The sequence below is a fragment of the Nyctereutes procyonoides genome, unplaced genomic scaffold, assembly GCF_905146905.1.
Source record: "Nyctereutes procyonoides isolate TBG_1078 unplaced genomic scaffold, NYPRO_anot_genome, whole genome shotgun sequence".
Classification (NCBI taxonomy): Eukaryota; Metazoa; Chordata; class Mammalia; order Carnivora; family Canidae; genus Nyctereutes; species Nyctereutes procyonoides.
The window spans coordinates 1-72,089 of record NW_026575010.1 but is presented as its reverse complement, the minus strand read 5'-3'; the positions used below and the strand labels follow the sequence as shown (position 1 = coordinate 72,089).

Genomic DNA, 72,089 nt, shown 5'->3' with positions numbered 1-72,089 from the left:
GGGCCTGATCCTGGACACTGGGGATCCATCCACTTCAGGATCCCTGCGTGGAGCCTGCTTCTCCCTCTTTCTGTGGCTCTGCCTCTCTCTCTCTCTCTCTCTCTCGAATAAATAAACAAAATCTAAAAAAAAAAACCTTAAAGGGTAACCTATGCATATCAACATTTTAGAATCACTGAGCTAAAATAAAGCATAGAAAAGTGAACATCTTTGAATATTGTCTTTAATATTTTGAATATTTAAGCATTTCTGCTATCAATTCCTAGGTGACAGGTAAACGGAACAGTACTGTAAAGCCGCCTTGTTTGCCTGTGGGATTTATCTCATTTTGTTTCATTATTAAGCCTCTTCAACCTTAATATATGCTCATAGATATACACTGGCTTTAATTCAACAAGTTTCTAAATGTGAAATGTGCCAATATAGGGCCCAGTGCATAGTAGATGCTGGATTTATTTTTTTTTAAGATTTTATTTATTATTCATAGACACACAGAGAGAAAGAGAGAGACAGGCAGAGGGAGAAGCAGGCTCCATGCAGGGAGCCTGACGTGGGACTCGATCCCGGGACTCCAGGATCACACCCCAGGCTGCAGGCAGCGCCAAGGGGCTGCCCGAGATGCTGGATTTAAATCCTTGGTTTGCTATATCAAAACCACACACAAGCTCTTCTCTAGAAAGCTACAGGAAACATCACAGTTAACTGCTGCCTCTTTTCTGGTTGGCATTTCTTGATGCAGTCAGTCCCCTAAAGAGCCACGATTCTCATGCCTTTGGAACCTTCCCAGTGAAGTTTAATTTTACACGGGGTTAGGTTCTACAGGTCTGTGGGTAAGTTCAAAACCACATGATGTTACTCTAGGCTCTACTCGAATCTAGTAGGACTTGTAGCCAGAAACCAAGGCAACTTAAAACGAGAGAGCAGGCAAAGTTTGGATTCTTGGTTAGGAACCCAGGGCAAGTATAGCACGTGTGTTAGGGCCAGATGGGATGCGTGGGCACCGTGAAGCAGTAACAGTTTGCTCCTTCCAGCTATTCTTGCCATCGCACTTGAAAAGGAGTCAGTACCAGCCTGTCCAAGAGCAAGAAAGGGGAACATGAGAAAGTGCCACATAGAATGTGTTTATGAATACAGGGGCAAAAACACAGAAACCACTGAGCAAAACAGGGGTGCTGGGGATGGAGACTCCTGGTGGTGCTAACCTATTCAGAGTCTGAGCCAGTGTGAAAACAACCCCATGTTAGTAAGCCCTAAGGACAGTGATCCCATCTTCAGAGAATCCTAGGCTCCTTGGAATATTGGAAGATGTTCTAAGCACTTCAGCCATTCTGTAAGTGGTAACAGCCAGACCCCGTTCCCTGTGGCATGGATTTTCTTAACAGTCCTCTGTAATCATACCACTTCGCTTACCGAGCCAAGTATACCTGATGTGAACACAAGAATCGCTTTCTTTCCACAGGGGGTCAGAAGATTCCAACAGCCTTGAGGGTCCCAAATACATTAAGAATGAGATTTCCAGATTTCCATATTAAGAGAGGAATTTAGAGACAACACCCCTAAAGCAAAAGTGAATCATTTTGGGGAGTTTTTCATTTAAATATAATCAAAATAAATAAATAAATTAATTAATTAATAAATAAATAGAATCAATTACATCACATACACAAAAAAAGTCTCCTCTGTGCCGGACGCTTGAATAAAATCACAACAAAATTTTACCAGACAACACCCTCTATCCAACCTAAAGAATTTACACGAGCTAAACAATGTTGTTGAAGGAATGTACTGACTTTGAAATAGAATGACGGCATTTCCTAAACACCAGTATTTTAAGAATACTTAGATACACTAGGGGAACTAGGCCTCACCTACTGTCATGTTCCACAGAGCTCGTTTTTGTCACTTAATTATACAAAACAGTATTTCTCACAGTGAAGGCTACAGTTGGAAGATGAACTTATAACAGAATTTTTGCTAGAAATATGCAAAACAAAAACAATCCAACAAGAGAAGAATAATGAGTAAGTGACTTTTTGGGGGAGTTGTGAATCGGTCGAACCACCGTGGCTAAGATTTTGGCAATATCTGTTAAGTTAAATATACATCATACCCTGTGATACGGCCATTCTACCCCTATGTGCATATCCAAGAGAAATGAGTACTTGAACTCACAAAAAAAATCACATACTAGAGTGTTCATAGCTTTATTCATAATACCAAAAACTGTCCAACTACCCAAATATCCATCCACAGAGTGATACACAAATTGTACAATATTGATATAAAGAGATACGGTAAAACAAAGTAAAAAAAGAATTATTACACATAAAATATGGCTGAATTTCAGTGAAGACAGGCTGATGCTAAAGAACACACACAGCGTGTGATTATATTCACATGAAGGCCTGGAACAGATAAAACATCTATGACGAGGAAAGTCACAACAGTGGTTAGTCCACTCTAGGGGAGAAAGGATGCAAACATGAAACAGGAAGAGCCTGGGAGCTTCTGGGTGACGAAAAAGTTTTTTTACCATCAACTGGGGGGTGGTTGAAGGGATATGGACATACATGCACCACAGCGAGCTGTACACTGAACACCTGTGCACTTGAGAATAGGTACGTTACGCCTTGAAAAACAAAGTCAACATAGGCCTTTCCATAAAAGCAAAGGAAGGAGTAATGATGGAGGGGTAAATGATATATTTGTCTACACAAAAATATAAAACCTCCATATGGAACATGAAGGTCTTGGAGAAGAGTAACAGGCAAATGACGGAACTATGCATAGATTTACAACATGCATGACAAAAGCCTGATATCCCAAATATGTAACCTCCCAATTTAAGTACATCCACATACACAGAAGAATAAGTATCTCAAACACAGAATTAATCAAGGTGTCAACCAGAAATTCTCAAAGGAAACTATAACACTCCAACATGAATCCCGAGCAGTAATCCCAAGCTAAACGGGGGCATCAGGTAAATATGTCCTGCAGAAAGGCTCCAAATCAGTCAGCCAGGAGGCTCACAGCTACTCTCCATGGACTCAGTCACTCCCTAGTCACGAGCCCCAGAAATCCAAGACTTCACTTTTATTTTTCCAGCACTCCCCTCATGGCAGATGGCATTTTCCAAGTATAATTACAAAACTGAGGAAGGATTTCTGTTCTTCCTCCACTAGCAGCAGCCAACCTTGGCCTGGGGTATGGGTAAGTTTGGGGCCTGTTCTCCTGATTACCACCTTATACTCATGGAGGGTCCAGAGCACAGATGGGCCTTTCTGGGTACTCCTGCTCCACTCTCAAATTCTGTGCCGCAAGGAGGCTCTCTCGGGTGTTCTCCCCTGTGCCCAAACCCTTCTTTCAAGTAGCTGGTAGAGTAACAAGAAATGAGCTGAATGGGTGCAGATCCCCCTGGCACTTGAGGCTTCACGGAATTCTAAGCTCTCGCAATAGACTGCACTGAGCCTTCCAAAACGTGCTAAGATTTCAGGTATTTCCTTGTGACTCACTTTTGGCTACCACCTCTTCCTATCTCCCAAAGGTGAAAACAGTCCCTATGTCCTGTCCCTTCCTAGAGGGGCTTGTGATCCTCTGTAATTCAGTTTCCCTGGTTGCCTTGCACCCTCAGCTCTATGATGGGCTCAGGACAAAGTGTTGTTATTTTACATATTATCTGGCTCTTTTCTTCTCGTGGCACTAGACATCCTAAGGGAAAATACCATCATTTCTATTCAGAAAATACTGTGAAATAAACAACAGAGACTGAAAAAAAAAACAGAACTGGTGATTGCCAGAGGGGAGAGATGGTACAGAAATAGGTGAGAGGGATTAAGAGGTACAAATTTCCAGTAAGTCACAGAGTGTACAGTATAGAGAATATGGCCAACAACATCGTAATAACACTGTAGGAGGGGTGGTGATGGTAACTCTAACGGTGAGCACAGCATGACGCATAGAATTGTTGAGTCGCGGTGTACGTTGTATACCTGAAGTTAATGTAACATTGAATGTCATCAACTATACTTCAATTAAAAAAAATATCTATCGTGCAATGAATGAGAGTGAAAACACATCATTACACAGTTTGGGAGATATAGCTAATCTGGTGCTTAGAGGAAAATTTATAAACTTAAATGCTTATATGAGGAAAAAAAAAGGAAGATTTACAAATCAATGACCTGAGCTTTCAACTTATACAGCTGGAAGGAGAAGAGGAAAATAAACCAAAGTAATAGGAAAAAGGAAATAATAAAGATAAAAGCAGAAAGCAATGAAATAGAAAAAATAAAAGTAGATAAAATCAATTTTTAAAAACTAGTTCTTTGAATAGATCAATAAATTCACAAATCTCCAGCTACACTGACCAAGAAGCAAAAAGACAAGATACAAGTAACCAATATAGGGAATGAAAGAGGTGACATCACATTAAAAGCATAAGACAAGGAAAAAATAAAAAAGGATAAGACGGGGCAGCCCTGGTGGCCTAGTGGTTTAGCGCCACCTTCAGCCCAGGGTGTGATCCCGGAGACCTGGGATCGAGTCCCACCCACATCATGCTCTCCACCTGGAGCCTGCTTCTCCCTCTGCCTGTGTCTCTGCCTCTCTCCCTCTGTGTGTTTCTCATGAAAAAATAAATAAAATCTTAAAAAAAAAGGATAAGACCAACAACTTAGATGAAATGGACAATTTTTTTGAAAAAACTGGCACAAAATAGAATACCTCAGCAGTCCTATCAATCTCACATGAACTCTAAGAAAATAAGAGATTTCCTAACACATTTTATGAGGCCTGAATGACCCTGATACCAAAACCAAAGATATTCCAAGAAAAATCTACAGATCGATATTCTTCATGAAGACGGAAGTAAAAATCCTTAACAAAATATTTAGTGATTTCAGAAATACATAAAAATGATAATCATACCTCATGAGCAAGTGATCTCTATTCCAGGAATACAAGGTTGTTTCATCATTCTAAAATCAATGCAATTTGCCACATTAACGGAATAAAGAAGAACAGTCATGATCAAAAGGCTTTTGAAAAAATTAAACACACATTATAATAATTAAATAAAAAAGCCAGCAGTAGTTGGGAACTTCCCCAACCTACGGAAGAACACCTCTAAGTAGGCAGCTGACACCATACTTAACGGCAAAAGACTTTACCCTTTTCCGCTGCCTGAGACTGAAGAAACAACAAGGAGGCCCTTGTTGTTGCCACTTCTATTTAACATTTTACTGTAGGGTCTAACCAAAAAGGAAAAGCAGGAAAGAAAAAGAATGCATACTGGAACAGATGAGTAAAAAAGTAAGAAGACCGACAGTACCAAGTGTTGGCAAGGATATGGAGCAACTATAACTCTCAATCATAGCCGGAAGGAATATAATCTAGTACAATAACTTGGGAGAACGGTTTGGTAGTTCCTTAAAAAGTTACATGCCATATGGCCCATCTTCTCCACTTCCAGGGTATCTGCCCAAAACAAGTTATAACAAATACCCACATAGAGATATGCTTCAGAGGGACGCCTGGGTGGCTCAGCGGTTGAGCATCCGCTTTCGGCTCAGGGCATGATCCTAAGTTCCAGGATTGAGTCCTGTATTGGGCTCCCTGCATGGAGCCTGCTTCTCCCTCTGCCTGTGTCTCTGTCTCTCTCTCTCATGAATAAATAAATTTCAAAAATAAAATAAGGTTTATGAATATGTCAAAAAATACTGAACTATTTGCTTAAAACAGGCATAGGTAATGATAGCTCTATAAAGCTGATCTAAAAGTAATAAATACTTTGAAGAGACTAAATTATAATGTAAAAACAAAATGTTAGTCCCAGAATTTAGAGAAAAAAAAGGACACAAAATATAAAGCAAAAGAAACAAAACTGAGCTATAAACAAACCGTAACAACTGAAAATATCTATATATTTTTTAAAGATTTTATTTATTTGAGACAGAGTGTGAAAGAGAGAGACAGCATAAGCAGGGGGGACGGGCAGAGGCTAGAAGCAGACTTCCTGCAGAGCAGGGAGCCCAACAGGGGACTCAATCACACGATTCTGGGATCATGACCTAAACCAAAGGCAGACACTTAACCAACGGAGCTACTCAGGAACCCTGAAAATGCCTTCTTAAATATAATACATTATTTCTTCATTCTTAGACCGGAATATCATTTTCATTAGGGTGAAGCTGATTGGAAAATAAGGTTGCAGATCAGCAAAAACTTGCTAAAGGCAAGATACTCAATTCCATATGTCTTCAATTAATTCTCTGTGTGTCATCACTCCTTCTATCCTCCCTAACCCCCCAGCTCATGGCCCACCTGAGGAAATAGACAAATGTACACAGACTCCATCTCATGTTATTCCACCAGAGAGAGGGGAAAAAGAAGCAATGTCCACTCACTAATCCTAATACTGATACTTAAAGCAGCTAATGGAGTACATGCCTATTTGGATAGCCTCATGTTCAACAGGAACTTTTGTAAAGAAGTGAGTTTTATGATATGAAAGGGTCATTTTTATACAATATAAACCATGATAATTAAAAAACAAGAAGGTAAAAAAAGCTCAGAAAGAAATTTGTTCCCATCCCACTTAACCATAAAACTTCATTAGAAAGATACTATGAGGGGTGCCTGGGTGGCTCAGTGGTTGAGCATCTGCCTTTGGCTCAGGTCACGATCCTCGGGTCCTGGGTTCAAGTTCCACATCAGGCTCCCTGAAGGGAGCTGCTTCTCCCTCTGCCCATGTCTCTGCCTCTCTCTCTGTCTCTCATGAGTAAATAAATATCTTTTTTAAGAAAAAAATAAGAAATATACTATGAAAAACTTGCAGAAAATTGCTTACAAAAAATGTATAATTTTCTTTTTTTTATTTAAAGATTTATTTATTTATTCATGATAGACATAGAGAGAGAGAGAGAGAGGCAGAGACACAGGCAGAGGGAGAAGCAGGCTCCATGCCGGGAGCCTGACGCAGGACTCGATCCCGGGACTCCAGGATCGCGCCCTGGGCCAAAGGCAGGCGCTAAACTGCTGAGCCACCCAGGGATCACCAAAAAATGTATAATTTTCAATCATCAACAGATACTCCAAATAACTGGTGCATGGAATGAAAAATTTCAATAGTGAGTGATAAATTATCTCACACTAACAAAGCTATGAACTGACTTAGAAGTTAAAGTCATGGCATATGTATAAAACTTCCAATTCCAACGCAACATTCATCTGCCCATGCTTATTTGTTATTGAAACCACATGTTGGCACTGAACCATTTTATGCTTCATTTGGGACAAACATGCAGAAAATTGTGGGAAACAAACAGAGCCCTAGGAGTCTGTTAACGGCAAGACACTCAACTCCGACACAGCTTCAGTTTGGAGGCTTTATAAAACCTAAGCTAAAAAGCCAACCTGTGAGTGAAAAGAGATCTGTCTTACCAAGAAACATCTACTGCAGCTGGAAGGTACAGAAGCTGCAACCACTGACCGTGTTTTCATTTTTAACCCAGAAATTGCAAAATACAGATCCCATTATTTAATGAGAGAATGCATGCCAAAACTAAACGGTATCTTCACCTAGTCATGTATTTAAATATCGCAGGGTAAAAATATCCTTTAAAAAAATCTAAAGTATAAAAAAAAATAAAAATAAAAAATAAAAAAAATCTAAAGTATGTTATCAAACTAGTAAAATAATACTGATACAAAGAACTTCCTCGAAAGACATGTTGCTATACACTAAAGATGAAAACAAAATCATCTCAGGACCTGCCTTCCGTTTTCAAAATTCCTTCCAGACAGCCTTGTGTATTTTAAAACAAGTTCCTGCTGATAATTCTGAGTTCTCAACAGCCTACTACTGTCACAATAAGGCAAAATGCAACGAGGCAGAAAGGAATCTGAGCAATAAGAAAGCCTAACCCCACAAGGAAAAATCTTTAACGACTTAAAGTCACATTTTGCCATGATTCCCACTACCCCATAAGTCAAATAAATGGTTTCCCTTCTCCTTCCCTGTAATTACTCTATGGGTCCTTAACCCATAGGGAACACTATTCAAATGAAGAAGCCTTTGAAGAAACTCTACCGTTTGCTAAGCATTATGACAAACAATTCAAAGAGAAGTGAATCCCTACAGTGAGGAACATCTCAGACTGGAAGGGACACCCAAGGAACTATCCGCATTCTACACAGCAGAGACTCTGGGAGCCCAGGGCCAGAGGTGGCTGAATTAAGAAGAAAAGCCCTCCTAGAAGGTGCATGGACTCTCTCCATGCTCTCAAGAACAAGAAAAGCACTCTAACAGGAGAGAACGGGTTCACTTGGGCATGCATCATAATCCTATGGAGGGATTATTAAAACACATCCTCAGGTTTCCGTTTTAGGCAGGGCCTGAGAATCTGCATTTATAACAAGCTCCCAAGTGATGTTGATCAGTGGACCACACTCTGAGGACCACTGGCATCAGCAGATGTGCATGGCCTGTTTACAGATTCCCGACTAGTTCCTTGTGGCTGAAATACAGTTAGCATTCATTTGTAATAAATTCCTTTTTCTTCACAAAGAATGTGCATCACTTCATTACTTTCCTTTTTTTTTTTAAAGGGAGGCAATGAACACTTTAAAGATCATGACAACTGGGATAAAAGTGATTCACATTAACATATAAAAGAATTAGAGGGTCTAACAAATTTTTTATTATGTAAAATATTTTAAAATACAATTTTTAAAAAATGGTTAAATTCAAGGTATTTTTATACAAGGTTTAAATTTCTCATAAATAAATTTTCTTCAATTTACCTTCTAAACAACCAAATGGCTTAAATTACTTCACACCTACCAGGATGGCTCTAATCAAAATAGAAAAATTATGAGTATTGCAGAGAAACAAGTTCTCATGCACCGTTGGTGGGAATTGTAACATGTTGCAGCCATTGTGGAAAATGGGCAGCTGCTCAAAAACCTAAACACAGAATTACTATATGACCCAGTAATTCCACTCCTAGGTATATACCCAAATAAGGGAAAGCAGGGACTCAGAAACTTGGGTATCAATGTTCACTGCATGCTACAGTCTGAGTGTTTCTGTCCCTCAAAACTCATCTAGTGGAATCCTAACGCCTAACATGATGGTTTTAGGTGGGGCCTTTGGAAAGTGATGAGGTTATGAGAGCAGGACCCTCATGAATGGGATTAGCACTCTTATAAAAGAGAGTCAGAAAAAAATAATAAATGAATAAATGAATGAATGAGAGTCAGTCCATAGTACTCCCTATGGCTTCTTGCAGGTGCAGAAGAAAGCTCTCAGCAGACCAGGCTCGTACTCTGGTCTTGGATTTCCAGCCTCCGGACGTGTGAGCAATACATTTCTGCTGTTTACGAGCCCCCAGTTTGTGAGATTTTGTTATGGGGGCCCTCATGGACCAAGACACTGCAGTATTACTCACAATAGCCAAAAGGTGGAAGCAACGGGGAAATGGATAAACGAAATATGCTATTTGGATAAAAAGGAATATTGCTCAGCCTTTAAAAGAAATGAAGTTTTGACATAGAAACCACATCATGGATAAAGCGTGAAAACATTGTGTTAAGTGAAATAAGCCAGACACAGATAACAAATATTTTATAATGCACTTACTTACATACAAGATCTAGAATAGGCAAATTCGTAGACACAGAAAGAAGCCTGGAGCTCACTAAGAACTGGGAGAGGGAGGGGGGAATGAAGAATTATTGCTTAATGGTTAGAGAGTTCACGTCTGGGGTGATGACAAAGTTTTGGAAATAGAGGAGTGATGGTTGCACAACACTATGAAAGCAATTTATGCTACTGAATTGTACACTCAAAAATGGTTACGATGGCAAAGTTTGTTAAATGTATTTCACCATCAAAATAAAAAGGCTTCAAATGGTACAATCTCAAGTATTTGTCCTAAAAGTCCACTGAAGGTTAAATTGCTGGTATTAATATCTGATGTCAGTTTAGCTGAGCACATAAGTCACAAAGACATGTCCTTAGTCGTTTCATTCTGTCTACAGGACTTCTATGCTAAGAAAACCTGCTCACGGGAAGCTATAGACAGCAGCTTTAATAAAATTTAGTCAAATGAGCTGCGAAAGACAGCAAGAGTTAATAAGAACCAGCTTACTCATCGGATGCCAGGAAGGGACAAAATGTTGGTGAGTCTTTTTTCACATAAAAATTATCTAAGTCGACTGTCCCAAAATCATATGAAAAATGAGAAAAGAGCATATAAATTGGTTTTGATAAACACACCAGCTGGATGCATTCTATATCAGAATGATATCTCTGGCCGTAACTTTTACTTGCTCCGCCATAGTATGAATTCCCAGTTGCATATGGTCTCACTTGCTTCTGGCATCCCTCACTTGCTTTCAGTATTTCAGTACTTAAAAAGAGAGAGAGAGAGAGAAAGAAACAATTTCATTAGATACAAATGATGTAATGTGGTTTCTGCTATACTGGAAATCTGTGAAAAGCTGTGGACCTGATACATGCTTCTGCCTCACTAACTTTGATTCGACAACTTCTAATCTGATTTAAATGATGCTGACTCTTGATTTCCTACCTCAAAACTATGAGCTCCTTAAGGATAGCTGTGACTCTGCCTCTTCTTATAGTCACAGACTCTGGCATATAGATAATATATCAGTATTATGTGAATGTTGCTAAATACAGTGAAAGTCACTGTGGGGAGGGGGTACGGATCATTCAAAATCATGAATCTAAAATCCTTCTAAGCTTAATATCTAAACTCGGTGTCTGTTCGCAACATCTTAGCATCCTAACCAGCCAGTTTTTATACCACTGGCTAAATTACTCAGTTACATTACTCCCAGAGAAGCCAACTTAGAAGAGAAATATGCAGATCCACGTAAGTAAAAAGATGTTCTCAGGCACCTGGGCGGTTCAGGCAATTGAGCGTCCATCCCACCATTGATTGCAGCTCAGGCCGTGATCTCAAGGTCCTGGGATCCAGTTCCTGCTCAGGGGAGAGTCTGCTTGTCTCCCTCTCCCTCTGCCCCTCCCCTGGCTTGTGTACTCGCTAAAACAAGGAAATAAATCTTAAATTAAAAAAAAAAAAGATCTGTTCTCATCTGTCTATAAATCATAGCAATATACTTGGTAATGGAAAAGTACTCCACCCTTATGTCTGGACGCTGCTTCTCTAAACTTCTCACATCCGTGAGAACCCAAGAACCTTAACAAGCTTGTGAATTATTATTCTGGGGAAGGGGGATGAAGATCGTTTGGAAACAGCTTTGGCTTTTGACAGCTGCAAGTGTAAAATTTAGCTCCTAGAAAATCGTTAGTTGCTTAATAAAAATCCCAGGACTCTAACACCCGATACCCCTGTTACAAGAACAAGATGTACTTTTTGGTGACAAAACCTCTCAAGGTTCTTAATGTTACAGACTGAAATGTTGGTGAGTCTATGAGGTCTTAACTCTAAAAAATCACAATACGTGTCGTGATCATTTTCCTGATCCCAATTCATCAAAACAGGCACAAGGAAAGAAACGTGCTCATGGCCATATAAGCCTGAGGGAGCACCCCACAGCTTCAGATGGGATCACAGCACTGGCTGACACCCTGACTACTGCCTTGAGAGATCCTCAGCAGAGAATCCAGCCACGTCGCCCAGACTGGTCGAAGGAACTGTGAGATAGTAAGTGTTGCTTTAAGCCACTAAATTTGTGCTAATTCATTATCGCTACAGAAAAATCAATTCCGATGTTCCCCTGAGTGATTCTGATGTTACCATGACCCCTTATTGAAGTCCCTCATTTTAACAAGGTGAAAACTCTGGGATATTCTTCTGGTTTAATGATCTTGACTATTAATGTTTGACTTCAGATGAGGGAATAGCCAAGATTGTGTGTGTGTGTGTGTGTGTGTGTGTGTGTGTGTGTGCGCGCACAGTAAAGGTGTCAGAAATCTTACAATACTTTCCATCTTGCATCCTAAATTTTATCTACAAGGCACCTTGATCATTATCTGATACAATCACCTCATTCATACACCAGCTGCAGAGAGAGAGTGGACTGCCCCAAGCTCGGAGAGTTCCTGAGCCGTGGAGAAGAACGAGAGTCAAGACCCTCAGCGTGTGGAGGATTCCCTTAGAGGTCTGTCACGTGGCCTCCTGTCAAAGTTATTAGTTGGGCTTGACTGTAAAGGGGAGGGGGGAGGAGGGGGAAGGATGGGAGGAGGGAGAGACAGAGGCTATCTCCTCTCTGCTCTGCACTAAAATGCCTACAAAGTAAACACTGCATGTTTTTAGAAAAGTAGATTCTAGAAGATTCAAAGAATCAAAGTCGCACCAAAGAGGTCAATGGTGACTAGAGTAGAGTAACTACTGTATTATAATATATAGTCTTCTGTGACTTTAAAACGGTGATTCTCAACCGGGAACAAGTCTGCCCTCCGGGGGACATTTGGTTGTCACTCCTGGGGGAAGAGCTCAGGTGCTTCTGGCATCTCATAGGGGAGGGCAGGGATGCTGCTGACCCTCCTACATGCACACAGCAGCCCCCACATTCAGTAGTTTATCAGGCCCAAAATGTCAACCGTGCACAGGCTGACGCGGCCTGCCTTAAGGCATCGCAGTTGTCACTCTTTACTCCTGCTGACAACCCCTTTGCCCTGTAACTTACTTCCACTGAGCTCCCTTACATGTTCAAGGCAAAATTCTTTCACATCCCAATTTTCTGTGGCTTGGGCTTCAAGCACTTTTGCTTCGGCTTGAGTTTAAACATAGGCTGTATTTCTCACCTCTCATATTTTTTAAGATTTATTTATTCATGAGAGACACAGACTGAGAGGGGGGGGGGCAGAGGCACAGGCAGAGGGAGAAGCAGACTCCCCACGGGGAGCCCTACACAGGACCCAATCCCAGATCCCGGGATCACGACCTGAGTCAAAGGCAGGCGCTCAACCGCTGAGCCACCCAGGCAGCCCCTCATCTCTTATTTCCAGAAAGTTGTACCCTGTTCTGATAGCACAGGGCCCACCTGCACAGCACAATGTTCTAATAGGCCAAATCAAAACACTATTAGGTACCCTTGATTTCAACAAATTCATGTTGCATACAGTGATCAAAATTTAGCAGCCTACCAGTGAAGGCGCAGTGGAGTGTGAGTCTGCATTATCACTGCTTAGTCTAACCTGCTGGCAACAAATAATATTATGTGGCCCAAACTGTGGTATAAATGGCTGAAGCGAGGAAGGTTGTCAGAGACAACAGGGACTGGTAGAGATTCTGGTGATCTGAAGGGCACAGCCTCTGTCTAAGGAAGCAGCTGCTACTCAGCTCAAGTCAACTGCTGCCCTGCAGGAATGCAGACTAGATAATGCCGGATATTCTGACTTTTTCAAGAAAAGCTGGGCATCTAGAATTGTGTTGAAAACTGCTCAATTTTAAGATGTTAGCTTATAGGTTTTTTTTTTCTTTTTAAAAATTTTATTTACTTATTCGTGAGAGGCAGAGACACAGGCAGAGGGAGACGCAGGCTCTCTGCAGGAGCCAGATGTGGGACTCAATCCCAGACCCCAGGACCACACCCTGAGTCAAAGGCAGATGCTCAACCGCCGTGCCACCCAGGTAGGTGTCCCTAGCTTACAGTTTTCGAAAAGAACTTTATGACTCCAATATTTTGGTCATCTCTTTGAAATTTATGGTCTGAAAAGTATAATGGGGGCAAGTGAAGAGACTCCAAAAAGATCAAATTCAGGGTAGACTCAGTATATCAGAGGGTACTGGAGGCAACTCAGGATGAAACTAAATGATAATGCCCGTGGAGGAAGCTACTAAGTTTCAGGGTGGCCCTGATGATGATGACATCATGAGGACAGCAGTAACGAAAAATCGTCAACAAACAATTCCATCAGGCTATATTTCTGACACGCTCCTAGGCGCTTTCTACGTACAAACGTGTCATCTTAACAATCTTATAAGTAGGCATTATCATTACCCTCACCTCACAGATGAAGAAAATGAGATCAGTGAGATTCAATAACCTGCCTAAGGACACAGGACTAGTAAGGACTGGAGCTGAGACCTGAACTCAGACAGGCTACCTCCAGAGGCCATGCTCTCACCCATCCTCCGTATCACAATCCCCATGTTGACGTCTGTAGGCATTAAACACTGTATCTCTCACCATCTGTACCTATAGATAAGATGTTTCATCAACCTAAGTTCTTAATGGCAACCCTCAGATAAGAGCTAAAACAATACTCAGTATACTCGGCCTAGACATGTGTAGATAGAAGTAGAAGCATTTTTTTTTTCAAAATGAAAATGTTAACCCCTGCTCTCAAGAAATTATGTAGGTCTAGCAAGATTCAGTCCTTGTCAGTTGGAAGTTTTACTTTCCTAATGAGAGTTGGGGCTTCTGTTTGCTCAAGAATACCAACAACGAGACGTAGCTGTCACGCTCTCTGGCATTAAAGTCCAAAGGTAGACAAAACCTGGCCATGTCCTCTGACCAGAGTGGGAACTATGGCAAACAATTCTAAAACCCACCAAAGATTTATGGAGTAAACTGGTCTTACACATGGCAACTGCACAGATGCTGCGCATGGAACCATCATCACTAAAATTCCTTTAGACGTAAGTACTAGAAATCCGTAACAACTTAGCAAGCAAAATTATACTCCAAAGCAGCTAGGATGTGAATTAACTTCACATTTCATTTCACTACAACAAAACAAGAATACTTGCTGTAACAAATTTTGGGAAACTAGCCATTCTGAGATGAATCTTAAAAAGAAAATTCAACGTTCATCATTAAGACGAGGAGCTCTGCATTTGCTCTTCTTGAGGAACGCTATTTCCCATTTCAGAATCAAGAGCTCTGAAGAATGAGTTCTGTCATTTTATTCCTACAGATCAAAAATTGGTCTGGTATTATAAAACTTCATAGACTTCATTTGGAGATGAAAAGGAACTTAAAGTATTTTCAATGTCATTACCTCCAAATCTGCTCAGAAATCCAAACAGAATCTAACTTAAAAATAGAAATTTAAGCTGTAGGGGGAAAGAGCTCTGCACATTCAAATAGTGTAAATACAGAGTAAAAGGTGAATCTAACAAGATGCTGAAATACAATAGGCACATGCTAGCAATCATTTTGAAGAATATGCTAAAAAAAAATCAGTCCACCACACTTGAATATACGCTGCGGTCTAAAACACTCATATTTCCTACTTTCCTTCTAGTCAATAATATTGTTCCGACTTTTTTAGTGAAGCAAAAAGAAAAAACAATCTCTCAGAACCCCCGGCAGATACGCATAAATCAGGGTGGTGTTCCCAGGAGGATGTCTGAAACAAACAAAAAAATGAGCAGCAGCAACAATAAAACAGAAGGACTCTTTAAGAAAGTAGTTTTTAGATTTTAACTGTTTGAACTGTCAAAGATGAAGAGGAAAGGCTACGTGCAAAGCAAGAGAAATTTGACTTGACACTAATTCAGTATTTCCTCTAGAAAAGAATAAAAGTTCCAATCACATCGCCAATATTAACAGAACGAAATTCTGAGCCCTACAAAAGGTCCCCCAAACTCCAATCAACGGCCCGACCCACTCCAAGTGCTATTGGTAATAGAGAACTACAGCGTAACAAACAAACAAAAAATTCGACCTAAGCCAGAAGCCTACTGGAGTTCACTGTAACAGGATTTGAGCTATAATTAAATTTGATTAGTTTGGTTCAAACCTCAAGTTCAAAAGAATTATCAGCATGAATGGATGAAGAGCCCTTTTACACGGGCATTTTGAAAATATGAAAAGGGCTGACACAGCAAGCATCAAAGACTTTAAAAGCAATTGACCCTTCCCAGAGCAAAGGAGAAAGGCTAACAGCTGGAACTCAGGTGCTGCGTGCGAAGAAAATAAAGTTCCAGATGGTTCAAAAAGCCTGGTATTTTATTAAATATTAAATGCTATTATTTTTAACTGGATTTTGCCCAGGAATAGCCAAATGTGTCATCCATAAAATGTGAAAAAGAAGTCTGATTCCACCTCCTTGAAAAACTAGAATAAATATTCCCCTTATCAATAGGGAGGCAATTTAAACAAATTATTTTAAGATTTGTGTGGAATCAGAAAAGACCCCGAATAGCCAGGGGAATTTTAAAAAGGAAAACCATATCTGGGGGCATCACAATGCCAGATTTCAGGTTGTACCAGAAGGCTGTGGTCATCAAGACAGTGTGGTACTGGCACAAAAACAGACACATAGATCAATGGAACAGAATAGAGAACCCAGAAGTGGACCCTGAACTTTATGGCCAACTAATATTCGATAAAGGAGGAAAGACGATCCACTGGAAGAAAGACAGTCCCTTCAATAAATGGTGCTGGGAAAACTGGACATCCACATGCAGAAGAATGAAACTAGACCACTCTCTCGCACCATACACAAAAATAAACTCAAAATGGATGAAAGATTTAAAAGTGAGACAAGACTCCATCAAAATCCTAGAGGAGAACACAGGCAACACCCTTTTTGAACTTGGCCACAGTAACTTCTTGCAAGATACATCCACGAAAACAAAAGAAACAAAAGCAAAAATGAACTATTGGGACTTCATCAAGATAAGAAGCTTTTGCACAGCAAAGGATACCATCAACAAAACTCAAAGTCAACCTACAGAATGGGAGAAGATATTTGCAAATAACATATCAGATAAAGGGCTAGTTTCCAAAATCTATAAAGAACTTCTTAAACTCAACACCAAAGAAACAAACAATCCAATCATGAAATGGGCAAAAGACATGAAGAGAAATCTCACAGAGGAAGACATAGACATGGCCAACATGCACATGAGAAAATGCTCTGCATCACTTGCCATCAGGGAAATACAAATCAAAACCACAATGAGATACCACCTCACACCAGTGAGAATGGGGAAAATTAACAAGGCAGGAAACAACAAATGTTGGAGAGGATGCGGAGAAAAGGGAACCCTCTTACACTGTTGGTGGGAATGTGAACTGGTGCAGCCACTCTGGAAAACTGTGTGGAGGTTCCTCAAAGAATTAAAAATAGACCTGCCCTACGACCCAGCAATTGCACTGTTAGGGATTTACCCCGAAGATTCAGATGCAATGAAACGCCGGGGCACCTGCACCCCGATGTTTCTAGCAGCCATGTCCACAATAGCCAAACTGTGGAAGGAGCCTCGGTGCCCATCGAAAGATGAATGGATAAAGAAGATGTGGTTTATGTATACAATGGAATATTACTCAGCCATTAGAAACAACAAATACCCACCATTTGCTTCAACGTGGATGGAACTGGAGGGTATTATGCTGAGTGAAGTAAGTCAATCGGAGAAGGACAAACAGTGTATGTTCTCACTCATTTGGGGAATATGAATAATAGTGAAGGGGAATATAAGGGAAGGGAGAAGAAATGTGTGGGAGATATCAGAAAGGGACACAGAACATAAAGACTCCTAACTCTGGGAAACGAACTAGGGGTGGTGGAAGGGGAGGAGGGCGGGGGGTGGGGGTGAATGGGTGACGGGCACGGAGGGGGACACTTGACGGGATGAGCACTGGGTGTTATTCTGTATGTTGGTAAATTGAACACCAATAAAAATTAATTTATAAAAAAAAACAAAAAAAAAAACAAATAAATAAAAGCTCTATGCTTAACAGTTTAGATTTCAATTAGGAAAAACCGAAAATTGACTAATTTATTGAAATCATGTTTCCAAATTCTTCAAAGTTTCTTCATCAGGGGTGACAATTAGGGACTAAAATTTGAAATAAACTACTAAGTATTTCAATTTAAAAATCATAAGTAAAACCAAAATGATCTCACAATCTTCAAGCTCCTGCCTCTTGCGTAAGAATCATAAGATTTTCTTCAAATAACTTGATGGAAATACTGTGCACATCCATCAGTTTATTGACATATCTAGGACAATCTTTAAAAAATGCAAAGCACACTCTCTTAACCATATGGTAATGCCACAGAATTGGAATACAATTGGATTTTATATTTAATTAAAACTTTCGATGTTATTAGCAGCATTTTAATCTTGCTCGGGTACCACTGCAAAAACACTGATCTCTAAGGTGAGGTCTTTGATCATGCACACATTCAGGAGCCTGATGTTCCAGCTATAAAAAAAGTAGATCTAATAAACTTCAATATTAAAATTCAAGAGAACAACATTGGATTTCTGTAAACTAATGTGTTTCTATGAGTTCATTATATGACCTCTAATAGCAAATATTTTAAAATCCCTTTAAACAATATTTCATGTCCATGTCAATTCCTAAATAGCTATTTTAATCTTTTCCTCCAGAAGGCCATTCTTTATCAGATGTCAGCTCCTTACTATGTATTCAAGAAAGAGGTTAAATAAGTCTGATAATAAACTTGGAAATAAGAAGAAAATGAAGGATGGGGTTCCTATAACCCCTAAAAAAGTAAATAGATATGATATAATTCTCCTGTTCTTAAAGACCTGAAATTCAACAATTTGCAGCTTCTGGGTTGGTATTTAATTGAGTAAACATTCTCAGAGAAAACAAAGCTTTAAGCTACTAAACTCGAAAGCCACCAAAAACCATTATCCTACCTGACAGATTCTTCTGGTACCAACCTAGTTGTTACCTAAACTATAGATAAAATGTGACCGCTAACAAAGGCTGTTTACTCAAAACCTGGCCAAGTCTCGTATAACTGGTTGTAGTTATGACAATTTCTATTTTATAGCTTCCACATATACTTTGATGAGAGATTGGCATTGACATAATAAAATGTGAAACAGCAGGGAAATATTATAAGCTGAAGAGATGGCCTATTCTAACAACTTAATGTCAGGAAAATTTTCCCCACATCAAAGCTAAATCTCTCCATCACAAGCTAAGTACATTTAAGGGCAGTCTCAGTTGTTCTAGGGTTTGGCTGATTTCCTCTTTTTCTTATGACTAGGACTTTATATTTTCACGGTGCTTTTCAACCACCTTTACTAGTTTTTCCTCACAAATATGCCTGAAGTTTAAGACTTTTTTCCACTCTTTTACAGATCCTGATAGGTAAGCACAGAGCTATCAAGAGGCATGTTCAAGGTTACACAGCAAATTAAGAACCCAGCAGGGGATGGGCTATAGGGCACCCGAGTTTCCAGATTGCTACCCAGCCAGCTGATTCATGGGAACTCCCACTGCACAATGAGTTAAGCAAGAAGAAGAAACTCAAACTAGAAAATTAACTAATGAGAAGAAAAATTGAAGTTACTTTATCCGCAGATAGATACAAATACCCCATGATGTAATGCTTGCCATCAAGCTTTTAGGTAAATTTACAGACTGAGAAATCTATTCCCATCTGTCCTCATATTTTCTCACCCATTTACATCAGGACATAAAACATCAGAAAGCAGTTTCTTCATCTGATGACTGAAACGAACATGTTCTGTTGCTTCATCTCAAAGGACCATAAACGTGGGAATTTCCAGAGGAATGTCTGAGCTCTTTGGCTCAACGTCTCCTTCCCAGCACTGTCTTTCCCAATTGGCTCTTATGAGAACTTGGGGAAAGTGGGAAAATATTAAAGGACTTGGAATGTGAGTGTTGAAGATCAGAGCAATGAATTAGGAGATCAAGAGCTCTTGAACTTGCAACTAAATACTAATCTGGATGGAATGGTACAGTCGCTGGGGCATGGAGTATGATGAGGTGGTGAGACAGCAAAGGTCTCAGTAACTCTCACATAACGATGTATTGATACTTAAGAAATATAGTCCGAGGGACTTCAGAAATCCAATGAACCCTCAGCCAATAAGCATTCTTTGAATGCTCTTAATGTGTCGAGATATGAGCTAGGTGATAGAAAAAGCCATGAAAAAAGTACTGTTCGGCAGCAATGACATAATTCTGTCTGGAATGAGAGAATGACACTCCAGTGTCCGGAGTGACAGAAGAAATTCCATTTCAAGATGAAACTTGAGAGACGAGTAGGAGCCAGGTTGAAGAGGTCGGGAAGAAAATCTTTCAGGCCTGGTAGGCAGCGCATGCAAACACACTAGAGCAGGAAAGAGCGTGAGACATCGGAAGAGGTGAAAAAGGTCAAAAAGATTGCAAAAGGAGACAGAGACATTAGGTGAAGTTTGAGAGGTAGGCAGGGACTAGATCAAACCAGGCTTTGTAGATAAAGGTAAGTATTTTTGTTCCCACTTTTCTAAATGCCACGAGAAGCCATAACATGTTTTTAAGAGGGAAATGATACAATTGCGTTGGCAATCTAGCAAAAGTACACACACACACAAATGAAAAGATCTATTCTGAAATAGTTTTCAAAGGCTACGCTCCTAATAGGAGGTCAAAATCTACATAATAAAACAGATAAAATTCCAAAATGCAAAGCATAATTATTATGCAATTGATAGTCAAACTCTTTAAAATACCAAAACTAATAACATGCTCCCTTAAATAGTTTGTCCCAAAATTATCCCTTATTTCGTACCATTCCTTCTTAGCTACAGCACAGTAATCACATGAAAGTAGCATTAAGTATTTAAATACGAGTTACTAATAACTCCTCCAAGCCAGTACATGTGACAGGTTTTTAGTGTCTGAATTTTCAGTTTCACTCAATTTTTCGACCTTTTCAATGAACACCAAATACATCAAGCTCGACAACCATGCTGTCAAAGAATCTCAAGGAAAGGAGGCCTCCTCCTTACTAGGTAAGCCTTAATCTGCTAAATATAACTTGACAACAAGAACTACAACAACAAAATCTATCAATTTCTATTCCACTCGGTACAGAAGTGTAGCTCCAATCAGCGTAGGCCTCGTTCTAAGTGTACCCAGGGTAGTGCTGGGTTTAGGTGGGTTATATTCCTCCAGGATTGGCCACAACCATCTATGCAGGGTCTCCTCTGTACACAGCTCCATCAGGTGTACAAACATCGGTACCTGAAGGGAAAATTAAACCATCCCTTCTCCCAACCACGTGGCCTCTACTGAAACCCCTCTTCGCTCATGATTTATAGAAGTTGGCCAGAGGCAAATGAATTCATTCATTCTGTTATTTGGGAACTTCACTGGAGTGCATGAAACCGCTTTGCTCCCCATCTGTTTCTCCCTGATTAGACCTACCTCACAGCCACTTCCTCTCTGTGTCCAATGCTATTTGGACTCTGTACAGAACGGGAAGGGCAGGTCGCCTATGCCCTCAAATTGCCTTGTACCATCTGTGCTCTACTCAGGCCTCTTCCTGGCAAGCAGTGGCTGCAAAGCCTCGTGTTTGGGATCCACCTTATCTATGTATCTGCTCATTCACTTAATCTTTTGTGATACACCTTATTTCTCTTCCAGTTCTGCTTTTCTTCTTGGAGTGTAGGATGTAAAAATAAACCATGGGGCACCTGGGTGGCTTTGGCAGGCAAGACTTCGACTTTTGCTTTTGGCTCAGGTCATAAGTTCAGGGTCCTGAGATGGAGCCCTGTGTCGGGCTCTACACTCAGCATGGAGTCTGCTTGCGATTCTCTCCCTTCCTCCACCTCTGACTCTTCCCCTGCTTTCTCGCTCACTCTCTTTCTAAGTAAATAAATAAATAAATAAATAAATAAATAAATAAATAAATATTTTTTAAAAAAGAACTATAATCCTTGGTTATTAATTTGAATTGGCAACTTGAATATCAGAACTCAAGAAGTAATGTGCTTTGCCTTCTCTACTGTCTGTGCTCTCATCCCTTCTTGAAGCTAAAACACTAACTGCTTAGCTGTCTGAATGAAAAACATTTCATTAGGACAAAGAAATTTAAAGGAAGATATAGCAATTTCAAAATCATATACCATCACACCATTATTCTCCTCATCATTCCATATGGGTTTTATGTTTCCCCCATCCAGATGCATAAAATTTATTACCTATCCAAATTGATTAGTCCTTTTGTTTTCTTTATGGTTTCTAGCTCTGGAGTTTTCATGGGATCAATCTTTTGGTTTATGGAAAACACTATCAAGTAGGTTGGGGAATACTAAACTGTGTTAGATAATCTGTCTTCCTTTTCATCCTTAAACATTAAGGAATAAAATGTACAACACACACATTAAAGGCCATTCTAAGTAGACAGTGAATGTGAAGGGTTTTGTAAGTTGCAATGTCTTATATAAATATTATATTATCATCTAAGCTCCTACCAGGAAGTCATCGTCAATAACCTCAAAGGCAGCTGAGAAGGGATAGGATACATTTGCCAGTTCGGATGCAATGAAAAAAATATATATATACATATATTCTGAAACACTATCTGTTCCCATCAAAAACAGTGACTTCAAAATTGTTCTAAATATCTACTTCTGGAATTTAATGTATAAGAAAATGTTCTATTTTTCTCAGTATTGGGCTGTATGTTGTTTTTCTTTAGCTAGTTTTGCTCTCCCAACTCTCTCATAAAAAACAGGAGTCCAGCTATTGTTTATCCTTTGTGTTGACATCGTCATCCTGTGTACCAGGATATCATTCCAATGGTGCTTTTCTAACATGTGAGAAAGCACAGGGCAGCGACAGGAGAGCTCGAGCCCAGAGTCTGGAGCAAGCAGGAGTTTTCACCTACATCTCTGACACTGCACCTGAACTGAAGACCTGACTCATCACTTGGTACTTCAGGCTTGAGCGTTTCTTGTTATACTGATAAAGTACAAAACATTAGAAGCGGACACAGTGGGCTTTGGTGCCAAGCCTATCCCTGCAAAAGCAAAACAATAGCTTTATAAGTTCAATGTATCCTTAGTTTTCCATGGGTATCATTCACCTACCAATCAGTTGCTAATTCTCAATAAATGCAGGGAAATTGGGATGTCCTTAGCATCCCAAGATATTCCACAAGATATAATTAGCAAAACCACGGCAACTGTGGTTTCTGAAGTGGAAGTAGTCAAATTAAATTGAAACATAGGAAAATGGAGACATCTGGGTGGCTCGGCAGTCAAGTGTCTGCCTTGGGGTCACGGAGTGATCCCGGAGTCCTGGGATTGAGTCCCACATCGGGCTCCCTGCATGGAGCCTCCTTCTCCCGCTGCCTGTGTCTCTGCCTCTCTCTCTCCCTCTCTGTGTGTGTATGTGTCTCATGAATAAATCAATAAAACCTTTAAAAAAAGAAATATAAGAAAATGGCAACATATTTTTGATGAGATATATATATCTTCATCAGATTGATAAAAAAGATTAATTGTATTTCAAAATTAAGCTATATATCTATCCATATTATGTAAGATTGCATTTAAAAGTCATCCCAACTCTTTGTTCTGTTCATTTTTTATGTTACCATATTTTTCATAATTTTTATTAAAAAAAGAAAACAGCTTTCTCTTTTTTTTTCTTTAAAGGATGTAAGACATTGAAACCTGACCCAAAGCTGTTATTATTACAAAAGACCAGTAAACCCATCCTGTAACAAGGGTCTGGCTCTCAAAGATTGTGTTTAACCACCTGAGTGAGGAAATACTGTAAGCGTCAAAAATAAGAGATTGTTTTGAAAGGATATAAGGTATAAATAATATTTTTTCCAGAAACACTAAAATTATGTTGGGTTGACTTCCTGCTTTGGAAAAAAATCATTACAATGCACTGTTGTGATACAACTTAACCCTCTATTTATCACTGTATTTAATATTCAATTTCATTTTTCATCATTAGAAATCAACAGTTTTTTCTGGAACAAAGTTATGCTATTTGATGCTGAATTCCTTTTTTTTCCCTCACCTTACGGTGTACACCCACATGTGCAGGGTTACTCAAACAAATGTTTACACCAAATGTGCAAAGAGTTAGGCTATAATGAAAACGGTGAAAATACATTTACAGGAGATTTTAGAATTCCAGTCTGGCCTCCATTTATTCAGTAAAATGTCAAAAATAGAAAAACTTTAAATCTTTCCATTTGCCCATTCTCATTCGCACATATAGAAAAAGAAAAAAAAAGCTACTCTAAACATAATGCATATGCAATGTTTGTTTCCTGATGCTAATGGTCAGTCATAACCAGGCACTTGGTTATGTTACTTAATGTGCTACATATTTGGCAATGCTGCTGTGTTGTCATTGAGCTTCAGGACTGACAGTAATTTTCTTTTCAGGTTTAGTCATATGATGCTTTCCTATAGGAATAGGTTCTATCACAGGAGCAAATTATTCAGATCTAATTTCACAGACTCAATAATTCTCAGTTTTATCTTGGGCATTCTGTATTCCTTTCCCTACATCTAGTGGCTATGTAACAATTCAATTACCCAAGTTCTTCATCCAGAAAGTGCAGCTGATTTCCGGTAATTCTTATTCTGTTTGATTTCTTTTTTTTTCCTCTGAGTTTAACACATGCCAGTTGGTGTTGACTGAGTTAAAAATCTTGAAATAAGCCTGGCACTGTGTCACCGTGTAGGTTAAGAAATGAAAAAAAATTTAATAAAATACACACTAGAGATGAAAAATAATATTAGTGGTGACATTTCTTGTCATGAGGGCATTTTTCGTCTATGCGCACAAAATAAAACAAGCTCAATGCAGCTGAAGAAAAGAGGAATGAGAGAGATGATATAAATTGAAAGATGAAAAGGCAGGGGGTGAGTGCAAAGAAGCATGTTGAGAGCACAGAGAGTCAGCTGGCAAAATAAAGCAGCTCCAAGAGCCTCGGAAGGTAAAACTCCAATTAACAGATCAAGTGGGTAAAAATCAAGTCTCCAAATAAAAGAGCAATAGCATAAGCAATTTCAAGGAAGATTAAAAGTACAGTAAGGTGATGAAAGTACTCAAGTCTTTGAGATTTTTAGGAATTTTAGGGAATTACAATAACGAGAAAATTGTAAGGGAAAATCTTATATATTCATTCATAAGAGTATCACCTGTCACAATCTGTCTGCATGGACATTAGAACTAGATTTTTGTTCTTCGGGGATCCCTGGGTGGCTCAGCAGTTTAGCGCCTGCCTTTGGCCCAGGGCGTGATCCTGGAGATCTGGGATCGAGTCCCACATTGGGCTCCTTGCATGGAGCCTGCTTCTCTTTCTGCCTGTGTCTCTGCCTCTCTCTGTGTATCTCATGAATAAATAAATAAAATCTTAAATAAAATAATAAAATCTCAAAAAAATTCTTGTTCTTCAAGAACAAGGTATGTCTTCTGTTTAGATTTTGGTTTATTTTTCCTACATTTCTCCAAATAATCTTTCTCTGATAAAATATGCAAATATATATATTTATACACACACACACATACACACACACAAATATAAACAGTGGAACTCAAAATTCAGAGTAATTAAAAACAGCCTTAATATCAGAACTTCCTGAAACTTATTAGTAATCTGAAATAGTCTAGCAATTAAATTTGGAAATAAATTCTCATAAATTTTATAGGTGTATTAGTTATATCTACAAATAATAAATTCATTAGCGATCAGTAATTATCTGATTAAATTCTCCAATACCAGAAGTAAATATAGATGAATCAGAAACATATATTTGGAGAGAAGGCCTGAGAAAAGTCCCTTTGCGTTAGTATTGATTAAATGAATCAGACAGTGTTTATTTAATACCTGACCAGTGCCAAAGATCTTTTTTTCTGTATATTTTTCTATTGGAGTTTGATTTGCCAACATATAGCATAACACCCAGTGCCCATCCCATCATATGCCCCCCTCAGTGCCCATCACCCAGTCACCCTACCCCCCGATCCACCTCCCTTTCCACCACCCCTTGTGCATTACCCAGAATTAGGAGCCTCTCATGTTCCGTCACCCTCTCTGATATTTCCCACTCATTTTCCCTCCTATCCCCTACAATCCCTTTCATTATTTTTTATATTCCTGTATGAGTGAAACCATATAATGATTGTCCATCTCTGATCGACTTACTCCACTTAGCATAATACCCTCCAGTTCCATCCAAGTCAAAGCAAATGGTGGGTATTTGTTGTTTCTAATGGCTGAGCAATATTCCATTGTATACATAGACCACATCTTCCTTATCCATTCATCTGTCGATGGACACCGAGGCTCCTTCCACAGCTTGGCTATTGTGGACATTGCTGCTGTAAACATCGGGGTGCAGGTGTCCCGGCGTTCACTGCATCTGTATCTTTGGGGTAAATCCCCAGCAGTGCAGTTGCTGGGTCACAGGGTAGCCCTATTTTTAACTCTTTGAGGAACCTCCACACAGTTTTCCAGAGTGGCTGCACCAGTTCCCATTTGCACCAACAGTGCAGGAGTGTTCCCCTTCCTCCACATCCTCGCCAACATTTGTTGTTTCCTGTCTTGTCCATTTTCCCCATTCTCACTTGGGTGAGGTGGTATCTCATTGTGGTTGGGATTTGCATTTCCCTGATGACAAGTGATGCGGAGCATTTTCTCATGTGCTTGTTGGCCATGTGTTGGTCTTCTTTGGAGAAATGACTGTTCATGTCTTCTGCCCATTTCATGACTAGATTGTTTGTTTCTTTGGTGTTGAGTTTAATAAGTGCTTTATAGATCTTGGAGACTAACCCTTTATCTGATAGGTCATTTGCAAGTATCTTCTCCCATTCTGTAGGTTGTCTTTGAGTTTTGTTGACTGTTTCTCTCACTGTGCAGAAGCTTTTTATCTTGATGAAGCCCCGATAGTTCATTTTTGCTTTTGTTTCCCTTGCCTTCATAGGCGCGTCTTGCAAGAAGTTGCTGTGGCCAAGTTCAAAAAGGGTGTTGCCTGTGTTCTCCTCTAGGATTTTGATGGACTCTTGTCTCACATTTAGATCTTTCATCCATTTTGAGTTTATTTTTGTGTCTGGTGTAAGAGAATGGTCTCGTTTCATTCTTCTGCATGTGAATGTCCAATTTTCCCAGCACCATTTATTGAAGAGACTGTCCTTTTCCCACTGGATAGTCTTTCCTGCTTTGTCGACTATTTGACCATTGAGAGGGCCCATTTCTGGGTTCTCTATTCTGTTCCGTTGATCTCTGTGCAAAAAGACCCTCTCAAAGATTCCCTTTGGGAATCTGCAAGTTAGGTAAGAGAAATACAATTAACATTTTTGGAACTATTTTATACTCTTGTGCTCCATAAAGAGTCTTGATAGACTTCTTTAGAAAGAACACTGTAGATTGAGATATACATTCATAAGAAATAAAAATTAACCACTATTCAGCCCTTAATATGAGAAAGGTGCCTGGAATGTCCATATTTTACAGGGGCCAGAACATTCGTCTGGGAACTAACCTCACTTTTCTATCTTCTTTATGCTTAGATTTTGACTAGATTACACAAAGTACTTCTACATATCAATAAGAAAAAAAAAACTTGACCGAAAAGTGGTCAAAATATAGGGGTTAGTGTCCCCGGGAGCCTGAGGGCATCCCCCCTCTCCTGGGTCCTGCTCCAACTCCCTGCGAGCCCCTTTCCGCCCACCCGGGAAGGTTGGTGCAGCTCCTGCTCCTCCGGGACGGGGCTCTCCTGTCCTGGGGACACTCGCCCCGGCCTCAGCCCGGCTCCTCGTGGGGCCCCTCCCCCTCGGAGGCCTTTTGTTTCTTTATTTCTTTTTCCCCGTCTTCCTACCTTGATAGAAGCGCGAACTTTTCTCACTGTAGCATTCCAGCTGGTCTCTCTTTACATCTCAGGCCGAATTCGTAAATTTTCAGGATGGTTTGAAGGTTATCTAGGTAATTTGGTGGGGACAGGTGATTTGGGGACCCTGCTCTTCCGCCATCTTGCCCCTCCCCTCGGTTCCCGGTCTTTGAAGTACAAACAGAAATCCCTCAAGAACCTGTTAAAATTGTGGACTCCCAGACCCCACCTGGAGAGAACTTACATTTTGAAGGTATCTCAGGAGACTCCTTAAGATGGTGCATGACCTAATGCTGGCAAAATGCTGCTTTCGATCCTTGCAACAAGAATAATAATAAAATCTATGATAATTTTACTTAACAAATAAACATGGGTGGCTTTCTTATTCTGCTATCAACAAAAATTATTTTTAAAAAAATGAATATTATAAGTGCATTATGATTAATTCAAAGAGAAAATGGAAATTTAATAAATATTTGTCGGATGTACAAGTGAATGAAAAAACATGCAAACAAGTTTACCTAACATGGGTTCTCTGGATGCTCAAATTTTGTAACCTTGAATACAAACCCTACTTAAAACTGATTAGTTTTCTTCACAATGTACAATTTCAAACCATATGCTGTGTTACCTTACACCAAAGTAAGCAAAAGAAATGCATCGGCAAACAGTGCATACAAGTTGCCAAAGCTCTCTCCATCGAAAGATATTAGTCTAACGCATACACCCTTGTTCATTGGCGGCAAAAGCCACAAAACGCTCAGTATCCATCACTGAAATAAGACAGAGTGAAAAATACATAATTCACCTAATTTTAAGGGTAGTTTTTCCCAAAACTCAGTCACATACAAAATAGCTTCATAATTCTGGCTCTGTCCTTGTAAGACATGTCCTATATCAAGGAAAAGAATACAGATATTGGTATAGACACTGCCTATTTTATTTCACACTAATTCCAGTTATCTCACGAAATCTCTGGTTTATTGTGTTAGCTGTTCTTTTCCTACCTCACATTTAAATTAAAAAAAAATCTCGGCTATCAAAGTTAAAAAGTGTTTGTTTTTCTACTACCTAAAATTAGCTCATGTCCTAGGGGTAGTGGATTCCCTGCATTTGGAAAATCCAGGCTCAAAGAGTCTCGGCCCCAGAAGCACATAGCTCCTCGGATAATTTCATACCTGCCTATGAATGGACTGCTCCAAATGTTTCCACATATAGGAAATTCTCAAAATGTTCAAAATACTTTAAACTTAAAGAGCTAAGTGTCCATTAGCTCCTCCCAGTGATCTTGGACAAGGAGAATAAAGTAGTGACTTTAAATGACTTTGTTTCCACCCTCACACACACACACACACACACACACACACACACACACACACACATTTCCAAAATAAAGCCCGGGTTGAAGAAAACCCCAGGCAGTCCCCGAGATCACTCTCCATGTTATAGAGGGAAAAAACTTAAAACTACATGATTCCATTTGCCAAGGTAACTCCGACTAAAATGAGATGGACATTATTCCTCAATTACCAGCATAATCATCTTTATCCATATGTTTGCCTCAGGACAACTGGCCTTAGCATGATGAGTCACATTTTCTAATTTGGTTAAATCTACTTGTGTGTGATTTGTTTTATTGTGTTAAGTTTTATTTAAGTTCTTTTTATTTTACACCTGATTGGGGGGCTTAGAAGAAAACAGATAACTGCTAAAGTGTCATTAAGTATTAAAGAAAATTACATATGATGCTATTTTATATCAGAGAGAGAGAAATTCAGGGGTAAGAAAAAGAGGATTGCTCTCAATATTCAGAAATGTTTCTGAAATCTACCTTAACACTGAAAATATAACTGCATCTTTAGACATGTGAGCATTTGAGCAAAGTTGAATATGGCAGGATTTTGCTTCAAATTAATTTGTATCTAACTTCAAAATAATAAATCAGGTTCATTGAGGAAATGAGTAATATATGGATATTATCAGCACCTTGCCCATATGGTGAATTGGGAAATGAATGCCTAATTGGATCCTGAACTGTTTGAAACTATTGGATTTTTTTTGTCTGCCCTTAGAATGGGAATTTAACCTCATAAGTGATCTACCCTTTCTACTTGTCTTTGCAGAGGTACCAACTGTTCTGCTTTGCCCACAATAGACCATGAAACAGAGATGTAAAACTTACATATTACTGGGGGCGCCTGGGTGGCTCAGTTGAGTTAAGTGACTGGTTCTTGATTTCAGCTCAGATGATGATCTCAGGATCCTGGGATAGAGCCTCGGAACAGGCTCCGTGCTCAGCAGGGATTCTGTGTGTCTCTTTCCCTCTGCTCCTCCTCTCATGGTCTCTCCTCTCTCTCTCTCTCTCTCTCTCTGTCTCTCTCTCTCTCAAATAAATAAATAAAATCTTTTTAAAAAAACACCTTACATATTACTTAAATCTAATTAAGAATATAGGGACGCCTGGGAGGCTCAGTGGTTGAGCATCTGCCTCCAGCTCAAAGTGCAATACCAGGGTCCTGGGATCGAATTCCACATCGGGCTCCCCTCAGGGAGCCTGCTTCCCTCTGCCTGTGTATCTTCCTCTGTCTGTGTGTCTCTTATGAATAAATAAATAAAAGCTTTTTAAAAACTCAATATAACTTTACCAATTTAATAAAGTATTTTGGTTTTCACTCGGGATGGAAATATACAAATAAAATTTGAGATGAACAGTATTTTAATTTTAGGTTTAGATATGATTTTGCATGAACTATCTCCACTTAGTGTATACTGAGAGATCCACATGCACTTCCAGAGTAAGAGCTCAAGAAGCCCACAGTGTCCTTGGAGTAACAAAGGCAACCAAATTATTAAATCACAATGAGAGTCTAGCGATGTATGCAGTAATGAAGAAAAGAACACAAAGTTGACACAGATGAATAGAAAAACAACCGTCCAAATTAAGAAGTACACTAATGAGATGTTTTAAAATTCACAATATCAAATAGGTTTCTTCTCTTCGGACCACCATATAATGCTAATGGCAGGCGTGAATTAATACAAGCAACCATATACGAGCCACTAATTATGTGACAGGTCAAGTATTTTACACCCAATATCTTATTTCAATTTTGTAACCACACAGTATTATAATACTCACATTTTACAGACAGTGAAGTTAAGATTTATAGAAATTAAGTAAATACCAGAGTCTCCCAGCTAGTTAATAATGGAATCCGAACTCAAACTAGATCTGATTCTAACACTTGGAAGGTCTTGTCCACTAAGCTCACATCATTTGTGAGCAAGTCCTCCAGAAATTGCAGGCAGAGTCTAAAGCTGCCTATTCCCAACCTTACGTCCTTTGGAAATGTTGAGGTCTATCACGTAAATTCCTGTGAATGCTGCCTATAAACAAAAAACAACAGTAAATGTTTGCTTTAATGCTAAAGCTTTGGAACCTGGCCCCAAAAACTGGAGTAACATTTTCACACTTTCCACAAAAGACAGTGAAATTTATCCTCTGGCTTTACGTACCAGCATGATGCCTGTACAGTTTGAGAATGTCAGCTGAATAATGTGTGAGAATTATGAAAACACATATTGTTAAACAGAAAATAGTCTTAAAGACAAATTTTGAAAAGAGGAACATAAAGGTGGAATATATGCGAAATCACAAATAAAGTTAGTAAAATGCCTTACCAACTGTCACTTTACCAATCATGTTTTTGTTTTTCTGTAGAATATGTTATATATGAACACAATCTTTAAATGGCACAACAGATACTTCCACATAGAAGAACAGTCACAATCCCTTTAAGCAAAAGCGTCTACTGGAATTATTACTTCTCCAGTTTTCTGAACCATTTAGAAGAGTCTAGGAGATGCTGCCAGTAGAAGGCATCTATTTAAAAACCATATTCTTACTATGTGGAGAGAAGAGTAGCAATGCGTGTGCTTCAGGATTCTGGCAATTTGTGAACATGCGAAGCAGTTACACAAGCACTTGGCTGAAACATGCTAAAAATGCAAAGGAGAATGGAAGTGTGGATATATTAACTTTTGAGTCTGTAAGGGGTGGTTTGGAAAGTTTAAAATGAAATGCACATTGCATAATATAAAAATTCTAAGAGAATCTGCCCTAGCACATTACACCACTTCAGTAATAATTCCTGAACAGCTAACAGTGGTCTCAGAGAAGAGTTATCTATGTCTGCATGCGTGTGTGTTTGTTTAGTGTTTTGGTTTCAATGAGATAGACACATTTAAGACAGATTTCTAACTCAATACTCTATTTTGGAAGTGGCTTTTTACTAGAATTTTTATTTACTACACTTAATTTTTAGAACTATATTAAGTGAAATTTTTCTGCATTCCCTTGGTCTTGTCAACTACAGTTTTGCCACACACTGTATGTACTTCTCAGTAATGTCATACCTATGGCCACCAGTGCGTGACTGTGCAAAAAATAAATGGCAGGACGACACAGCATGCTTAGCAGATGTGGAACATGTATTTGGATCCAAGATATTTAGAAGGTAATAGATTATAGGATTCACAGTATCCGGGAGAAAATAATAAACCACTGACAGTCAGGACATTCTTTCCCTTCCATAGTCGGTTTCTCATCCAGGCTCAGTGTCTGGAGTCATCAGTGACATCTCCCTACTTCAGGTCACATATTTCATAATCAAGTCCCGCGGTTCCACTGTCACTGATCTTTCAGATCAATTTCTTCCTTTCTACTCTCCTTGCCACCACCATATTTCAGACTTGCATTACCATAATCTGCTCTGTCACAATCCAGGTTTCACGCTAATCAATTCTGAAAATGCCACTGGGTTAATCTTCATAAAACGCAATTCTGGACACGTCACTCACCTGCTCAGATATTTTCAATGGCTCCCCAAAGCCTAGAGAATAAAGTCTATATTCCTGAGCTTAGAATTCAAAGTGTTCCCTGTATTATAATTATGGGTGGATGTTTGGTTTCTTCTTAGGCTGTAGAACCATTTTTTTGTTTTTTTTTTTACTTGTGTGCATATAAAGTAACAGGCACAGAAATGTATACGTAGAAGCACATATTCATTCTTAAAGAGCCTACCACGGCTCACATATCTATCTTTCTCAACTCTATCTAATTATCATTGGAGTAAGCTCTCTTATCTTTTAATTTCCTCTGGATTATCATATTCATTATTTCAGAAATTTTTTACCATGAGCTTTTCTGAATTAAGTGTCAGAGACAGTTTCTCCAAAGCAATCATCACTGTTTATTCTATATTGTTGATATGAGACAAAGAAGAAAAGATATTTGGTTACTTACCTGTGGAGCATAAAGCCCTTGGAGTCAGAGACTGACACTGACCTTTAGTCTTCTTCATCTTTCCATCCTTACTCCCCTTCTCCAATTTCTCAGTAATCTTGTATAAATCTGACAATTTGTTTGCTAATTGCTGAATGCCCTGGCACAGAGAAATTAGGTAAAAGAAAAAAAAAAGGTTCAAGTGAGATTTTTAAAGGCCGGATTTGTCTGAACTAATTATTATATTTTGCTGTGAGTTAGACTATGCTGCTGCATTAACAGTCCCCTTATTCAGGAGTAGTTTATCAGCGCTGCCTCTCTCCGCACAGAGAATGATTACAGGTGAATCTCCACATGGGTAATTCAGACTGGAGCTCACTTATCAGACCACTTCTGTTCAAATCAGAACTAAAAATACTTTGGGGGCCCCATAAATGTTAAATAGCACAAAGAATAATAACAACTAACCTCTTCTTAGTACATGTGTTCTTGAGTACACATACTTAAAATTTACCCAATTATAATTCAAGAACATGGGATCCCTGGGTGGTGCAGCGATTTGGTGCCTGCCTTTGGCCCAGGGCGCGATCCTGGAGACCCAGGATCGAATCCCACGTCCGGCTCCCGGTGCATGGAGCCTGCTTCTCCCTCTGCCTATGTTTCTGCGCCTCTCTCTCTCTCTCTCTCTCTGACTATCATAAATAAATAAAAATTAAAAAAAATAATTCAAGAACAATTCAGTTCCCTTTATTCAGAACCATTATTCAGGCTCTTCTGGAAATGTTTTATTCAGGTTGCACATCTTTCCTCCGCAGTCTCTGATTTAGAATTCAGCTTTCTGATAAGGAGTGGAAATTTGGGTCTGAAAGAGAAAAACATCATTTTCTTAAATAATGCTACAGGCATACATTGTCTTAATCGGGAAAAAAAATGAAATCCTAAAATATTTTTTTCTAAACTGTTAAAATGCTTGAGCTTGGAAAACAGAGGGGAAAAAAACAAATTACAATAAAATTCAACTCCGTTTTTAAATATTTGTGATCACATCTGTGACATTACAGCATAATCATAGGAGTAACGTGAAAAAAAAGTCCTGAAAGCAGTTTAGTGGTGTTCTCCAGGCAAATGTGCAACCTGACTAGACATGCTTTGTGGGTATAAGTAAAAAATAGAAAAAAATCTCTTTTTTGTGTGTGATGATGATACTTGCTTTTATTGTTGTTGCTGATGATGATAACTAAAAATGCCTGATCTCAGTAGGACATCCGTGCTCAACCCTTTCCCTGGGCTGTAGTTTATTCTCCTGTTCACACCTGACGACAGTTGGGCCAGCCTCTTAAGCACTGTAAGGAGATTTGAGCAAAAACCCTTTCAAAATAAATCAGCCCTGTTGATCCCCAGCTCTGAGAGCTGGGGCAACTCATCCCAACACTTGCCTGTGTTTCACTGTGGAACAGGTTGTCTTGCTTCAACTCCTTCATAAAACCAACCCTAACACACATCTACTTGGCCATTCTTGGCAAAAATAGAAATAAAAAACAGCCGGTCCTGGAGCATCGGAGTACTGTAAGGTCAGAGTGCTTTGAGGGTCCAGCTGAGGCAACGGGGACCTCACAGCTGAATGACTGCTTGCTAATGGCATAGTGGAAGGACACCAGGGGCCTAGGAACAAAGTCAAACAAGCATCTGAGTGAGGAAATGTGCCTACCCCACAATGACCTGCCCAGGAAATCAGGAGGCATTTAGGACCACCTTCTTTTTAAAGATTTTATTTATTTATTCATGAGAGACAGAGAGAGAGGCAGAGACACAGGCAGAGGGAGAAGCAGGCTCCATGCAAAAAAGCCTGATGTGGGACTCAATCCCAGGACCCCGGGGTCATGTTCTGAGCCCAAGGCGTCTGGACACTCAACCACTGAGCCACCCAGGCGACCCTAGAACCACCTTTTTTTTTTTTAAATGACCATCCTGACAAGAGCTGTGAAGTATTAAGTAGGTGTATGCTATCCGTGCTTGCATTCGGATCTCCCAACTTAGTGGTGTCAGTAGAACTAATGACTGAGATAGATAAGGTGGCATCCTTCCTGCATGGATCAAGATTCTGTATGAAAGCCAGAATAAAGTGCTGCACACCTGCCACAGTTGAGAAAACATAGTCATAATTCCTAAGATGCTTATCTAAACTTTCTGGTCTTAAATTCTCAAACGGATCAGCTCAGAAAGATTTCAGATATTTGGAAGTTAGAGAAAATCACAAAAACTTCTGCAGGCATATATCATTTCCAAATCTCTTACTCAGGAGAGCATCAAAATTACATTTGCTCTGACTCCTGCATGTGTGATCTGATAAGATCACTGACATATATTAATTGCTGCAAAATGAACCTAAACAATGACCCAGAATGAATAAAGCACTGATTTAAAAATATCCCTCATTCTAACGCTCTATTGTTTAATTAGTTAAATTTAAGAATATAAACATAAACTCTACTTTGACAGGTAATATAAAAACTTGCCAATATTTGGAATTTCCCCTTAGAATTTTAAGCTACCTTATAAACATTATGTTTTCTTCCTTTTTTTTTTCCATAGGAGTAAGACTGTATTTGGACTTTTTTTGACAACATCTCAGCTCAGTAATTCAAAAAAAATCATCTGCTCTATTCAAGATGTTTTATTATACATTATACAGTGTAAAATGATAAATAAGACTTCAGTCTCTATTATCAAAAGATATATTCTATGAAATTTTGTAGGAAAATTACATGTTTGGAAAACACATAATATAGAAAGTTAAATGCTGTAAGAGGGATACAAAAAATTAGAGGAATGAAAAATTTTAAAATTATATTTTCAAAAATCGAAGATTTTATTATTAAGATAATATTGGACAAATATAAGCATTTCAACAGAAATAAAAGGTAAGGCCTTTTCAGAAAAAGAAAACACTTGAAGTAATATTAAAATAGACATAATAGAATGAAGTTCTCTTTGTAGATAGGTTAGGGGCTCAGATTGCCTAAAACAAAGGGTACATGAAGAGAAAGTAGTTGATTAAAATGCAAACGACATAAAAAATAAAAAATAAAACATAAAAAGCAAAGGACAATGGGAGTAAGATCACAGAAGCCTTTAGCCATATTAATCAATATGAAATGTGTTCCATAAGCTGTGGAGAATTATTAAGGTGAATTTTTTACTAATTCATTTTATTACTTTATTTGGCAAGCAACACGTAACATTATGGCATTAGAAAGAATATTACATGATATCTCACCACAGTTAAACTTTCAGGGTACATCATCTTAAAACATTTACAAACATGAGACTATACTAAGAATCATGTTAAGTTACTTGCATTTTAAATTATATATGTATATATATTTAATATATAATGAAATTTCCTGCATAACACACTTTTCATATCTTTCTTTTAAATAACTCCATAAAAGTTTATTTCTTGAGTGTATCCTCATTTATATCATAATTTCTATATTTTACACATTAAATTGCTTTTTTAAAAAAATTATTCATTTATTTACTTGTTTATTTATTTATTTATTTATTTAGAGAGCAAGCACATGAACCAGGGGAGGGTCAGAGGAAGAGGGAGAGAGAACCTCAAACAGACTCCCCTCTGTGCATGAAGCCTGACATGGGGCTTGATCTCCTGACTTTGAGATCATTACCTGAGCCAAAATTAAGAGTCAGATGCCTAAAACTGCCTGAGCCACCCAGCCACCCAACATTAAATTGCTTTTTATCATTATTAAAAATAAGTACAACAACAATATTTATTAACACCTACCATATGTCAGACACTGTTTTAGATGATTTTCATAAAACAGAATAAAATAGACTAATTCTAAGCTCCCACGAGACTGAACTTTTTGTTTTTTGTTTTCATGTATCAATATTTAATTCATCAAGATCTACATACAGGGTTAACAATATGTTGTCATGACACATCATCCTGTGTTGTTTTAAAGTTAATATTCACAGTTATTTCTAGTTGAACCCAATCATAATTATTGCTGTATGGAAAATAGGACCTGACCAATGTAATGGATTTTCTAGCAACAACTTTGCTTCATATGCATTTCTAAGTACTAGTTAAAAAAAAACATTCTTGTCACAAAATCCTGCATTTAAAATTCCCAGATGTCATAATCCCACGTTTCTTACACTTTTATAATAAGCCATTAGGTAAAACTATAATGTCTAAACTGTTGTTTATGTTGTTTATCCTTGATATGTTTTTCCTAGTTTGGAATTTCTGATGCAAACTCTAACCTTTCATCTGATTTTAGCAATGGCATATATACAGTGTGAGAAAATTGCATGTTGACTAAAGAATTAAAAATCACTGAAGACTTCCATTCATTCTCTATTCTGCAGAGTGTGAAACTTCACATGCCTACAAGTTTTTCTACTAATAAAGATTTTTTCCATGCATATTACAATGAATAAGCTCTCCAGCATTAATTTTTGCTATTCTACTAGAGGGACCACCATCTGTAATTGTGTAATTTCCCATTTTAGGGAGGTTAGATTATTCATAGTGAATATTCTTCTGCATCCTACATCCGGAGATCATCTAATGTCTTTTCCTCCTTTATTATAAATATAAGGTTCCTCCAAATGAAGTTCACTCATGTTCTGTAATGATAAATTAGAAATGAAAGCACTTCCATAATGAATATGGCCATAGAATTTCCCCCATTTAGGAGTTCTGGGATTGGTTTGAGCTGTGGCTGAAGGCTCTTCTGTGTTCATTTACTGCATTTAGAGTTGAGTTCTTTCATGTCTTCAAAGGGAAGAGCTTGTAACAAAGGCTTTTCCACATAGAGGACATTTATATGGGTTCTCTCCAGCATGAGTTCTCTCAAGTTCTCTAAGATTAGGGCTCTCAACAAAGGCTTTTCCACATAGAGGACATTTATATGAGTTCTCTCCAGTATGAGTTCTCTCATGTTCTCTAAGGTTAGAAATTGTAACAAAGGCTTTCCCACATAGAGGACATTTATATGGTTTCTCTCCAGTGTGGGTTCTCTCATGTTTTCTAAGACAAGAGCTTGTAACAAAGCCTTTTCCACATAAAGGACATTTATATGGTTTCTCTCCAGTGTGAGTTCTCTCATGTTCTCGAAGACAAGAGCTTGTAACAAAGGCTTTTCCACATAGATGACATTTATATGGTTTCTCTCCAGTGTGAGTTCTCTCATGTTCTCGAAAATTAGAACTTGTAACAAAAGCTTTTTCACATAGAGGACATTTATATGGTTTCTCTCCAGTGTGGGTTCTCTCATGTTCTCTAAGATTGGAGCTTGTAACAAAGGCTTTTCCACATAGGAGACATTTATATGGTTTCTCTCCAGTGTGGGTTCTCTCGTGTTTTTTTAAGACAAGAGCTTGTAATAAAGGCTTTCCCACACAGATGACATTTATATGGTTTCTCTCCAGTGTGGGTTCTCTCATGTTGTCTAAAACAAGAGCTTTGAACAAACGCTTTCCCACATAGATGACATTTATATGGTTTCTCTCCCGTATGGGTTCTCTCATGTTCTCTAAGATTGGAGCTTGTAACAAAGGCTTTTCCATATAGGAGACATTTATATGGTTTCTCTCCAGTGTGAGTTCTCTTGTGTTGTTTAAGATAAGAGCTTTGAACAAAGGCTTTTCCACACAGATGAGATTCATAAAGCTTCTCTCCAGAATGAATATGCTTATGTCTAGTTAAAGATGAAAAATACCTGAAATGACTCCCACACTGATTACAGACAAATGGATTCTCTCCCGTGTGAGTTATTTTATGGGAACGAAGGTGGGAGTTTCGACTGAAGTGTTTTCCACATTCATCACATTTATAGGGTTTCTCTCCCGTGTGAATTCTCTGGTGTATGCAAAGCTTTCTTCTATTATGAAAATATTTCTCACATTCCTTACATTTATAAAGTTTGCCTTCCATATAAGGTTTCTGGTGTCTATATAGGTCATTTCTATGACTGAAAGGGTTTCCACATTCACTCCATTTATAGGGTCTCTGTCCAGTGTGAGTTAAAACAGCCTGAGTCAATGTGTAGGGGTGAGTGAAAACTCCATCATACCCAATATGTGCAAAGGGGTCTTCTCCTGAGTGACATTTCTGTATTATTGTCTTGTAGTTAGATGCATCCTCCCTGCAGATGTCTTCCATAGATATTATTTCTTGTTTTTGATAGCTGTTTTCCAAGCCTGAAATAACTGGCCTTGGGCCAGTCCTCTCTCTTCCTTCCACAGCTCCCCTCCTTGCTCCCACTGGGCAATCATATCTGACTGGAAGAACTGACAGCCTACGGAGACCAGATGAGTGATATTCTCCAGCATTACATCAATGGACAGCTTTCTCTGGGACCTATCCATCAGGGTCCACTCTTCCTGGGTTAAGTATACAGCTTCATCTTTGAAGGTCACAGAGTCTTGTTCTTTAGAGTCTATGAAGGCAGACAGGTCCTGCAGGAGAGCGTGGGACTCCTGAGATGGCTCTTCTGAAGGACAGCCCCAGAGTGATCCCTCTGGCAGCAAGCTCTCCATTCTTAACATTCTTTTTTTTTTTTTTTTTTTTAAGAAGAAACTATTCTTTTTTTTTTTTAATTTTTATTTATTTATGATAGGCACACAGTGAGAGAAAGAGAGAGGCAGAGACACAGGCAGAGGGAGAAGCAGGCTCCATGCACCAGGAGCCCGACGTGGGATTCGATCCAGGGTCTCCAGGATCGCGCCCTGGGCCAAAGGCAGGCGCTAAACCGCTGCGCCACCCAGGGATCCCCATTCTTAACATTCTTAACACGAATTCTCATGGTAGCAGTTCTCTGGATGTTAATCCTGTTTTTCTGCAGTTGCATTCTCAGGAATTCAGCCACCACCTCACCTCCTCTGGATCTCTCCACTCACGGACAGTCCAAGAAGTAAGGAGGAAAAGCTGCGATGGCAGGGAGGCTCCTTTACATTAACTAGAAGTTTACCATGTAATCATTCAATAAACATTTTTTGAGCAACTACTACCTGTTTAATGCTCAGCCTATATGAATACAACAGGGTGAAGAAGAGGCACAGGATTAAATAAACCAGCAAGTTCAGCATGGAGAGACCAAGGAGAGGTGTAAAACAGAACACAATGTGACTGTGCAGAAAGAATATCAATTCCATCTCAGCCAGTTAGGGAAATATGTCCAGTGGAATTAGTATCTATGCTGAAATCTAAATGATGAAATAAATTAGGCAAAAAGCAGAAGAAGAAAGTCTCTGGTAGAGGCAAAAGCTTATATTAATGTCCAGAAATGAAAGATTATATCATGTCTGGAGAAATTTTAAAAAAAATCCGGAATGACCAGAGCATAGAATTTAAGTCAAAGAAAGGAGGGAGGTATAGAGATAAAAAAATGAGGTTAAAGAAGCAAATAGGTGATTATGAGGCACCCACTAAGCCGGTAAATGTGTTTGAATTCTACCAAAAGAGCACAGAAGAGTAAAATGGCTATTTTAAGCAAAGAGCAACCTAAAATTTTCCTTTGGAAAGAAAACTCTGATTGCAATGTGCAAAACAAGAGAGGAGGGCAAGTCTACACTCATGGGAATGAGTTAATAGGCAAAAATGCTCTGTATTCAATTCTGAGTAAGAGTTCAAATAAGTATTAGGCAACTGGAACTCCCTGGCTAACCATTTATTACCCTGTGAATTATCTAGTTAAAACACAGTGTCTTAATTGTTATACTTAATAATTGCACTGTTTATAATTTAAGTTGTTGATTATCTAAGGTTTAACACTCAGAGAATTGACTAAATTGGGCAACTCCTCTCTTGGATGGAAGCAATCACCTTCAATGGAATGCTAACTACCTTGGAGAATTATGTTTAACTCCGACTTTCTTTGCCATAGGCAGAAGTAATTGATTTTAGGCTGGGTGAACTGGTTCTTAATACATATGCCCACAGGGAGAATGTCATTTTAATAAGATGCTTCTACAAGCCACATCCTACTTAAAATAGAAGGTTTTCCCTTTGCTTTTATAAGCAAAAACTGAAGGAGTCCTGTTTGCCCTTAAGTTCATAGTAAACAACTGTGAAGTGATGCAACCCTGAGTTGGCAGTCTACAAAGTCCCTCTTTGCCAATTCAGCTACCTATGTTTTGTTTTGTTTGTAGCTGAAGCTTTCCCAGGAAAATACATCTATGTTTAACATTCTTGAAAACCACTAATTAGTACAGCTAAATCTGCTTGTATTGGCTCTGCAGCAGTTGTTCTCCTGATGTCCTAATCTATTGTTTTGCTCTGCAACCACCATGACACAACTAAAATAAAAGTATTCAAATAATTAGAAATTGTGGAGGGGAGATAATAAAATAAACCACTGCACCTCAAGAGATCAAGACAAAAAAATGGAGAGCCTTCAAAAATAGAAAATAATCAGTTCATTGAAACATTCAAATGTTGATGTTGATTCAGATTTGACCCAATCCTGAGTAGTTCAAGACTACTGAGTTGTAGAGAAAATCGTTTACATGTTTCTTTCAATTCATTATTTATATATCATCTGTTAAAATGTTTAATTTTGGTAAATGTTTTCTAGCTCACATAATACATTAGCATCATTTATATTATATATGATATTAACTATGAATATATCCATGTCATATATGTAGGCCTAAATTATCTATATAACAAAGGTAATTATCATGCAATCATATTTGTTGCCCATTGTTCTTACATCTAATTTACCAAAATGCCACACATAGCCTACTTTTAGGCATTTACATAAAATTAAACATTTCTGTTTAAAAAAAACAGTTACTTTAAACTTTTCAAGTTATGTTTGGTATTATAGTCCTTCAACAATAACTTTCACAAACTTCATCACAAACCACTGGTGGTAACCTGGCTTATTTTATATAATGCACAGATGGACTTTTACAACTATTTTATTAGTTGTGTATTTATTCTAATGTCAGTTAGAAAAATTGCACACAAATTCCACGGACATCAATGTGTTGGGATACGAGGACTTGGCTGCCACCCTCAAGGACAAACTATCCTGGACATGGGATAGCCTGACCTCATCATGATCTACAAGCATCACTATCCCTAATTCCCTCCTGGAACATAGGGAATTACTACTCAGAAGTACTACTCAGTACTCAGAAGCCAAGATCTCGCTGTCACCCAAATCTGCATCTTCCCAACATCCCCAGAGGTGTGGGCAGAGAGCTGGACCTCTGGAACCATCTCCCATGCTTCACCTCAAGAATCACTGGGACCTCCCAGAACACCCTGACCCATTTCCACCATCATCCTACTCAGATTCTAACATGTACAAATAGCCATGCATCCACAAGCAGAGAGAATCCATGGAAGGCAGCTCTCAGAGCAAGCCTTTCATTGAGGATCTTATCATCAAGTCATCCAAGTTCCCCATAACCTAGTCCCTGACTTCGACCCACCCACCAAGATTGAAACTGATTATTGGTCATGCCCTCTGTCACGGGTCATTGCAGAGACAGAAAGACAGAAGCAGAAGGAGCACAGAAAAAGGCAGAAGAAGAGGATAAATCCAGAAAAGAGATGAAAACTCCCAGGAAGAGTCAGAAAAAGGAACTTGGTAAGGAGACTTTCTAACGTAGGAAAGATAATCTTCAAGAAAGAGATGGAAGAGTCATCGCCTACATGAGGAAAACTCAGTCCCTACTGCATCAGACACCCTTTGAAACCTCCCTGCATTCTAGGTCACCTAAGTGTTCTCTCCCTGACTGAGGCAAGACCACGCTGAGCTGGCTACAGTCCACAGATTTAAGCCCGTGGGGAGTGAGATTGGAAGGCCAGGCCTGTAGATCTGTCATTATGAAATGCTGGTAGCAACCAACTAAGGTAAACCGAGTTTCCTCCAGATGTGGATGAGATGAGGTTTGAGATGTGTCTGTCAAGTGAGGATTTATCAGAGGTATTTTCCACATCTCCTGAATATTAACAAACTGGCTCTGTTAAAGCAGAACAAACTCAAGATAAAGTATTATCTTTTCTGCTTGTCCCCACCATCACTCTCCATGACTGGTGCTCATCCTCACTGCTTCAGGGCTCTGGAGCTGGGATCACTGATCCCAAGTCTTCCTTTTCCTACAGTGAGCAGGGAGTGATCATCTCTCGGGGGAGCAGGGAGGTGGGACAGAGCTGGATTTGGCTCCATTCCTCAAGTGGAGAGGCAGCCAAGAACTTTGCAGCCCTGGGGTTGTGAGACATGGACTTTCTCCCCCATAATGAGGGGGTAGGGGTGCTCTTTCTCATCCCTGGCACTCAATGCACAAGGCAAACCCAGTCTGGGCACAAAGTTATGGTTTTGCCCACACCCACAGGAAGAGGAGCAATTAAGAAAAAATGAACATGGCTCCTAGTGGTCAGTCCTGTCAGGTTTGTTGACCATTAGGTGAGTAGAACCCTTGTCCCTGATTGGTGAGTGTGAGAAGCAGCCAAGCAGGCAAAGAAACTCCAAGACCCTGTGTGCCAAGCTCTTATCCTCATCTCCACTTTTATAGCTTGCCCTACACCTGGGCTTCTACTCTTCTGACTCCAGCAGAAGGAGGCTCCAGCTCAAGGAGATCTCTAGCAGGGAGGCTGCCCTGATCTCTAGTTTACCCTCCTTTACTTGCCACCCTCAAGAATGGAAGTCTCTTGCTCCAGTACTGACTTCCTCAGAAGCCTTGGTTTAAGTTGGAGATGTCGTCTATACAAAACCCCAGACTACCGTCAGACTCAAGGCCAAGTCAACTTGAACTCTACATTCTAGAACCAACTCAGGTCCTGGGCAGAACCCAAGCCTTCACACTTCTTTGGAGGAGATTAAGAGAAACAGTTACAAGGACATTTCTCAGCATCTTGGCTACCAAGCCCCACTCATATACATGCGTCCTCCAACATACTCTTTAAAGAATGGCAATTTATTGGAGCACTCCCCCCTTGTTTTCCTCACCTATCTCTCTGCCCAACCTAAATCACACTGTCATTGTTTCATTCTCTACAAATATATATGTGAATATAATTTGACATTTCATATATATATACATTTCATATATATACATTTCATATATATACACATTTTATTTATTTATTTATTTATTTATTTACAAATACAGGAATATCTGGGTCTCAGTTTTGTTCTTGCCCAGACACTGGCATCCCTTTCTACTATGTGTATGATAATGCTGGGAAGGGCAGGCTGTGCTTGGAATTAAAGGTTGCAGTGAATCCCACCCCATCCCCAAATTTTACACACACACACACACACACACACACACACACACACACACACCATATGAATCCTCTATTATTGCCAATATTTAAGTAAAACAAAGTAGTAAAAAAGGTTGTATTTCAAATGTGTGTTTGTAGGCAGAGAGAGAACTCAATTACAAATGATACATAAGGAAAAATTTTGAAGATAGCTTTTTTCCTGCCTTCAGACTTGAACTAAAATATCGACTCTTCCTAGACCTTGACTCTGCAGGCCTTTGGACTCGAACTATACCATCAGCTCTCCCGGGTCTCTACTTTCTGCGTTACCCTACAGATCTTGGGACTTGCCAGCTTCTGCCATTGTATGAGCCCATTCCTCACTTCCTTATAATAAATCTCCTGATACATGGATAAATAGTGAGAGATATAGATAGATACTGATGAAAATATACAAACTAAAATGTTGGAAACATTTATTGTACTGATGCCATTACACACACACACACACACACACACACACACACAGACACACACCCTCCACTTCTCTGCAGTACCCTGAGTAATATACTGTTACATAAAAAGACTGAAGATAACCTCTCCATCCTAACATGAGGACCAGGAGATGAGTTCATGTTTCACATGTTATCCAGTAATGGAAACAACATGAACAAAAGTTATCTCCCAGAAAGACATGATGACTTTGATAACACCTGCATATTTTTATAAAATGCTTTCCTGAAAAAATGATTATTATTTTGGGGCAGCCAAAAGTTAAGTCAGTCTCCTTAATATTATAATTGTATTTAAAATGTTCTCCTCACCAAGGACTTACTTTCACGTGCTTCTAATCGTGAAAGTGCACTTTACTAGAGCTATAGAGTATAGTGTTAAAGAGATGCCACATTTACCATTGAGCAGTAACATCAAATCAATGGCAGCTAGTCATACAGGCTTTTTCAATTTCCATCACACATGGTATGTGGCCCTTGGTTCAGTGGATAATCCAATTGTAAACAGTGACTCACTGTTAACAACTCTAGGAAATAGGATTAGCAATTTCTAATTTCAAAGTAAACCTATTGGGCAGCCCTGGTGGTGCAGCGGTTTAGTGCCGCCTGCAGCCCAGGGCGTGATCCTTGAGACCTGGGATCGAGTCCCACATCAGGCTTCCTACATGGGGCCTGCTTCTCCCTCTGCCTGTGTCTCTGCCTCTCTCTCACTCTCTCTAAATGAACAAATAAATAGAATCTTTAAAAAAAAAAAAACAAAGTAAACCTATTTCATTTTTGTCCTGCAAATAAAAACAATGTGTTCAGGAATTAAGCTTTTCAGCTTTTAGAGCTCTCCAGAAACAAAAATGCTGGAGACAAACTTTTATTGTACTAATGTCATTAATGGAAACCAATGAGTTTATGTTCCTAATAGCTTTTTACAGTTTGCTACTACTACTACTACTACTACTACTACTACTACTAGATTGAATTTCAATTACAGGAAACTTGACGTGTGAATGGAAAGAAAAATGAATTGAACCTCTGGAAACTAAAAATCTTAGACATATCCTCTACTCAGTGGATCAGGAGAAAAAATAAAACTTCTTGTATCATTATATGTTTGTTTCCACATCAAAAGTTTTAGATGAGATTTTATCAACTTGGTTTTTCTAGGAACACACTTAAATTGAATCAAAGATCTTGTAATTTTTGTGAATTATTTATGGTACCATTCTAAAACTTCCTTATCCCTACTTATCTGTGAATATTTTTAGTAAAACATTGCCTTGATCGAAAACTATACTTCCGTACTGAGTTACAGACTCTTCTCAGCTCCCTATTCCAAAGAACAGAGGATTGTGGCTTTTTTTTCTGCCTTTAAAATACAAAAGTGTCACTGTGTTAGGCCACTGGGTTTCTGTCAATAATACTCATGTTTGACTTTTTAAAAAATGCCCACGCTTGAACTCTATATCCGGGGATTTCTCTAGTTGGTCTGGCCTGGAAACTGCTAATCTGTGTTTTTTAAACTCCAGATATTTATAGTATACAGCCATAGTGGGAAACACTGGCCTAGATTAACCAAGGAAGGGTTACACCAAAAGAAGCCTCAGGCTATGTAACTGGGATTTAGAACCACAATATTTATTGTCCAAGTTTGTAGCAAGAAAACTGTACTGAATCCAAAGGGCAACTAAGATCAATCAAGAAACAGAATAAAGTTAGTGGACAGGAAAGTCAATATTGCAAACTGAAGGAGTTTGGTGGAACAGTTTTTATGACTTGTGACCATTGGCAGAAAGCAGATTCAGGAGTTAACTTGAATAAGCCATTCGAGTCTGAAAAGACTAAGAATAAATATCCCCCTAGCTACTTCTGTGGGGAACTTGACTACCTGTCCAGACAAAGAAATTATATTATCCTGACATCGCAAGGCACATTTTTTTCCCACCGAACTCATTAATCATCAGCAAACTTGTTCACATCATTCTGATATAAATACATGGTATCTAACGTGAGATTAGGGAAGGTGTGTGTCATTTATAAATTTATGGTGGACAGTAGTTAAAAACAGAGCTCTAGGTCCATGAGTGACCAGTCTCCCCCACCTTTAAAATCACACTCACCTTACAGATGTGTAAAGTATTTTTATAGAACTCATTGGACTTTGGAAGCCACTAGAGTTAATTCATTGATCAGCCTTTTATTTTGTATTAGCTATATTTTAGAGGCACTATACGAGATGCTAGACACTCAGGAAAAGATACAGGTCCTGTCCTCAAAGGTCTCACATTTTCACAAACAAACAGAAAGTTATCAAACTATTAAAATATACTGAGGATACTGCATCATCAGTGATATACTATCAGATAAAAACAGGGTGTGAGAAGGGCAGCACAGAAGAATTCAGTAGGTGTGGTTGGGAGTCGATTGCTGGGGACCATCAAAATGCTTTTGCAAAATTACATCTACAGTGATTCCTAAAGCCAGAAAGGAAGCATTAAGGGGCTATAGTGCAGAGACACAGAAAATTCAAAAAGCATGCGTTAGGGTATGGTCCAAAAAGGGGCTGCCTGGAAGGAAAGACATGGGAAGGACAGAACAAGACAAATACATACTTGTTTGTTTGTTTGTACCCAAGATTGTTTAACTTCTATCTTAAATGTACTAAAGAACAATTTGAAGATTTCACACGAGAGTGTGAACAATTAGATCTTTAAGAATAAAGAGAAGCTAAGTGAGAGACAAAAGCATTCATGATAAGCCTACTGAAATAATAACAGTTGATATTTATGCAAAACAAAGCTAACACATGGGATCCCTGGGTGGCACAGTGGTTTGGCGCCTGCCTTTGGCCTAGGGCGTGATCCTGGGGACCCAGGATCGAATCCCACATCAGGCTCCTGGAGCATGGAGCCTGCTTCTCCCTCTGCCTATGTCTCGGCCTCTCTCTCTCACTGTGTGCCTATCATAAAAAAATGTAAAAAAAAAACAAAGCTAACACAGCTAAAATAGAGTCTGATTATGGAGTGAACAGAATTCATTGAAGAGGCATTTAGAAATTGACAGGATTTAGTGAATAGTAGGAATGAGGAGGACTATAATAATATAAAAATGACTCCCAATTGTTAGCTCACAAAATTAGATGAAACTGAAGTAACATTCACTAGGGGGGATAGAATGAAACCGTTAATTTAGGACAGAGAAATTATGATGTTTAGTCTTAAAGACGTTTAATTTGAGGTGCCACTGGCCACTAAACAGGAGCAATCATAGAACTGTTGGGCAACATGCTAAGAAGCACAAGAGCAAGTCTGTGTTTGAGTCAGGCATTGTGAGTCATCAATCTATAATTCTTTGTTACAGCCATGGGTCTCCTCAGAAACCTGATTCCCAAGCTTTTCCTTCCTGAGGAGACCACAGGATCAGCTGACGGTAATACAAGGTGACAGAAAAGGTAGCAGAATCCGCACCTTTGTCACTCAGTATACTTTTTGAGAAGGCAATGGGCTTCAGATGAAACCATGGGAAACACAAAAACAGAGAGCCTGGTGGAGGATAGATCTCCCAAAAGGATGCTAAGATAGACATTTCAAAAAATATGAAGAAAACAAAGAAGCCAAGAGAAGAAAGCACTTTAATGGGAAGAAAATGAAAAAGTCAACTCTACTACCAAATACTCCTCAGAAATTAATTATATAAATACCATAAATCATTCGATTTTACAATGGGAAGTTTTTGGCAATATTGGCAAAAGTCGTTCCAGCAATTTCCAGGGATGGGATTCTAGTAACAGTGAGTTATGCAAAAGCAGCATGAGGAAGAGATGAAAGGTATTCTTTGGAAACCCTTGGCTGTTAATGGACAGACTTATATGGTGCGATGCCTAGAAAAATATACCAGACTGAAATGAGTTCTGGGTTCATTAATTGTTTTCGGTTGGAGAGATGGAAACGCATTGAAAGGAGTAGTTATAGGAACCTTGCAGTTACAAGAGTCAGCCATGATATTTGATGGATTGATGCCCCTGAGGAAACGGGGATGATGGCACCCATAGCAAAGAAGGAGGGATTTTTTTTTTTTTTTAGCAGAAAGAATGTCTGCTTCCTCTGAGAAGGAAGGGAGAGAAAAGCTCGAGTGGACACAGAAATGTTGAGAAACTAGAAGAGTCCTCCTACTCTGGTCTGTTTTCTCTGTGAATTCCAAAGCAGAGTCAACTTCTGTGAATCAAAGGATAGGAGCAGGCTAGGGAATTTGAGAAGAATTATCGGAGCCTAGAATAATAACGCATAGAAGAGAGACTGATGAAAAGCTTAAGGATGTCCAGGAAGACTTAATTACCCAACTGAAGCTAGAAACTATAAATCCGTTCTGGCCCATCCTTCCACAGCTATGTGATTTCCTCTAGTGGTGGTCGGTTGTCCAAACATGGTTAAACAGATAATCCAGGTTGACGACTAGGTTTCAACGTGCAAGCAGTGAGAAACAGAGGGAGACAGAGCTGCTGAGGCTACTGGAGAAAGGAGATGAAAATGAGGTGCACAGTTTCAGGATAAAATGCAGAAGAAAATGAGGCTGGGATAGAGAAATAGAAAACTGATGGAAAATGGAAAAATCAAGGATATGAAAGTCACCTTGAAATTAATGTATGGGTAGAGTGAAAAAAAGGAGCTGGAGACTGGAAAGGCATATTCGGCAAGCGGGCTGGTGCAGCCTCCTATTGCATACTACAGCTATCACTTTATTGTGTACCATTATCTTCCACAGCCATCCCCGGTACTCAATAAATGTTTGTCAAATTAAACTTATTCTGATATATATATAGAAAAGAATTTTGTAGAGATAAACCACGAGGTACTCTACATTGTAAAATACTTTCCTCACACAGAGCACAAAGGTCTTATATTCAAGCTAGTAAACCACTCAAAAGCAACAGTGAGCACTAAGCCTCCAATTTCATCCTAAAACTCAGAGGATCTGGTTCAAATACCATGTTTTGGCCACTACTATTTAATTTTAAACCAGATGAGTCATCCTGTTCATGAGATATTTTACGTAAAGATTGCCCTGAATGACATAGAGACACCCTATCTAAGCCTAAAACTAATACGGAGGAAACACAGCAAATTATACACAATCTCTGTTGCTGGCTTTTTTCCACAGAAAAGTAGATTAGTTACCAGAATTTGACTTCCCTCAGCTGAACAAATTGATCCTGGGGATGCATATGTTGACAATCATTTGTAACCATATCTGCCTTTCTCGTTTTAGAGGAAGAAAGTCCTTAGAGATCACTTAATCCAAGCACTTCATGATGCAGCATGAAGAGAAAGGTTCAGTGATGTACCCAAGGTCATACAGGGAGTAAGCAGCTGCACTGTAACCAGGACCAAATCCCTCCACTACAGTGAAAATTGCTGGAATATTAAAGAAGCTCTCTAGTTTATTTATGTAAAGTATGTATATCTGTGAAATGGAATAAAACGGCCATGATTTCCATAGAAGCGATTGCTTTCCATCTACTCTTTATTAGAACACTGTGGGCTAAAATCCTACCCATTGAATCCTCTTTTTTGTTGCAGATGAGCAAAAGGTGCAAACAGGTGATAACACACACACCCACACACATTCACAGATTGAGGGGGATGGATAACAGGAAGATCTATGAAAACCAAATGCACAAATGGAAGTTTCTCTCCCTGGATAATTAGAAATAGGCTTTATTTGCTTACCTTTTGTTTTTGTTTTTGTTTTCTTGTAATCCCTGATGTGTTTGACTAAAATGGTAATTAGCTATATTTTCCATTTTGGTTGAAGCATATTGTAGATCATGTGTAGTGTAGTTCTGGTCTCAAGGGGGAAATGGATAATCAGGAGAATATTTTTCAATGTCTCCTCTCTGTAAAGATTTACTGAGTCGTCTCTAATGTACACTGACAGCTTCTGCATTAAAATTAAAGGAAAGTAGACATCGATATTGTCAAGCAAAAGAAAAAAAAACCTCTCCCCTTTCATTTTCATTCTACTAAAATAAACCAGGTCCGTATCTTTTAATATTTTATTAGAATTGTTCATTTCTGAAGGTAAAGAGCAAAAGGACTTTTCAAAGTTTAAAAAATATTAAAAAAAATGTGGCAGTTAATTTATAGTCCCCAGACACCAACAAAAGTCTGGACTAGAAGCCTAAAAGCTTTATTAATTTCCTTGTTCAACTTACTGGTGTTATTTGACTATGCAACTTAACTTCGGTGTGTCCTATATTAATTTACTTGCAAACAGCAGAAACTCATTCTAAATCAATGTAAATAAAATGAAACTTACTGGAAGAACATCAGGGCACTACCAAGTGGATGGAGTTGTGGAGAAGCGGGTTTAGAATCAGAGCAAGAACCCAGACTAGAAGCGCTTTTCTGTAAGAAAAAAACTGCTGGGATGAATGGATTCTAGCTATTTCTTCTATTCTGTTTTATTCTACTCAAGATTTATAATCCTAGAAGAGGGACTCTATTTGGCTAAATTTGGGTTTCACATGTACCCTGTAAGCGTATACAAGTCTTGAGATGTGGGGAACTTCCAGCTTCAGTAAGCCATAAAATAGTGCCATATGGTTAACTCTCCCTTCTGGACTACATACAATGGGAAAGAGATAATGTTTCACGCAAAAAAATAAGGATATTGTTAAAAAATGGAAATTCATGCTGGGCAGTGAAAAATTTTAAAGACTATCTCCTTCAAGCCAAAAATCTTAGCATTGATTTCGAGAATAATAATAATAATAATAATAATAATAATAATCGCAGCTATCCTTTAATGCAAATATGCCTGTTAACATATAAGAAAGTGTATATATTATTCAGAGGTCCCTAAATCAAGACAGCAGAGGATACACTGGAAATCTGGGACAAGTACCCTGCTCAATGATAGTGTTTCTAAATATCTTTTGCTTACCAGCAGCAGTCTAAATGCCTGAGGTGACCAACACTTTATTTTTTCTTTCTAGAGCCACAGATCAGGCTCCACATTTATAGGTCTGGTAAGTCACCATATATCCAACATAGAGATAGCTGGTAGTGCAGCCCTAAGGAAAAGAAGTGGAATCACTGCAGAAATGATTTAATACATGCTTGAAAATCATACCTGGCTGTATGGACACCTGAGAGAAATCTGCATTTAATAGTTCTCATCTGACAACCACAAACGTTAAACCTTAATAACATGTAATGTTGCAGAAGTTTCACCTCTCTGTAGTCCCTAAGCACTATCTGTTTTGAGGGAAAACAGCTACCAAAAGCATATTCAAATGGTTTCAATTTAATATGATGACTAATAAAATAATGCTGAACACTGAGCAGAACTCTAAAACCGACTTCAGCGCTTCTGACCATGTTTCTATTTCCTGAATTAATAATTTTCTTAATACAGACACATCTAATATAATATGGCTGTTTGCTTTTATGTATATTGTGTGTCGCTCAAGAAATACATTCTTAGATTATACAGAGAAAATCAATTAACAAGTTGGAATAATTCCAAAAATTCTGAAACAATTTTATGAACCGAAATGATATTTTAGGACAATTTCTAAATGATGTTACATAGGGTTTTATGAGACATATGTCTTAGAAGGTAATTGAGAAACATTTTAGCCTAAATTCTTTATTTCATGAGATTATCAATGCTCTAATAGCATATGTTACATAATTAAAATCAAAGACAATTCAATACAGAACATGGGATTGAGTATGAACAAAAAGCATGCTCCTGAATAGAAGCAATATATGGTTCCAAAAACTGATATGAAAGCGGATATATTGCCTACCTTTGACATTTAACTTTATGTCCAGAAAAAAAATTGTCATCATAAATATTAAGTCTTGCTCTTTTTTCCAGAGCCACTCATTTTCAAATTTCTAATAGAAAATGTACTGCTATATATCAGGTGTCAAATAACGACTTTATTGACAATCTCTTTGTCCTTCTTCAATATTACCATAGGTCTTCACAAAGAACAAACACACATCTCAGAACTAGAATATATCAAATAATTTCCCAAAGAGATATGCCAATAAATTCTCACAAATAGGGAATGCAGGGGCACCTGAGTGGCTCAGTAGGTGAGCGTCTGCCTTTGGCTCAGGCCATAATCTGGTCCTAGGATTGAGTCCCACATCGGGCTCCCGACAGGGAGCCTGCTTCTCCCTCTGCCTGTGTCTCTGCCTCTCTCTGTGTGTCTCTCATGAATAAATAAATAAAATCTAAAAATAAAATGGGATTGCAGGGAGGAAGTGAGGTTTTCATTAAGTATTATCTTAAAATAGATATATTTATATACAGCAAATCATATGTTTAGTCTATGTTGTTAGCAAAACACACACACATATGGAATCAGAGTTTTAGAATTATATAAAACTGTACAGATAAGCTAGACTGTTGTTTCATAAATGCAGTGAGATTATTTTGATAGGGGGACATTAATTTTTAAAAGGCATATTATTTATGCACGGAGGGGGACACTTGACGGGATGAGCACTGGGTGTTATTCTGTATGTTGGTAAATTGAACACCAATAAAAATTAATTTATAAAAAAAAATACCACTTAGGTATTTTTATACTGTACACAGAATTTACCCATTGTAATTTTGAATCAAAACATTTTGTTTTTGCAGTGCTAACAGATGGACTTATGATTGAAAGTCATGGGCAACTGTAAAAAAATATTTACTGTTAATGTTATCCCCTCATAGGTACTCCCATTGCTCTTTTGTCTTATGTTCCTCTACTAGATTATTCCCTTCTTTGGGAATAATAAAATAATAATAAATAGAAGTCTGTCTTACTAAAAAAAAATGTATTAAGAAAAGTAGAACTAGCACATCAACTGCCTTATTTCCTTGATATCTGCTTTGAAAAAAAACTAAAAGTCTGCTGTTTGGTTAGTGTTTGGTTTAGTTCTTCTGCTGTGGGTTGTTTTTTGTTTGTTTCTAAAGACTATTTCAGAATGGTAACAATTTGGGCATATAGGTAAAGGTAACTCTGTATTCACTCCACAACTCTTGGAATTGTCCTATGTACTAGAAAACTGTCATAATATTAGTTATTTCATGCCTCTATGCACTTTGCATACATTGACCTTGCCTATCTGCCCTACCTAATTCTGATCATCTTTAAGCTCAAATACCATTTCCTAGTCAGATGACCTGCCCACACAGAGCTAGGCACCCTCCCGTCTGTAAGCACACTGTATGCCGTCCCCAGGCAATGGTATTTGTTGTATAGAACCTATTTGTTTTCAATGCCATTCCTTCCACTTTCAAGGGACATGCAGATATGCAATAAAATCACACGAAGACAATTTTTAGGGTACTGATATAATTCTCCAGTCAGACTTGGTGAGGAATAAGAATCCACATTTTTTAAAAGTCCTCGGTTGAGTCTAATGCTCATATATCATTAAGAATAAATGTACTAACCTGCAAACTCGAAAGTGAAAGAGCTTTTCTTACTCATTTACTTATAGCTTGTTGATTGAAACGTGATACATGGTAGGCACAGAGCCATGTTTCGGGAAGCATATAATGCAGTAGTAAATAGCAAATCAGTAATGATAATGCAGACAGCAATACATGGAGAAGTTCAGATTAAGCTGGAAGCAGGCCTGCATAGACCTGATCCTTAAACAAGGTTTGGCTGAAAAGACAAGAATAGTAGGAGGATCATCAGCTCTAGCAGCACAAACTACTTCATGCATTCAGGCATAAATCTGTAATATTAAAGGAAAAATACTTCCTGCTGTTGGGATCAGAGCTCCTGGTTAAGTGGTCCCTGTAAGAGCAAAATCTTCTAATTCTCCAAAGTAACTGCAAACTTTCTATTGACAAAGAACTTAGTTGTATTTAAGTATTTTCACGTGGTTGTGAGGATATTTTTATGGAATTTTTTATTATAGATCATCTTTTTTTTTTAAATGGGATCCCATGTCTCTTTCTTTGGCAAAAACATATAATTCTGTATTTAAAATAGTTTCCTCAAACTGAGCATTCTGAATACTATAAAGAGATGTTTTAGTACACATAATTTAGATAAATATATCAGGCAGGCAGGAAGCATTTGGCTTACTGAGGAATGAGTCACTATCTGAACTAAAATATAAGAAAAGTGTCCTTGCAGCAAGGAAAGGTCATTCCTGATGGATGAAGCATGAGTGAAGGCCTCATCACTGCCTCCTGCGGAACTTTTCCCTTCCGTTCAACCCCTATTATTCATATATAAAACTATTCTTTCTCTCCTAATTTGCCCTTCCTTTTATGATATGAAATTGTGAGATTTCATTAAGTAATAGAAACTCAAGTGTTCAGAGTTGATTTCAACGAATAATACTAACAACATTATTCATTCATTAGTGAAAATTAGTGCTATCAAGGCATGGAGATTGTTGTAATCATCTCTGTATCCTCATTTTCTTGAACACATCTGGTAGACAAAGGCAGATGACAAACATTTGTTAAATAAATCAATGAATTAGTGATACTAGGTCCACTCTTCCATGCAGTAAATGGAGTGCAAATGGAAGTTAATGTCTTTGTGTTATAAAATACATTTCTTTTTACACTCAAACCTAGACTTAAGAGAATCCAGAGTAGCATATCTTGAAGCTCAAAACGCTGCAGCCAACCATAGTGCTAAGATTGTAGACTACCAGTTGACATTCTTCCTATCTTTCTAAATCCTGGATTGAAGTGCCCTTGAAAGCCATCCGGAATAGATTGAAAAAGGATGCAGTGGGATGTGAAGTTTCTATCCAGTCAGCCATAATAAGAAAAATCACAAGACCATCCAGAAGGGGAAATAGTACATTTTATCAGGAAGAAGAAAATGCATTTTCTTCTGCTGTTGGTATGTTTATAAAACTTGAGATTCAGTTTCCTATCATCAAAGACCCAGAAACCATGAAAATTTATTTCCCAAATTTTTCATAATTAAAAAAAAAACCCAAAACCTCAGGATGGATATCACAGAACCTCAAAGCTGGTGCTTTTTAATTTTTGCTGGGTACAAGATCATTAACAGAGAAATATACCATGACTAACATGTCATACAGAAGTCTTGATGTCTTTAATGTTGCTATTAACAGAGAAATTCAGAGCCTCTTACTCATTCCCTCATTGTTTGCACCTGATGTCAACTTAGTCAGAATGACTTATTGAAAATATGTAATTCGGAAGGCATCTCAAGAAGTAATGTGGGATGTATAAACCGGGCCTGCCTAATTTCAAGTGAAATACAAGAGAGAAATGCATATTAATGTAAAATGACTATAAATCAAAAGCTATTTCATTTTCTAGGGTAGTATAAAAGCCAAACCCATTTGAAACCATAATTCAGCTGTCATAATCTCTTAGATATACCACTGACCTTCCTTGGAAGCTTCTGTCACCTAGAAGTGAATGGATCAGGAGGAGGAACATTAAATCACATGACATTACTGAGAGCCAGGTACTTGAAAGTAACTTAGCTCACTTGAGCAAGTCCTTTAACCACAAGTTACACTTTTCCTAGATAGAGATTCCTTGTGCTGTACATGCACATACATTGACGTAAAATACATTCACTGGGTAGACTCTACAAAGAGATTCATTGTGCATTCCATGCCTCAGCTTACAGATTTTTTTCAATCAATACCGAATTTGGGGGCTCCAGTGTTTTCAAGGAACAGCTGAAAGATTTTGTGTTGTCATTCCTGAGCCACTTGTCTGATTAACTTAAGGATGTATATTTCTCTGGGTATTTTACATTTATTATTAATAAGTAGCCAGTATCCAACATGATTGCTTGGCTGCCTACCTCTCCAAAATGAATCATTTTATTAAAACTGTAACTTCAATGTTAAGCCTGAGGTAGGAAACGGGCTTGAATCTAAAATCATGGTATTCACCAATGCCAAGAATTGGTGTTACGGATTAAAAAAATAGACATATTTTTGGAAGGTGGGTTAAAGAACAATCTGCCTTTGGAACTTACGGAGACTTTCAAGCTAGAAGGAAATAGAAGATGTTTATTTGACTCCATGTGCAATTTGTTACTGGATTTTCAATAAAGAGCTGGTGGTGTTTCTATGGACAATGATTATTTTAACATCACCTCTTCCTTCAAAGACAGAAGATTAAATTATTACTTTAAAAGCTTTTAAAACTATGTCACAATTTGTTATGATTGTGGATGAAGGAGGGTAAGGTGAGGAATACAGAGACCTCTGCTTAGAGCTTCAAACAGCTATCTAGGAGCTGCACTACAAATGGGTAGATCCATGATTTACACTCAAGCTCTTCCCTTAATGAGTATCTGATCTCCAAGAGGTTTTGTTTTGTTTTTTCAAGATAAAGAGAAAACAATTCATTTTACAGTTGAGGAATCACTGATTCCCCAAGAGCTTATGCTACCCACAAGGAAACACACACACACACACACACACACACACACACACACTTTAAGAATCATTTCTATTATCCAATACAAAGACTAAGAATATAAAGTCCTTGGTTCCATTTAAAACTCTACTAATAAATTTCTGGGTATAGTGCTCTGAACCTCAAATTTTTACCTATAAGACTTCCAAGTTGGGGATTTAAAAGCTAAAAACAAACATTCTGCATACATTGAATAATGAGCTTCTATTTTTTAAAAAATCATGTTATTAAAGCATGATTTCAAATTACTTGTGTAATTAACAAATGGATGATCAGTAAATATTTGTTTAATCCCATTTATGTGGATGAGGTGCTATGATATATGATGAATAGTATTTTAAAAAATAATGCACTGTCCTTGACTTCACAAATGTTACGATTTTCATGGCAAAGTCAAGTTTTCAATGGTTTCATTCATGTTTCCAGAGTCATTTATAGATCGACTGCAAACAATTTCATAACAACCAATAGCCATCCCTCATACTGGGTGAACAGAAGTCTACCATAAGAGGCTGGATGACTTTTAAGGAATTTCAGCATAACTTGGCATAATTTCTTGAAAAGATAATACTAGGTATATAGTTTGCTTTTTCATATACTCAACCCTCAAGCTCTTGTGAGCTCTTACATAGAAATACTCTCAATTAACTAGAAGGTAGAAGGAAACAATTATTCTAATTGTCATAGAAAATCTGGAAATATTTCTTCTTACTATCACTAAAGTCAGTCAATTTATCCCCCACCTTATGAATCTGTCTTGTGACTCCTAAGGCTCCGTGGTATACCTTGTTGCCTGGTGATGCCTGCCCCCCATTAGTTCCATAGCCACATAACATTTCTGGCCATTTTTTACAAGCATCAGTACTTTCCCATCTGAGGACTCCTCTCATATTTACTCAAAAATAAAGTTAAAAAATATTTTAAGTCACCCCCAAAACAACTTCTATAGAGAGCTACCTTCTAGAACTGATTCATGGAATTTAATGCTGCTTCTGACTAATGAGGAAGATTTTAAGTTCCCTATTATTTCAAAGAGTGGTAAATTAGAGGATAATTCCACCTAAAAAGAGAAAAGAAAAAAAAGGAATTATCTGTCTGATATCTTAAACTTTTTCTCCTGAGAAAAATCATTGAGGTGTGGGACATTTAAAAAATGTAAAAAGGAAAAATTAAAAAAAAAAACAGAAAATACTTAGGTGAGTATAACATTTTCCAAGAGCATTTATATAAGACTGGAAAGAGTACAAGATAAGTAGTCTTTGCTTCTGGCAACTTCTTAGTTATCAGTCACCAAGTCTTATAAGTCCTCATGTACCTAAGTAACCTAAGCCATGACATATAAAATGACATGAAAGATATAATATGAAATATAAGAACTGATACATCTCAGTGAAGGGATTATATTCCTAGTGAAGAAGAGATTGAGAGATTGAAGTGTGGAAAAGATGCCTTCAAAAAGGAGTCCTCCATGGTCTTGATGAAGAAAGGAAGTTTCTATCAGGAATAGAAGTAGCTACAAAGAAGAATATCTATCAATAGGCTATTTTCTTTCACCAAGAGCTGAATCACAGGCTAGACATCTCATTCACTCATTATTTCAAAGGCCATCTATATTTTGAGGTCCTCACAAAGTTCTATTTCTATATTTTGAGGTCCTCACAAAGTTCTATTTCTATATCAATTCATGATTTGAGCTTTATACAGTATCTCCAATGTCTACTGGACATCCCCAAAAGAATGTCAAAAGGCAATTCACACATACAACGTCTAAATACTGAACAATATTTATTTCACTATTGACCCATTCTTACTCATTTAGGCAGTCAATCACTCAACCATTTATCCAATATTTATTCAGTAGCCACCATGTGTTTGGCATTATTCTAGAATTCAGGAATACAGAAGAGAACAAAACCTTCACAAATGTCTTCCCACATGGTGTTTCCATTGCAGTGGAAATGTACAAACTCAGAAAAATAAAATATAACACATATTGATAAGCTCCAAAAATATATAGAGCAGGAAACTGGGAGGGACTGTAGAGAGGGAAGTTGCCTCATAGAATGTAATCCTCCTCCTGTTTTTTATGTTTGTTTGTTTGTTTTTTTGTTTTTTTTTGTTTTATTTTATCTCAGAGAATGCCACCAATACACACTCAACTGCTGATCCAAAGACAAAGGTTGATTTGTAATGCTGCAATTATTCACTATCCATAATAACCCTCCAATTCATTCAATTATTTCCTTCCCACTGTTATAACATGAGGTCAACCTGACATTATCTCTTATCAAAATAATTATAACACATCTCTAAAAGGCCTCCCTAACTACATTCTTATACCACTCGAAACCATTTTTTCAAACCATAGCTAGAGAGATATTATTAAAGTATAATCTTTAGGGCTGCTCAGATTCCTCATGGATAAAACCCAGAGGAACTTTTCCTCTCTTGTCCCTCTCTATCACCACCACTCTCTATTTTACATTGTCCTTTCAAGCCATAGACTGAATGAATTACTGACAATCCCCCTCCTTCATACATTTTTTCCCTTGTTTCTACACGTGCTATTTCCTTTCTCTCAAATATTTTTCATTCTCCCCCTTCCTTGGTCTCTCCTCCCCCTCTTTTATTTTCAACTGGATAGATTAAACTACTTTCTCAGTTTAGACAACCCCTTCTGAAGGAACTCATCACTGAGATCCCCTGGAACCGATTCCTAGGGCTTCCCACAGTACACTGGGCATATGCATATCAGAAATCTTTCATCATTATGTTGAAAAGCAGTCACCAATGCAGTAGAATGATACCGTGATGTCAACTTGTAGTTTCTTCTCCCTCTCTTCTATTCAAATAGTTAGTTGGTACTGACAATGTTGCTTTATGGAGAGATGCAGCAGAAAAAAATAGCCCACAAACCCTTCAGCTACCAAAGGATGGAGAGGACTTTTAGGTGTAGGTGAAAGGACTAGGTTCACAACATGAAGGAAAGCCGATGCCCTCGCTATTAGAAAGAAACTGTGAGAACAGAAGTCTGTGGGTTCAAGGGCAAAGGGAACCTGGGCTTGACTCCCAGAGCAGAGTCCAGGGGTGAGTATGACTGTGGGGTACATAGGTGCAGATGGTTCCATGGGCAGTTTCAAAGATGTCCCAGCCTCCAAGGAACAGGACAAGCAGAAAGATCCCTGTGAACCAGTGCTTTGGGGGACACAGGGATATTCTGGAGCTCCAGGGACTGAGGACTCTATGCCTCGGCAGTGCATGAGAACTCTTGTTTTTAGTATAATCAGGGTGGAGAGATACTCAAAAAAGCCAAAGATAAGTACAGAAGACATGCTTGGCTCCCTACTCAATACCTATCTGCTCTTCTACCTTATTAGGAACCACCACTCTTCTTCAGGGCATCAATGTGCCTAACCAAAAACTCAGTGATTTCCTGCCTTCCTCATAGCTAAGAAAGCTCAATAAGATGTAAGCCAAAGGTCTTATGGGGACTTCCTGGAAAGTTCTGGAAGATGTGCCAACTCAGTTGGCATACACACTTTGCCTTTTTCCTTTCCTCAAGTTCTTGCCTGTAAATTCAATAGTGACAATGAAGACTGTCTTTGTCACTGTATTATCCCCAACAAAGTGCACACTGCACAGTAATGATTTAACAACCATCATGCAGTAAGCTACTATACAGGAAAATTTCTGTAAATGCAAATGATTATTACATCTGAGCTCTGGAGTTCCCAAAGCACCCAAAATAAAGGGACGGCATTTGGCCATATGTTCCTAAAGAGAAAGAACTACATATGACCTATATTAGGGGCTTCGGATACACACAGCCTGATGTCATTTTTTAATTACTTCTAAAGCATCAAAAAAATAATACATGAGAATTTTAAAAAAAACATTCTGAACCACTTTTTATTCTAATAGTATGAGGACCCTCCCCTAGCTCTCAGTGTAATGAGCCCCTAAAATTATCTGACCATGTTGGTGCAAGTCAGGATTAGGCTAGTTTATGCAAGAGCAGCAACCAGCCTGTAAGTTTCAGTGATTTATCACCATAAATTTTATTTTCCTAGCTCAGGCCAGGTCTACTGCCAGTCTAGGTGGTCCTCCAGAGCAGCTCTTCTCCTAAGGTTGGCTAAGGATTCCAGGCTGTGTTAATATTTGGCACATTTGTGTCAACACGTGCCTTCCATGGTCACAATGGCAGGAAAACAGAGCTCTTAAAAATCTCATGTTGGTCATCAAATGTTCTGACCGACAATGACAAATAGGTATCACTGCATTCTAGATGTGCCCACAATGCATTCTAGAACTAGTCACACAGGTCTGCTTAGTTGTAGGGTTGTGAGGAATTATAGAGACTCCTCCTGTGTTTCCAAAATGAGAAAAGAAATGGACCTTGGTGATCATGTGCAATCTCTAGCATTCATAGGCAGTTTTTAGAGAAAATATCCTCATATCTCTAAAGACAGAAGTTCCAAAACTTTTTGGATCTAGGATCTCTCTATACTTCAAAAAATTATTGGGGGGGGGGGACTCCTGGATGGCTCGACGGTTGAGCATCTGCCTTCAGCTTAGGTCCTGATCCCAGAATCAGGGATTGAGTCCGCATGGGGCTCCTTGTGGGAAGCCTGCTTCTGTCTCTGCCTCTCTCTCTCTCTCTCTCTCTCTCTCTCTCTCTGTGTGTGTGTGTGTGTGTCTCTCATGAATAAATAAATAAAATTTTTAAAAAAATAAGTAAATAAATTACCAGGAGATGGTGAATGTCTCTGATAAAGAAGTAATGAAGTAAAACAGGTCATCTGTTTTTTTTTTAAATGTTTGTTTAAAACACAAAAATTATTGAGGAGGCTAAGGACTTTTGTTGATGCTTATTTCATCTATCAATATTTATCACATTTGAAATTAAAGCTGATGAATTTTTAAAATATTTTGAATTTTTTAGGAGAATAGTAATATATCCATCATATGCTAACATAAATAATATTTTTTAGTAAAAATGAATAGATTTCCAAATGAGACCAAAAAATAGAGGAAAGGCATTCTATTATATTTTTGGAAACCTCTTTAGTATCTTTATTAAATAGGAGACAGCTATCTTCACAGATCTGCATTCAATCTGTTGTGATATCACACTTTATGCAGCCTCTGGAATAATTTTATTGTGTATCCACAAGAGAATAAAACTGGCAGAGGCAAATAACATCTTAGTATTACTATAAAAATAGTTTTGACCTTACAAAACCTGAAAGGGCCTCAGAATACCCCTAGGCACTTAAAGAAATCCTGCCTTAAGATGGCTAATGTGATCGCTCCCTGGCACTGCAACATGCACCAAGGTAAAATGCTTGCTGCCTATGATGTCTTCTATTTTGCTTTACTTTTGCTCTGAAAACTTTTATTAGGTCAACTCATTGCGGTCTGATTGAAAAGTATTCAGCGCCTCAATCAGAGGATAAACTTGCCAGCTGGTTTTTCCAGAAACGATCTGTGAAGAATGTCTCCATTACCTTAAATAATAGTATTGTTTTCTTCTGCTGCTGTGCCTTTTCAGCTTTCTCAGTGACTCCATCTGTCATTTTCTGATCAGCAGCTGAATAGGCACCTTTGCTTTCACATCCTCTTAAATCCACTTTCTCTATCCCTTGGGACCCTAAATCTCATAGTATGAGGGTCGTTATCCTTAGCATACTCTTTCTTCCTACCTGTGGGGCTTATTATCTTCCCCTTTCTTTGGTTTAAATCCCTTTATCAATAGGGTTCATGGATTCTCTGAGATGGTATGAAGATACTCCTTTCCGTTTTCCTTCTAATTAAAATAACCAATCAACAAAGAGTCATTGAATAGCTACCATACACAAAAGACTTGTAGTACATACACAGATTCTACATTTATTCAAATAAATGAACTATAGATTCTTCATAGTGATTTAAATATTATCAAAGCAAACAATATATTGGAGTAGAAAATAAGATATACAAAGTCAGAGGACAAAAATAGAAATGCTTTGAGTCCCTTTCCTTCTTTTGGACCTCAGTTTTTCAATCTGTAAAATAGGACTAACAGGTCTCAGAAGTCTGGGAATTATTCTTTCTGTGGGTCAGGCCAGGAAGTTTATACCCACTCCTGACTCCTCCTGGGCCTCCAGCAAAGCTACAGGGTTGTGGGTGTCCTTGGGCGAATTACCTTGGTGCTAGTGGGACAAAGTGGGACCCATCCTCACACCCAGGCCTCTGACCAAGGCCTTCCGGGTCGTTTCTCTTGCTCCCACCCACCCACACACTGCAGAACATTCTTGTACTGCAGGGACAGAGAGGGGAGGGCAAGTACAGAAATCCACCAACAGTGGAGATGTGCTCAGGTTTGGGCAGGGGGCCTGGAGATGGTGTTCTACCAACGTGAGTGAGACTCAGAGGGTAAAGGTACAGGGCCACTCCCTTCCACACTCTCTGCAGGTGGTTGTCCTCAGCCATTTTGCCCCTGCCCTGAGATCCCCTGGCTTCTTCATCTTTGCATCCAACTTTGTTGTCTTTAGGGGCCAGCGCCCTAATGCCATGCATGATGTCTGCCACGAGTTGGCAGCAAGCCTGGAACACTGAGCTGTACCATGGGAGATGTTCTTGCCATGGAGCTTATGCCGTCTTGAAGCAACTACTACTGTAGGTGAGGAAGCTACACTGCAAATGCCTGCAGTACCAGAAGGACCTCCAAATAGCTGATGTCCTTGAAGTTGAAGAGCTTCGGTATTTAGCAATTCCCCTCTTGCAGTGGAATCTTCCTCTCTAAGGATTTGAATTCAAATCCCCATTCTGCCACTCTTGGCCCTGTGGTCTTGCACAAGTCCCTTAACTCTCTGAGCCAGAGAACATGATGTAATACTAAGCATACAGTCAGTGCTCAATATATGTTAGCTTACTATTGCTATTATTGGTAGGATTATAACAATTTTTTAATTTCCATTTATTAATTGTGTGACCTTCATAAAATAACTGTTCTAAGACCCATTTCCCTCAAAATGGAGATAACGGCACCTGTTCTCCTAGGAGGGATGTGAGAATTAGATTGCAAGGCAACACATAAAGGTTAGCTCCTTTTACTTCCATCCCTACTTAGTAACCATGTAACTTCTGCTTGTTACTTCACTTCTGAGTCCTCAGTTTCCTCATCTGCAAAATAGGGGCAAATGGTATCTACTTCCCTAGAACCGTGAGCATTCAGAGATGATGTTTGACATAGAGTTACTGTCAAGCATGTTACCTTAGTATTACTATTCTTGTTGCTGTTATTATTAGCCCTCCTTACCAGCTATATGACCTTGAACAAGTTCCTTATGCTCTCTGAGCCTCAGTTTCATCATGGGGTAAGATGGGAAAATTCAACCCCTTTCCTAGTTTCACTCTGAAGAAGAAACAGCTACTTCAGTGCTCTGTTCTTACCAGGTGTTTCCTGGCTCTGTGACCACAGGCAAGTCCCTTCCCTTCTCTGCACCTCAGTATCCTCATCTGCCCTGTGCATCTAACAATCTCCACTTATCCAAAGCTGTGGGATGAGGAGGAAATAGCCTCAGCCTGGTGCCTGACTAGGAATGGCATGGATGATTTGGAGTCATGGTGACTCCTGGGGTCACTGATGAGGAGGAACTTGCACCTGTCTTTGTAGAGCTTTGACTAGTCCTGGACTGGCAGCCCTTCCCGACGTCCTGCAGCAGCAACACAAACTGCTTCTTGGGGCAGTGGGTGAGGGCAGTGTGGAAGCAGCTTGCTCTAAAACCGTAGGGGATTCCATGTAAGGTAGATCCCAGAGAGCAACCCATACATCATCTCTGCCTAAAAGACTCAGAACTGACTAGAAGAAAATATCTAAACCAGTTCTCCTCTCAAAAACATTCAATGGCCTACTCGGGGACATCCAGGCATCATGGACTACAAAGAAGGATTGAAAGGGAACTCAAGCAGCTGGACATTAAATTGTGGCTCCTTCACTGATCAGCTCTGTGGAGAAATACAATTTTTTTCTTGGCTCTACTTTCAATTATTCCTTTAGGCCTCATTCTCCTCAACTGAAAGAAGAATATGTTGCCTTTCACACTCACTGACCTCTATCATTCTATGATTCAAGTAAGGGTTTGATGAGCCATCTATGTACTAGCAAATCTCCTGATGTATGTTCTTTTTCACCATCTATATCACATACCACGTGGAAACACTACAAATATTAATGATCAATGATTACTTCACTTGTCAATTGTTATCCGAAATTCAGAACAAATTCTAGACCAATATAGTAACAGGGGCCCCTGAGGGAAAAAGCAAAGCAGACAAGGTGTCTCACAAGATAGCTATTTACTTTTACTCTGTAGAAGTGGTAAAAGTTGTGAGTTAGTAATTTCCTCTGGGGATGCCTGGGTGGCTCAGTGGTTGAGCCATCTGCCTTCTGCCCAGGGTGTGTTCCTGGAGTTCTGGGACCGAGTCCCACATCAGGCTCCTGCATGGAGCCTGCTTCTCCCTCTGCCTGTGTCTCTGCCTCTCTCTCTCTGTGTCTCTCATGAATAAATAAATACAATCTTTTAAAAAATAATAATAATAAAAGAAAAATTAAAAAAAGAAACCTCCTGTGAAACTTCCTGATGTAATCTGACACTGGCCTCCATACATGGAGGGTAGAGAGAGACTAAAGAAGCAGATGACTCCAGATTGGTAGATGGCAGGTTTAATAATCAAAGGAACTGACACATGAGGCTTGTCTTGGGCAGCCTCAAAGCAAGTATACTGCACTCACCAGCCAGCTCTATGTAGATGCCCTAACTGGGTTTAGCCACATATCCAAATCCAGATAGCCTCAACCCATTCCTATCTCAAGGCTGTATCCTGGAACATCTTCTAGGAGCAGGGAACTCAAGCAGAACACACATTACAAGGACAGGCAAGGAGGTGGGGAGCCTCCAATTGCCCAGATCCAGTTCACGGGTCAACTGGAAAATATATTTCTTGATGGCCTCCTCCAATAGAAGTAAACTGAACAGTTAAATTGCTAGTAAAATGTTTAAAATATTAACAACCATATAAAATATGGTTGATAGCTGAGAACCTGAGGTTCTCTCACTGCTATCTCCAAATACCATGAGAGAGAGTTGCGTATGATGGGGGAAAGCTTGAATTTTGAAATGCATGAATAGTGAGTCTCTTATCTCAAATTTTAGGTTTCAACCAAACTGGTTCTCTTGTTGAATCATTTAAAAAAATCTATTGAGGAGGAGGAAGACATTGGCAATAGAAAACTTAAAGACCTAAGATTCAGCTTGTATCTCTAGGTTCACTACCAAAGTCTAAAAGAACCCCATTAGCATTAGAGGTAAGAAAATGAACATGAAAGAAACCAACCCAATAATTCAGTAGATCGTGATCTCTGGAATCAGAAAGACACAAATTTGACACACATTTCTGTCATTCAGAAGTCAAGTTAATATATCGGCAATAACTACTCAAGTTACTCAACCTTGGTAACCACCTCATCCGCATGGAGTTGTCCTCATCAGTATGATTGAAATGACAAACAGTGCACTATTAATTTGTTACTAATAAATTGATCCATCCAACAAATCCCTCTGACTCTGTAACAATAAGTATAGTTGTATTCCTTTCACATGAGTAAGAGAAAAGAGATCTGACAAGTCTTTGAACATTTCTAGATTTCTGTTCATTAGAATTTTGTTCATTACATTTTTGTTACATCATCAATAAAAATTTCTGTATTGATAATGTTAGAAAAATCCAGTTAGCCTCCTAAAATGGCACACTGCGTGACTCAAATGGGAGGTGGAAGAAAAGGCTAGACTTGGCATCCATCATCTCTTATTTTAAATATGTTCATTTTTCATAGTTCATTTACTGTGAAGATGCTGTATATGTCAGCTTATCATTTTCAACACTAGGTCCATAAAAAATCAAGGGCATGATTCCTGAAATTATGCTTCATCTAATTAAAACTAGTGAACACTACTAAATCAGATGAAACCTGCCTCAATGATTTTGACTCAGTCTGTTTTTTATAATGATAGCAGATGTTACTAGTAATATTTTGTAGTGTATCAAATTTTGAACCTAATAAAATGTTAAATTTGGCTTTTGTTGTTGTCATCCATCTTAATGGCCCCTTCCAGTTATTTTTGATATGCTGTCATAACTGAAAACAATAAACAAAGCAGATGATTGGGGTAGATTCAAAGTGTCAGTGTGATCACAAATGCCTGAGTCACTGCCCCAATAGTAACACTTACTACTTCAGATTTTATTGTAGTGAACATGAAATAAGTTATAGTGAGATTTTACCTGTTATCACCTCTTTCCTTAATCTCCATGTTATTACATCAGGGAAGATGCCATAATGGATAAAGATTCCATGATAAAAGCTTTGCAGAGATGGTTACTCCAGTATTCCTCTTTGTTTATTGAACTTTTTCAAGCCCTCTTAACTCAGGAAAGTACATAAGAACAAAAGACTAAACACTTTTCCATAGATGCAGTGGTAACTAGGGTAGGAATGCAATTTTTCACCTATCTAGAAAGACAAATTTATTTATTTATTTATTTATTTATTTATTTATTTATTCATTCATTCATTTATTTTTACTTATTTATCTATTTATTTTTTAAAGATTTTATTTATTCAGTCATGACAGACACAGAGAAAGAGGCAGAGACACTGGCAGAGGGAGAAGCAGGCTCCCTGCAGGGAGCCTCCGGTGGGACTCGATTCTGGAACCCCGAGGTCCTGCCCTGAGCCAAAGGCAGGCACTAAACCACTGGGCCACACAGGGATCCCCAGAAAGATCATTTTAAATATGTACTTTGTTTTAACCTATGTGAACAGCTATCACTTTATATTTGTGGAATCTAGTGTCTTTGGGACCAGAACACAAAAATATCTTCTCATTATTCAAACATTTGAAATAACTAATCAGGAGTAAGCTCCCAAACAAAAACAAAATTACCTGCATACTCTCCAACAAAAAAGCTTACGTGGCACTGTTTTTTTGAAACAGAACTCTTTGTTTTTAAAGATTTTGTTTTTGTTTTTAAAGATTTTATTTATTTACTAGAGATGCACAGAGAGAGGCAGAGGGAGTAGCAGGCTCCCTGTGGAGAGCCTGATGTGTGGGACTCGATCCCAGGACCCCAGGATCAGGACCTGAGCCAAAGGCAGCTGCTCAACCACTGAGCCACCCAGGCACCTAGAACTCTTTGTTTCTTAACAGAGTAAAATCCTACATTCTTTCACAAGTAGTCTAGTTAAAGTAGGTCTTACTCCTGGGAAGCATTTCTTTCTGCTTCTAATCTCATAATGTAGGTGTTCTTAACTCCTAGTGTCCCATCTATAAAGTACATATTCATATCTAAAATTTTTTAGGATCTTTGGATCTAAAAAGGGTAACATTTTTTCCCAATCACCATATGGCACAAATGAATCAAGCCAGTGCTACAGCGGTGGTTTTATTTATGCATACTAACTGGAGCTTCTTTATTCCTTTCTCTTTGGGAATTCAGGTACGTTTTGTATGTCTTTATAATTTGGAAATCTTGCATTAGTCCTCCTTACTCAGAGCAGGTTTCAAAATCAGAGGTACACACATTTTTCCAGGCAGCCCCCTAGAGTCATATTTTGTAGCAAAGTGTAGAATATGGGGCACTTGGCTGGCTCAGCTAGAAGAGCATGGGACTCTTGATCTGGGGATCATGAGTTCGAGCTCTGTATTGGGTGTAGAAATTACTTAAATAAATACTTTAAAACTAAAAAAAAAATTTTTAAGGGCAGCCCGGGTGGCTCAGGGTTTAGCGCCACCTTCAGTCCAGGGCGTGATCCTGGAGACCCAGGATTGAGTCCCATGTCAGGCTCCCAGCATGGAGCCTGCTTCTCCCTCTGCCTGTGCCCCCCAACCCCGGCATGTCTCATGAATAAATAAAATTTAAAATGTAATAATAAATTTTTTTAAATTACAGAACGTACTATTAGTTACATTTTTAAATTTCTTTCAAGTCTGTAGCCCAACACCATTCACATTGTTTTGAGGACTACGAATAAAAGTATAAAATGTTATGTTAGTGTTTTATTTAGTAGAAAAATAGATTGTAGAACCTCAATATAAAATTTTTCTCAAAAACATTTTTATAATTTTTACAAATTAGGGAGACATTAAAGCCATACCTACAAACAAAAATGCACTCTGAAATCTGGAAAACTTTATGTAGTAGAAGTACATGATGTTACTGTAATATTGATAACATCCTTTTGTGTGGAAAAATTTTACCCCAGAGTTAATAATTTTAGCATTTTTTGTCTCAAAACCATTAATATATTTATTTCAAAATATTTGAACACTATTCTTATTCTATTCTGTATCCCTAATAAACATAGTACATTTTATCTAAGATAAGTAAACTTAGGAATAAATCAAGTGGAAGTATAATATACTATTTCCAACTCTTTCCTGCCTTCTCTAATGTACTTATTATATAAAATGAAATTATAAGTAAAAGTTTAGAAAATGGAGCTTAGAAAAAGTGTCTCTGAATAGATGATAAAGAAGCAACTCCTTCAGAAACCATCTTTTTATCACTTCACTTCTTTTTAAAAACATTTCAGGGCAGCCCTGGTGGCGCAGCGGTTTAGTGCCATCTGCAGCCCAGGGTGTGATCCTGGAGACCCAAGATCAAGTCCCACGTTGGGCTCCCTGCATGGAGCCTGCATCTCCCTCTGCCTGTGTCTCTGCCTGTCTCTCTCTCTCTCTCTCTCTCTGTTGCTCATGAATAAATGGATAAAAATCTATAAAAAAATAAAAATAAAAACATTTCAAACTAAGAGTTTGCAAATAGCACTCACATGAAATCTTACCAATAAATGTGATTGTGTATTCTCAGAGTGTGAAATACTCAGTTTTGTTTATATAAGATATATAGGAGTAATTTATGATAGTTAAAAGCACAGATTTTACTTAAATTTCAGTAAAAAGACTAATTTAGTTAATTTAAAAGAAGATACTAAAAGGTGATTATTTGCAAATGTTTGCATGTATAAATATTTCATTTTCCCTAAAAGAATGTAAAACAATGAAATTGGAGTCAAATAAATGGGGGATTGTTTTGTTTTTTCTTTTTTTTTTTTTTACTTGGCTTATAATCATGGTAGAAGTGAAGTTTGTTACTGAAGTAATGAAAGTTATCTTGCCATATAACAAACTTTCTATTAATCTTTATAGTCTTAAACATAGAACTACTGGACTAGATCCATTTCTTTGTGTCCCTTTTACCCTTAGTGTCACATGATTTTATGTTTTAAGACATTATCTCTATAAGGAAACATTTTATGGTAAAGGAAGGAATTTTTTTTTCCAGAAAATGCTTATTTTGCTCACTTGATGAACTTCAGGCCAATGTATGTTTTTTTTTTTCAATATATGTTATTTGAGTGAAGCATCTTCCTTCTCTGTGTGTCCTCCACCCCTTGCCCCGCCCCTGTCATTAACCTGTAATATGCTATCTGGAATGTGGACTAAACTCTTCAACACTATTTAAAATCTACTAACCTTTGTGCATTTGGTTGCTCAGCTTTCTAAGAACATTTCTGAGCTGAAATAAACTCAATACCATTCTGTTTTAGAGATTATGTCATGGCTATTCATTGGATATGAATTCTTATGGCTTTATTTTTCTTTCCAAGGTTGAAGAGATGGTGCAAAACCATATGACTTATTCATTACAGGATGTAGGTGGAGATGCTAATTGGCAGTTGGTTGTAGAAGAAGGAGAAATGAAGGTAATTTCCAGTAAAATATTATAGGTTGCTAATTGCAGATGTTATAGCATATTATCATCACTAACCATTGATGTGAATGAGGGTAGCATTTTAAATTTTCTTTTAAACAGATTATTACATATGATCAAAAAACCACTAGATACTAGGAAGTAAAATGTACTTTGGCTTTTACACAGTTTCTTTATGATCTCAATAAAAACCAATGTACAAACCATTCTGTTTTGCCTGGGCCATGGAGAAAATACAATATGGGTGTTTAGATGTTAGGAAGTCATAATTCGTTGATGGTTTTCTATTTGGATATTTCTCTTTATTTTTTAATATACTAAATGTTGTACCCAGATGTCACTTTGTTCCCCTTTTTGGTCTATATATCACTTCTTATCCTTTCTCTCACTGCATCTTCTATCAGTATTTGGAGGTGAGTCTGCTAATTTTGTTCACATCTGTAAGCACAAGAGACAGAGAATAAGATCAAGGAATAAGATTTAGAGATGGATTCAAAACAGCAGCTGCACTGAATTTTGATATTTGAATTTGGTATACTTATGCCCAAGGCGCTGTGCTAAAGATAAAGTGATGTTTAATAAGACTTTCTCCAAACTGAAACTCGTTGGGGAAGAAGGATATTGACATTTAAAGATACTGTTACTTGTGTCTATCTGATAACATATTGAATTATGTGCACAGATTAGTGGAGAAAATTGGAAAAGAAAGAGCTCTTATATGAAACAGATTGTTTTTTACTGGATAAGTATTTGAACTATGTCTGGAAATCGAAGCAACATTGTGACAAAGGTGAAGCCAAGGGTATTTTAGACAAAAAATATAACACAAATGAAAACATGAAAGCAAACTTCTTACTCAGGAATTCTTTTCATAGACTGTGTTTACCACAATTATTCTAGCAATAGAGATACAATATCAGATGTTGGGATTTCCTTTCCTCCTGAATAGGGAACTAATTAAGAAATCAGAAGAGATGGGGTGGCTCAATCAATTAAGCGTCTGCCATCAGCTCAGTTCAAGATCCCAGGCTCCTGGGATCAAGCCCCTCATAGTGCTCCCTGCTCAGCAGGGAGTCTGCTTCTCGCTCTCCCGCTGCCCCGTATCCTCACTGGTGCTCTGTCTCTTGCTCTGTTCTCTTTCCCAAATAAGTAAATAAAATCATTAAAAAAGAAGTAAGAGA

At 38.4% G+C, this 72,089-nt stretch overlaps 1 protein-coding gene and 1 pseudogene across 1 annotated transcript; one reads left to right on the top strand and one right to left on the bottom strand.

Moving 5' to 3' along the window:
* Positions 1–37,659: 37,659 nt before the first annotated feature.
* LOC129517304 (zinc finger protein 14-like) lies at positions 37,660–39,070 on the bottom strand. Its single transcript, XM_055337068.1, is given in 2 exon segments — positions 37,660–38,280; positions 38,282–39,070. Coding segments are annotated over 2 exon segments (1,386 nt in total). The 3' UTR covers positions 37,660–37,683.
* A 1,225-nt stretch (positions 39,071–40,295) lies between these two features.
* LOC129517235 (dematin-like) lies at positions 40,296–70,900 on the top strand (annotated as a pseudogene).
* The last annotated feature ends 1,189 nt before the right edge of the window (positions 70,901–72,089 follow it).